The sequence below is a fragment of the Citrus sinensis genome, chromosome 2 (assembly GCF_022201045.2).
Source record: "Citrus sinensis cultivar Valencia sweet orange chromosome 2, DVS_A1.0, whole genome shotgun sequence".
NCBI lineage: Eukaryota > Viridiplantae > Streptophyta > Magnoliopsida > Sapindales > Rutaceae > Citrus > Citrus sinensis.
In genome coordinates, this window is record NC_068557.1 from 16,380,719 (window position 1) to 16,452,807 (window position 72,089).

The following is a 72,089-nucleotide window of genomic DNA, read 5'->3' on the forward strand; positions in this document are numbered from 1 at the left end:
CATTCTAATTTTATATGACCTGCCTTCTTGCATTCAAAGCGAACAATTACCTTTTTCTTCCATTTTTTATTTTGAAGTCCTTAAACTTTCTTTTGCCACTTGGCCTCTTGAAAAATCTTTTAATTTTCTAGTAATCGTTGCAATATCTTTATTTCAAATTCACTTTCTTCATTACTTCCAAGTCTAGAAGCTTTCAATATAACGTTCTTCTTCTTCTTGTCTTTATGTCCTTTTTCAATAGCTAAATTTTCTTTATAGGATATAAGTAAGCCAATTAAATTATCATAAGATAAAGTATTAAGATCTTTAGCTTCTTCTATGGTCGTTCTTTTTGGTCTCCAATCTTTTGGTAATGACCTCAAGATTTCTTCACCTTTTCACTTTTTGAAAAAGTCTTTCTTAGGCCTTCTAGCGTATTTACAATATCTGTGAATTGAGTGCACACGGCATGAACACTTTCATTTTGCTCCATTTGAAATAATTCATATTATCAGGTATATCTACTAATTTTAAACTCTTTAACTTGATTAGTTCCTTTATAGACAACTTCAAGTTTTCTCTAAATTTTATAAACATTAGAGCAACTCAAGACTCTATGAAATTTCTTTTTATCTAAGGTACAAAATAGAGCATTCATGGCTTTGGAAATGACAGAAGCTTTTCTCTTTTCTGGTTGATGCCATTAACGTGAACATTTTGGTATTTCTTATCCTTATTCATTTTTCATCATAGGTATAAATGGATCATCTCAAACAACTTCCCAGATCTCAAAATTTAGTGTTTGTAGATAAATTATCATCCTAGTTTTCTAATATTGGTAATCATTGCCATTAAAATATGGAGGTCTATTGGTAGATTGACCTTCCCTAAAGGTTAAATCATTTTGGATTGTCATAGATATTTTTCTCTAAACATTTAAGTCCTAACAAGAGAACATTGCCTTGACGAAATTCTAGCTAAGCAACCCAAGATGGGATAATTGTGTCACAATCCAATGCCAATAGTTGTTTCAACTAACTAATAACAATAGAAGCAATAATGAGTAAATTTAAAGAGGTAAGAGAAAAAAAAAACAAACATAAGATTTTTACATAGTTTGACAAAACTCACCTATGTCCACTCCGCCAAGCACATTGTGCTTGAGAATTGCACTATCCAAACCTTATAATCTAAGGCTTTAAGATGTTTTATAATTGACTTCTAAGATGTCAAGAGTTTTTAATAAATCTTGACAAATAATAATAATCATACACCTCTTTCTCAAGTATTACCGTACTTACAAGAACTAATTTTTTTTTATGTAGAATTAAAGTTAACAAAGATTAATCACTGCTCAAAGGAGAATAGAAACCCAGAAATCCAACCCCTACTATTCTCAAAAGGGTTGGGAGGGAGGCTAGCTCTCGGTTTACAGAGGAGCAGCAGGCAGTCTTTGCTCATGCTTAACCGTGATAATAGAGTCCTTCCCCCCAAGAAAATGAAACACTTGATGGGCCGCAAGGGGAGCTTTTGGGGGGAGCAATCAAAATGGGTACAGAGTAGGGTCATTGCTGATTGTACCTGTGAATCACACACAAAGCATTCTATTCTAGGTTTGAACTTACATATGCTTCCTTCTTTCCTTGGTTCAGCCTCACTTCCTTCCCCTTCTACTCTTCCATCTGCTAGAACGGGGCTCCTTATTGATGTCTTCACCCTCACAAGAACACAATGTATATGAATAAGCAAGTGAAAGCTCAAAATGATTTGTATGAATAAGATTAGGCTTCACATCGATTGAAGAATAAGTTAAAGAAAAGAATAGAAAAAGAAAGCTTTTAAATGAATTTGATTTGGTTTTTTATAGTTTGAGCAAGAAAAAATAGTTGTTATTTACCTTTTAGGAAATATTGGATTGCCGCTAATATTGAAACGGATAACCATTTGATTATGTGGCAAGTTACTATTATGAAACAGTTTGAAAATTTTGTGTAATCAGATTGTCGCCTAAAAATTATCGGTTAACCATTTCAGTTCAAGAAACTCTCCCAAAAATATCCGTAGGGCACTTGAAATGAATAATTCAATTTTAATATTATGTAGAAAAGTCAATTACTAAATAAAAATAATTGTAGAAAAGGAAATTAAGAAAGAATAGTATAATATTCTCTCATATTTATATTTTTTTATTTTTCATACCAATTTAAATAATTTGTGACTTAATTCTTAACCAACCACTCTATGAATAATTATGGGGATTTTGTACATAATGTACCACGACATATTGAAGTGTTCCTACTACCGTATTGACGCATTGACATTGTGTTTAAACACTAGCATAGATTCAAAGGGGATATAGATCTACAATTAACTATGGAACGAAAATGATTGGTAGAAAATACAAATCATAAACATGTTATTAAAAACAATAAAATTAAAACTCATTTTAGAGAGTAATTAAATTTATGATTTGAATTATTGAGCTTCACCTTTCACCTTAGCTTGGAAAACTAGCCACTTACTTGAATAAGTAAAAGACACATTTTATTTAGCAAATTTATAATATACAACATAAGAAAATTGAAAATAAAGGAGAAGAGAAGAGATTTTTCCCTAAAATTTACTCTAGATTTACGCCTAATTTCATTTTAAAACCCATTTCTCAAATATTTCTAGAAAATTTTTACAAAAATTTGTGAGAGCTTTTGCCTTTATTTGGACAAATTTTGAGTTAATCAGGTATGGGCATTTACATAATATTTTCTGTGAGCTTGCACCCACAACCTTTAAATGAACTTTACTAATACAATCCAAGGCATAAAACTACAACCATTATGGATAGTTGGATTTAACATACATCATTGTTATTTCCCCCAAGTCAAACCCAAAAATTCCACAAAAATGAAGTCGTTTTGTCTTGATCTTTTCCTTTTAATTTCAGTTGCCAGCGCTGTGTTGAGCAATTTGTTTCAATCCAAACGACATCGCTCTTCTTCAATCTGTTTCAAAGCACATGACATCGTTCTCTTTCAATCTGTTTCAAAGCACACGACGTCGTTCACCGTTCTCTTTCAATCCGTTTCAAGCACACGAGTGCGAGCACATGCTTTGTCCTACGATTTTCTTTCAACCACAACACTCTAGTTACAAAACCTTAAGTACATAACTCTTAAATTGCAAAGCCCCCAACTGGTTCCTCAAAGTTGAGTGCAAAACCCCTAAATTGCAAAACTCCAACTGATTCTTCAAAGTAAGCTTCAATTTGTACATGGGTTTTGGCATAAGGTAACGTATTGGTTCCTCAACGTTTGTTTTACTTGAATCTTGAGCTGGTTCATTTTGAATTGAAGATTGACCTATCCCATTTTGAAATGTAAGCATTTGTTTGTATATTATTGTTCCTAAATTTAATGATTGTGAGCTGAATCATGAGCATTTGTATCTATATTAGCATTTGTTTCTATATTATTGTTTATAAATTTAATGAATTTGGGATAACTAGTTAATAACATTCTGAAATTGTTTCTAAATTTAATGAATCTTGAGTTGTTTCATTTTGATTTGTGAGTTGAATTGTGAGCATTTGTATATATATTATTGTTTCTAATTTAACGAATTTGGGATAATTAATTAATAATGTTAAGTTTCTATTTCAATTTGTTTCTAAACTTAATGAATTTGGGATTATTAATTAATAATATTCTGAATTATTATAATTTGCAACAATAATGGCTGAGGTTGATGAAGTGGAGGAATTGCAAGATTTACAGGAGGCTGATTTTAAAGGAAATAATGAAAAATTGGTGGAAAACGTTGTTGAGCCCAAGGTTAGGATGTGTTTCAATAGTCCGGATGAAATGTTTGAATATTACAAAACTTATGGCCAACAAGAGGGGTTTCTAGTTATGCGGAGATCTTGTACAAAGAGGGATGATGGGAATATAAGATATGTGACATTTACGTCTGGGCGAAACGGCAAGTCAAAAAGCAAATCCAAACATGTTTTGCGGCTTTAACCTAATTGGAAAGTTGGATGCAATGCTAAAATTGGAGGACGTGGAATTTGTTACTGGAAAATGGGTAATTGGAAATTTATTCCTTGAACACAACCATGCCGTAAGTCCAAGCAAGAGTAGGTATTATCGATGCGACTGTACCATTAGTCCTTATGTGAAAAAACATCTTGAAATAAATGAAGAAGTAGGAATTAAAATGACTCAAAGTTTCAAGTCTATTGTTGTTGAGGCTGGTGGCTTTGAAAATGTCTCATTCTTAGAAAAAGATGCTAGAAATCATATTGATAAAGTGAGGTGATTAAGGCTTGGAGAAGGGGATGCTACTGCAATTCAGAAATATTTTAAGAAAATACAAGCAAAAAATGATGGATTTTTCTTCAGTCTTGACTTGGATGAGGAGAGTCGGTTAAAAAATGTATTTTGGGCAGATCCAAGAAGCAGAGCAACCTACAAAGACTTTAGAGATATTGTTACATTTGACACCACATACCTTATAAATAAATATGACATGTCATTTGCTTCTTTTGTTGGAGTTAATCATCACGGTCATTCTATTTTATTAGGATGTGGGTTGATTTCGCATGAGGACACAAAGACATTTATATGGTTATTTGACACATGACTATCATGTATGTCCAGCTCTCCTCCTCTTGGAATCATCACAGACCAAAACAAAGCTATGAAAAATGTAATTAAGATTATTTTTTCAAATATTAGGTATTGATGGTGTTTGTGGCATATTCTGAAGAAGGTGCCTGAGAAGTTGGGAAGGTATGCAAAATATCATACCATTAGAGTTTCATTGGATGTTGTTGTTTATGATTCACAGACTCCTATTAAATTTGAGGAAGCTTGGCATGACATGTTAGATAAATATGATCTTGGTGATAATCAGTGGTTAAATGGTTTATATGAGAAAGATATCGTTGGGTTCCATGTTTTGTTAAAACTACTTTTTGGGTTGGCATATCAACTTCCCAATGTAATGAGAGTATAAATGTTTTCTTTGATAGGTATGTTAACTCAAAAACAACTTTGAAGCAGTTTGTGGAGAAATATGAGAAAGCAATGAAAGTAAAATTGAAAAAGAATGGCAAGTAGATGTTGGGTGCTTCAGCCAACGGATGCCATGTCGTATCAGTTTCGCAATGGAAAAATAAGTTGAGGAAGTATACATTATTTTCAAGTTTCAAGAATTTCAATAGGAGCTCATGGATAAGATGTATTATGAGGTTTTCAGTTGTGGGGGATCAGAATATGAAGTTATCAAAAATTATAGAAAGAGTAAAGAGAAGACTTTTAAAATTATTTTTAAAAAAGATAAAGGTGAAATTCCTTGTGCATGTTCAGTGTTTGAATGTAAAGGGATTGTTCGCAGACATGCCATTGTAGTGTTGATACGTAACCGTATAAAATTACTTCCTAAGAAGTATATCATACGGAGATGGAGGAAAGATATGCAGAGATGCTATAGTTGAGTGAAAGTCAGTTATGATGTGAGGAGTTTGAGTATTGAACATTAGCGATATAAAGACAAGTGTGCTGCTTTTTATGATGTTGTTGATGTAGCTTCAAAAAATGAAGAAAGTCATAAAAATGTTTTGACTTGGATCGAAAAAATAATAAAGGATGTATCTCTGAATGTTCGTTGTGAAAGCGAAGATACAACTACTGTTGGTGGGGCAGGAAGTTGTACAGAAATCATACAGGATCCAATAGTATCTCATCGTAAAGGTCATCCACTTTCTCAAAGAAAGGAAAAGCAATTTAAAAAGCTAAAACATAAGTCGAATAATACTTCATTGAGTACAATTGCAGAGGTAATTATATTACATTCATTTTTAATTAATTTAATACAAATTATTTTAATATAAATTTATTTTTAATTAATTTAATACAAACTTTAAATGTGGCTTGCTTACTTTCGTAGGACTTAAAAGCACACGATTTATCTTTTGAGACAACTATTATAATCCCAACACAAGAGAGCAATATGGCTATGGTAATTTTTTTTTATCTACCTGTTGTTAGTGTTGTTTCATTGTTAGTTGTTTATTAATTTGTGTTTTTTTTTATTTTTTGTACAACAACTACCCCAACAGACACTCCCACAACATGCATTTCCCCCCCTTACTATTAGCCTTTGATAAATTATGGAGGAGTTCATCATGTAAACTTCCAACAATTACTACAATAAGATTTTGAGGATTTTAATTGGACGGAGTTTTCGACTAATGATCCAAGCACATCATCAAAGCTAGCTTGCATTTTAATGTATTGTTTTGTTTTTGTCATTGTTTGAATCCAAACAGGATATTCAGTTGTTGAATTTAGTTATTGAGTTAATTAACATCTATAAATTCAGTTTATATTTATGTTGTTGCAGCAACAATTTAAATAAATAGAATTTCTAACATAATAAAGTGAAATAAATCATAAACTTATATTTCGAAAGAAAACATTATTACATGTCTACGAGTATTTTCTTGTTACATAGTACAAATTAAAACAACTTAAAAATAACACTTGAATATATAACATATCACAACAATCACAAGTATTTTAATATAATTATATCTTGGTGTCTGTCTCCTTCGAAGTTCGTCGTCATACAATTGTCTTTGCATTTCACATTCTTGTATATGCTCGATTTGTTTATGAAATAATTGAAATTTAACGGATAAACACTCAATCTCCAATGCAACTTCCAAACATCCTCCACTAACAAGTCAATTTTCTTTTCACTTGGTTTACGATCTTCTGCCCATTGAAAATTCTTACATCCTTTAGAAAGCCAAGATTTGCGATTTGGATTCTTTGTTGTACGTGATGTTAATAACTCCATCTGATTACCACATATGCTATACAATTACAGTGAGTTTCGAATTTCACTTGTGCTAGATGACATTGTGATTAATTGAATGATGAAACTACGAAACAAAAAAACAAGAGAAGAAAATGAAAGGAAAAAAGAGCATTAAAACAAAAGCACTCTGCAACAATTTGAAAATAAATCATAACAAAAATAATTTTTGTGCCCAGGCCAAACAGTAACTTATGAGAATAAAATTCAGTGCAGTGATTAATTCCAAACAGTGCGTTTTCATTTTAATTAAAACGGTGAGTTTCAATTTGCAGCTTGAGTCGGGGCACAAGTCGGGAGAAGTAGCCCTTTCCTTTAACATAATCTATGGCTACAAAAGAAATCAAAGTTGGACCTTCCATTTGGCTCATTTGTCAAGTGATTGATCTACCAAATTGATGAGTGTTAAATCTAGTTTAACAAGGTGCATGTGAGTTCAGACATATGGCATGACCTCAGTTGTTCACGTTCATTTTCCCAATCCAAGCATCATAAATCTAAGAATTTACCAACAAAATACAAAAATCATGTTTAAAAACAAATAAAAGTAGGCACTTCATAAAATGGGGTTAAAGATTAGATCTGTAAATGTATGAAATTGTTAGTATTTTCAAAACTATAAGTGAAAAATGATAATTTTAACTTTTACTAAATATAAATTATCTAGTGTTATCTTTAACCCTCTAATCCAATATTAATTCTGAATAGCTGAGATTATGCCACGTGTCTGAACTCATGTGCACCTTGTTGCACTAGATTTAACACTCATTAATTTGGTAGATTAATCACCTTGAAAAATGGGCATTGGCTATTGATTATATTGAATCCAATTATCCATAATGGTTGTAGTTTTAGACCCTTGGATTGTATTAGTAAATTTCATGTAGAGGTTGTGGTTGCAAGCTCACAAAAAAATGTTTTGTAAATGCTCACACTTGATCAACTCAAAATAGGCAAGAGCTCTCAAAAATTTATCTTGAGAAATCTGTACAAAATTGGTGGTGGATTTTTTAGGTGGGAGTTTTGTAGAGAAATTTAGTGTAAATCTAGAGTGAATTTTAGGGGAAAGTGCAGTTAATAAGCAGAGATTTTTCTTTTGTCTTCTCTTGTGTTTTCAATTTCCTTATATTATATTTTACTAGTTTATTAAATAAAATGAGTGTTTTGCTTGCCAACACAAGTAATTAATTTTCTAAGCCAAGTTAAAGGGTGAAACTCAAGGATTCATATTGTATAATTAATTACTCTCTCAAGTAAGTTTTAAGTTTAGTTTTTTTAGTTTCATGTTTATAAGTTGTAATCTCTACAAGTTATTCTCATTTCTTGTTAATTAGTAGATCTAGATCTCCTTGGATCTATGTGAGAATTTAAATATAATGTCGACACACCAATATGGTGGTGATAGCTCTCCAAAATAGGTATGGTATATGATGTACTTAATCCTTATATTAATTCATAGAGTGATTAATTGAGAACTAAGTCACATAATTTTCAAACTGGTAAAGCAAATGCAAAATATAAATATGAAAAGAGTATTATAACCATCATTTGAGTACCAAGAGTGGGTCCTGTAACCTTAGGACTTGTTTAATTTAGATTATTCCTTGTTAACTTCTTTTTTTGCAATTACTTTTATTTAGTAATTAATAGCCAGATTTTGAAATTCCATGTGATTTAACCAGAACTCATTAGGTTATATTATAAATAGGCACCCTTACACTTAGGAGAATCAACCACTTTTAAGTTGTTGACTCGTGTCAATCAGCCTCATCAACCATAATACCACACATCATAGTAACTGGTATACTTAAATGTCTCGTCCAAATATCACCCAATATCCCCAGTGTATTAAAAGAATATATTGTAGCTAATGCAACTTAAACATCCATAATCATTATTTCATAATATCATCATGCAATGTAAAATAAATGATCAAAATATCTTAATAATATCATCTATGTCTCCTAACACAATCACATGGCCAAAACTTAAAATAACTATAATGTCAGGGTCAACTGGTACTATAATCTTATGTTGGGGGAAAGTATAGTAAAATGAGATGAGCGAGTAGATAATAGGTTTTGAAAGTATACTTCAAATTAAGTATGCTATTGTAATATACAATTTTAATCATAATATGTATAAAAATATGACCGCGTATAGTAAAAATATTTAAACTTTAAATCAAATAACTATCATTAAAAAGGAATACATAATCATGTGCATAATAATCCTGAAATTCATATCAAGAGAACATATATGCATAATTAAATAAGTACCCAACGAAATAATCTTGTCATACCTGAAACTCATAGAGGCAGTGCAATAACATATTGAAAGTATACTATCATGCCCGAAACTATAACGGATAGACTGTTGATTTGCTATCTCATCATACTACATACATAAAAGAAACCACAAAGGGCGAAACCACCCAAGAACTTGGCCCAAAGCCCTGTGAATATCTATAATTGTATCTAAGTGTAACTGTATCTTTATACTTATCCCTGTTTGTTGGGAAGAAGGGTATTGTCTAATAATTTTGAAAACAAACTTTTATTCGCATATACATAAGCATTTTAAATATACTTTAAAAATATATTCCTTTTCATAAAATATTCTTATACATTTATAATCAAAACTATTAAAGAAAATAATTTATCATATCCTATAAGAAACACATCAACATGCAAATAAATATATTTCTAGAAAACTCAGTCTAAGCATTAAACATTCTTTGTAAACATGATTTACTTTTCTAAAATTATATTCATAAGAAAATATAAAATATAAATTTAGTATATTCCACTTAGTACGACAACGCTCAAGCTTGGCTTTCGTCGACATCTGCAGATTGACTCATGTTCGTGGCTCCTCCTAAATCAATGAAACATCATAGTTACTTTACAACTATGAGAAAACTCAAGACTAGCATTATATGGCGTAATTTCACTAGTGATATTTATCACGAAATCTACAACTCTTAAATCCATATTTGCAACCCAAAATTAATAGAATACCCTCCATCCTTAAATCTCTCTTTACGCTTAAACTTCCATACTCCACCTCAATAATTAAATTTTCATATCTTATAATGCTAATAAATCATCCACATTATCAATAATCTAATTAATAACCATAAATTACCTAAACATAATACATAATTATAAATTATATACATACTAAATCAGGAAAACAATGAGGGCTATGAGTTTTTGGCTCTACAATGTCTTGTTGGTATGCTTGTGTTCCTAAAACAATCCAACAATTACAGTATTACACAAATTCGCTTGGGACCAACTTTACCTCGTTTTTGGAATCCATAGCTTTGAATAAAGTATACAAATCTTGAAATTAACTTCATTCCCATGAAATTTAACATAAATAAAGATAGAGTGATAGAAATCTTACTCCCTTTAGTGACATCTTATTTACTTGAATTACACCTTTCTCACTCCAAACACATTCTCCCTCTCTCTCTCTCTCTGTAGTTTCCACTTTCAAATTCTCCTTCAATGGATCTTCCCAAACGAATTTAGGGTTAAAAACAACTCCAATAAAAGTTCCTTAAATCAAGATTTACAAGGCCCAAGCCTTAATTTTTGCCAAAATCCTAAAACTTAAAAATTCCCCATTTTTGGTTCTCTTGGCCATGAGCTTTTCTTTGAAAAAATGGTAATTTATTTATTTATTTATCTTTTGCTTTATGTTTATATAAATTTAATGGTGGGCTTGGTTTTTTTTAGTAAATTAAGGATAATGGGCTTTAAATAATGGGCTTCTAAAGCCTTATGCCCAAGGGAATAAATGATGTTTAAAAAATTCATTTGTTACAGTCTCAAATGAAGAGTGGACAGCACACACAACATGAATAAGCCTTTGTCATTTATTATATTCATTTCAATTACTTAAGCGCCAAACTTAAGAGGCATAACTAAACTAATCGTACATTTATGCTCCTTGAATGTGACGGGAGCTGTTAAGGCAGCTCACTATCTTAAAAAGAAGAAAAGTTAAAGCCACATCAGTAGATCCAGTGTTGCAACTTGACAACTCAGCATAAATTTGTTAGACATGTTCCATATCTAATTAATTATATCAGTTTAATTTAATTGATTAGTTTACTGTTACAATTTATAATGTTTAGAAAAGCCTATAAACATTTGGAAAGCTGTACTCTCATTAGCAAAAATAAGATTTGAAACAAAGAAAAGTTTTCTTTCATTTTCTCTGCTTCCAAACAGCATTCTTCATCATTTCTATAAAGTTTCAACTTATAGTCCTCACTGGACTCAATATAAGCTCAAGCGATCTCTTATCCTGTAGCTATTTTCTTAAAATAATGTTCAGAAAGATTCATGATCAACGCTTGTGCACAAATTGTTTGTTCTGATATGCATAAAGTAGTCAATCAAGTAAATTGATTATCGATTCTCGGAATGAGAAGTCCCACAATCTTTAAAATACTAGAAATTATGGCATGCTTTGATAAGGCCTAGAGTTAAGGGCAAATGAGCGGACCAACTAAAGTCAATGAGGGTTTCAACCCCTTCTAGGCCATAATTTTTTTCTTTTAAATGTGTCTCAAACCCTTTATAAAAGAATTAAATAAAAATAATTTAAGCATATTTTTTTATATAACAACATACTCATAGTTTAATAGTAAGAATATATACTATTTAGTAGTTTTAGGGATAGCCATATAATTTTTAGACTATGTTATATATAATATAACATATAGTAAATTTATGAGTTGTCACCCATGACAACTCAATTGTACACGTGGCTACGATGAGGTCTATCATTTAAAATAAATAATTTATTATGACTATTTTTTTAATATTTAAAAAATAATAGAATTTGAATTTTTGATACTTTAGGCATATTTAAGTGAACGGCAAAAAATTAAATACCTCAAATTAAATTAAAATTTTGAACTAAACCCCTTAATTTGAGTATTTGGATCCCATACAGATTGATAAATTGGAAGCTGGTCCAGTTCCTTGCCTTGAAACAAACACCCCATTTATAATCAGTGAACTAAATGCGATTAATAAGAGCAAGCCATTAACAAATGAAAAAATGTATGTGAATTAACACACAAAGAAAGGAAAACAATCCCATCACCCGATCAAATACGTATTTCCAAATTAGGAAACTTTCTAGGTCAGAATAATATTTACAATTTTCAGATTCTATTGAGGACAAATTTCTCATCATGTTCTAAAGCTTCGTCACAGAAAATTACAATCTCGAACCCTAGGATTTTATACTGGTATATCAATACATAGTAGATAAAATCATGTTGATGCCTATAAGCTTTAAGAAGAATCCAATTTAACTCTAGCTTCAACTTGTGTCAACTAGCACCCTAGCAGCTCGAGTACATGACTTTTCTAAGGGACTCTACAGATTCGTTCATTTTATCATCTCTTACTTTACTCAAAGCCATAGCGGAGGATAAAGAAAGTTTATTGGCTTGAACCATCGATCTGAGATTGGTCTCAGCACGTTGCTTAAGAAATCTCAGAGAGTAATTCCTTCTAACGAAGCCTTGGTCTTTCAAAGCCTCAACAGCTCCAACACTTGCTGCCACCATCCAAGCTTTGCCTTTTGCACTCATTTTGAACAAATATAATTGCCTTCAAATTTTTCTCTTCTCTTCTCTTCTTTTGCTTCATGATTCTTGATAAGATAATACATCACTTGTACAATGGAGTTGCAAGTTTCGAGGTATATATAGGGAAGATCAGTGCTCGTGTTCCTGCAGTGATTGCCTGATTGGCTTAGGCAAAAGCTTTGTCCTTTTGTCTTGTGGATTTTAAACACACGTAAGCTAAAAGTGTGTTGCTACTTCTGTCTCAAAGACAATGAAGAAATATAGTCATGTAGTAGAATTTAACTTAGCTGCTCGATGCTTTCTAACTGCAGCGAATTATGTGGGACGAATGAAATTTTAAACTAGTCAATACTTGGCAATATCACTTGTATTAATGAGCAATGTTGGGCTTCCTATGATTCATGATATGGCCTCAAACCGAACAAACTCCAGGTATTATGGTATGTTTGGTAATTTTAACCAAGGGAATGTGCTTTGCTGGAAAGGACTTGAGCATTAGGTACTTATTGACTCGTTCTGTTTAAGTTCTCACATTAATGCAGATGGAGTACATCACAAGGTAACTAAAATCTCAAGATCATATACATTATTAATCGCATATTTATGTACAATAAGCTGCGTCCCCTTATGAAAATGAAGCTTTAGTCTAATGGCACTAAAACTTTTCAAAGGAAACTGAGATTAGACATCAGTTAGGACCCCAGCAACTAAGATACATCACAGTCCTGAATGACTCCTCAGCTTGTTTAAGCTTGTTTTCCTCACTGCCTTTAGCAACTCGGCTATAATTTCTGGGATTAGAAGTACCTGAAAATATCTTCATTTGCTTAGAAGAACAAGCTGAGTCATTGGCGGATTTGATTGCTGAATCACTTTTAGGAGCTTGGTCCCTGATGCCCTGGAAGAGTTCCCTGCTTATGTTCCTTATCATTTCCAGTTTCAGAAACCAATTTAGGTGCTTTTCTTCAGATTTTATGCGTGTTTAATTGGCTACGTTTGAGTGAAGAAATGAGAAAGAAGATACTAGTAAAGAGTCTGAAGCTCTGTAATAACTTGAAAAAATAGTACTTCTATATATAGTGAATGAACAACTCGGAAAAAGATGGTGGTTTTGTCAAGTTGATTCCTGGTTTCAGAAAACATCTCCCGAAAGCAGCATCTCCTAGACATGAATTTATCAATCAAAAGAGCTTATTTATCCACTTGGCAAAATCCATTCCACAGAAATTTATTAAATTCTGCTACCTTTTAACCCGGTTCGATTACTCCGGAGTTGTACAAGGACAATGAAATTAAATAAACTTGGTCACATTGCTCTAATTGGAGACTTGAATATAAAATTTTGAACAATGAACACGTATTACAATCTAGCTATCCTATTTATAGTCAATCAAGGCTTTAATTAATTCAAGTGGGTTCACCAGTAACATGCAATTTCACAGGAATGTCTACTCTAGTACATGTTAGTGGCCAGATTCGGTCAAACAAATGCATTTTAATTCAATAGTGTAAGACAGAGAAAACCAAGCTTTAATCAGAGAAAACCAAGCTTTAATTATCTTTCTCAATATTTTTTTCTGGAGACTTTACAAGACAGCCCCGACTTTCTTTACCAAAAAATATTCATCTGCCCGTTCCTTGCCATTATGGCTTACTCTTACTTTGTAGTCAAGAAATAATACTAGTAATAAGTTAAAGAGCATACTGAAGATATTTGAAAGATACTAGCACATTCCTTCCATAAACATTGGACAAGAAAGGCACAACCCATGTGAATAGATGGATAACATGGGACACGTTTGAGTCAATCAGATAAGATTGACACATAACAATGCTTGCAAGTTGCTTTTTTTCTTCTCTTTTTTTTTTTTTTACCCTTTATTCTCTTTCTGCAGGCGATTGCTGTCAGCTTTTTCAATTGCTGCTACGTACATAAACTTTGTTACGCCCAAACTACTAAATCTACTAATGAGTTACGAAATAAGTACATTCCAGCCTGATGTTGAGGTGAACAAGCCTTACAGTTTTTGGTATGGCAATCAAAACATAGACAGTGAGATAAGCATTTCTTGAACCAATGAATATTTTATGACATGCTGATTCATCCGGCCTTGATCACCATATTTGTGGGGCAAGGCTGAGATGATTATGAAACGAGTGAGAATTGCGGTGGCCAGATCGTTTCGAAACTTTAACTTCAGGAATTTTGGAAAGTCGAGTTATAAAGATCTTCCCAAGCACGTTAGCACGCACTCATTTTGAAAAGTCGACACATATTAATTGCATGCAAGTTGAGAGTCAAAATTGATTGTCAGTAACACATAATTCAATAATTCAATAACTTTTGAGTTGCACTCATTCTGATGTACAATTAACTCCTTTGGAATCATAATGTTGGGACCAACCTAATTTAATTGTTCAGAAAACTTATAACTTAGTAGAGTTTTAATTATAAAAATTTTATTTTAACTTAATTATTCGGTGCAAGTAATAGAAAAGTGAATATATTAATATTTAAGTAATGGAGCCTATCTATTTTAATTTCTAAGCGTTGATGAAAGAGATTGATATAGTTTTAAAATACTAATATATATAATAATAGAGTATGAAAACATGCAAAATTGAGACCCCTGATGATATAGGAAGCATATAGGATAGAATATATTAAAAATTACAATATTGAGTCAACTCATGATTCAATATTTCATCCCGATTTATCTTGATTTATTTAGCTCATTTGAGTCATATTTGTAATTCAAATCTAATGAAGATTTTAGATTATTTTTCTTAGTTGAGAAGAATTAAGATTAAGTTGGTTACTAATATATGTAAGCTTATTATTCATAATTTATTATAACATATTTAAGCTTTTCATTAATAATATTTTAAATTAATCTCTTTGGGTTTATCTTTGTCATTAATTTGATGTTTCCTCTCTTTGAGAGTTATTCTTTCTTGAGTTCCAAGAACGTACATTAGAACGACATATAGCATTGCTTCCACACTGCATCAAGTGGTATTAGAGCTTGTCTCTATACCAAACAGAGCTTTCCCGACCGCCAACCACCCTCCATACACAAATTTTTCCTCCATCATCCATTAATTCCATCAATTTTAAAAAAAATAGAAATCAACAAAACCCTAACTGCCAATAGCCACCTTCACTGCCACCACAAGCAACTACGACTTCTGCTGTTCTTCTTATTTTCTATCAATCCTCTCTAACATATGAACACCCACATGTTGTGACCATAAGCCAGCCATCAACATCCATCCCCTACCGTAGCCACTAAAACACATGTAAATAGCTACTAAACTATCGCCAATGCTGCCACTCAATTCATTCCACTCCACCGCAATTTGCTAGCTACCATCACTACAAATCTGTTCAATATTATCAACACTTTCTTTCTAACCAATTCTCACGTAGCCATTGCCTCATTCTCTCCAATCGAAACAAACCTCTAGCCGCCATTTTACTTTAATTTTTTGATCAATTTATAACAATTTGAGTCACAACAGCACTTTCATCACTCTTAACACCAACAAATCTTCCAAATCTACCCTTCTTCTCTCATTTTCCCGATTATCGTCACGAGTAAACCCATATTTTGCTTATTTACATGTTTTGGCCAATATTTTCTTTTAATTACAATGTTTTCTTATAATTTTCTATTGATTTAAAAAACCCAAAAAACTAAAAAAAATTAAAAAGAACCAGCAACAATGGGTTTTGGAGAAAGCAATACTCAATTACAAAGGGATAGAGCAACTCGAGAATCATCGAAATAAGCAAGAATACTATTTTTATGAAAAATGCCCCTTATGGGTATTTCAATTGAGATACCTGAACATGACTACATTTGGAGGCCAATTTGCCCAACCAGAACACTAACCCCCGCTCCAAAACTATCCCTCACTGGTTAAAAAAAAAAAAAAGTATCTCTTGAACACCAACTCAATCTTGATGAGAGACCTAATCTTAAACAACTCATCTTTACTAAATAAAGGAAAGAAGTGGGCACCTACGTTACCGTTGTCTCGGTTAAATCAATCCTTCTAATTGAATGAGTTAAATCTTGATAGAATTCGAAAAAGCCAGAAACACAGATATAATATTCAGCAAAAGCATTACGTGAAACAATGAAAGTCTTACAGTCACTGCAAACCCATTTACGATAATGGAAGAAACATTACTTGGCATGAAACAATATTTAAAAGAGATTAGACTTGCCTAAAGAAGTAGTTAGGAAGCTAAGGGTACTGATAATATTAATCCAAGCAATAACTTTAACAACCAAAGGAAAACCAACAGAAATAAGGAAATAGTTAGCTCTAACAAAAATACAAAAGCTACTCCACCCCTTCTAAGTTTAGACAATTCTAATGAAAAGAAAATAGAAAATGAAAGACGTGAAAGCATCTTGAAGGATCATCAAAGGCATTACAAGATTCAACAAAGGTATTGCAATTAATGCCACATTTAATTGAGGTAATGGAGAATTCAATAGGAGAATTTCAAGATTCATTATTAGAACTTCAACTTAGTAAAAGACACACTTATGAGAATTATAAAATAATTGAAGTCATGCCCAAAATTACACAAGATGAGGTAACTTCTAATTTTAATTTCAGCACTAATTTGAATGGTATAATTGAAGTTCAAGAAACTCAAGTTGAAGAGGCATTAATAATTATCAAGGATAATGAGATTGATTTGACTTCATGAAATCAAATTGATGACAAGAGCAATATGCTTTAAAAAGATCAAATATATATATAAAGAAGCTAAAAACAAAATAATTATCCAAGAAGACCTAAAGATAATTGATATAGTTTTGCCTATTCATAATGGAGACAAAAGATATGGCCATCAAGATAAAGTTAATTTAGCAAGAACATTTAGCGAGGTTTGGCAAAAGACTTGAATGGCTTAGTATTTAGCATTTTAGTAGGATTTATCTTGTTTTATTAAGTTTATTTGAGACGTATTTGTAATGCTAGTCTAAATAGGATTTTAGATTATTTTTCTTATTTGAAAAAGATTATGACTAAGTTAGCTATTAGTATATATAAGCTTGTTATTCATAGTTTATTGTAACATTTTTAAGTTTTTCATCAAAAACATTTCAGATTATTACCTTTGGGTTCATCTTTATCGTAATTTCATGCTTTCTCTCTTTCAGTGTTATTTTTTCTTAAGTTTCAAGAACTTATGCTAGAATGATATTTAGTATCACTTCACACTGCGTCACCTGATGTCATGAAATGAAAGTTAAAAAGAAGTCGATAAGGAGAATCAAAGAGAGTCATTGTAGAATTAAGTGATCGGATTTTGTTATCTTCACTATACTAATCGTTTTGATATTAATATCTTCCTTGATCATCCAAATGAGCAATAAGGCATGTTTGCTTTAACTGAAGCAGAAATCATTCTTTTAATTAGACAAGAACATAAAGGAGATAGTCTTAACGATGATAGCATAGAAGTACAAAAAGTTTCATAACCTGAAGCTAAAGATGCTTGAGAAGATAGAAATATTTTGACTTCAACAAGAAATTATTCGTATTAGCTATTGACTAAATCTCTAAAGGGTGGATATTGACTAAAACACATAAGGATGATTGTTTAAAGCTTTGGTTGATCTCAACCAAAATGCCTAAGGGCAACTATCTATGAGAATTGACTAGTGACATATCTATAAAATTGTTTACCATTAAAGCAATTCAGATTTAAAGGATGACCTTTCGGGAAAAGATTTGACATTACTTCTCAGATCGATGAGCACTCAAAGAGCTTCAACAGTAGCTTGCTAAAGAACTGTCAGTAAATTCTCACATGCCATTTAGAAAGTCAAGTATCTCTTTTTAAAAGGTACTTTTACTAACTCTCTATTTTTATGGTTTTCAATAGTTGTTAAATTTTTTATGATTTTCAATAATTGTTAAATTAAGATAGATTGTAGAAAGCTACAAAGCATTGAATAAAGTATATGAGATTGGTTATAGACTAATTTTAATGGGATAGGTGCTTTAGAGAAATTTCAAGCCTTGCAATAAAAAAGCCTAATAAAAAGTACAAAGAAAAAATCTCACTTCTCAAAATTGAAAAGTAAGACTTGGGGGCCTCTGTTAAACTAAATTATAAAAGGCCCAAAACCCACGAAAAATATAGGCCCAATAAAATTATTTTACATAAAATAATTAAGTCTATTCTCTATAAGAACGACCAAGGTACTTACAATTTGAACTAAAGTGTCTAAATGTAAGATACGACAAAAAGCCAAAAACGTGATTTATCAAAGAAAGACCTAAGTCTTAACCTAGGCCCATTCCTTATAAAAAATGTCTTGGATCAATTTCTTACAAAGAATGACATGTGTCAATTCCTTACAAAGAATAACCTGGGTCCATTCCTTACAAAGAATACAAAGAATGATTTAGGAACTTAAAAAATATTTCTAAGTAAAACACCCAAAAAGGCGGGTTTTTGACAAAGTGCCAAAGACATGATTCAATAAAGAACGACATAGGTTAATTCTTTACAAAGAACGACTTAGGTATGTTCCTCACAAAGAACGATCTATGTCCATTCCTCATAAAGAATGACCTAGGCACTTAGACAATATTTCTTAATAATACGCCTAAAGGGCAAGTTTTTGACGAAGTGCCAATATATATTATACGAAATGGGCCTACAGGCAAATACACATTTTATGGAATTGGCCTACGGGCAAATATACATTCTATGGAATGGGCTTCCAAACAAATACACATTTTACAGAATGCACCTACGAACAAATATATAGAGGCTACATAACCTCTCCAATTGACTCTAAGTTACCTATATAAAGGCCAAGACCCTCCATTTGAAGGTAAGAGAAAAAAAGACATAAAATGAATACAAAACTCTGTCCATCTCACTCTAGATTTTGTCTCTCTAAAAGTTGAGTAAAAAGAACTGATTTGAGCATCGGAGGGTTATCGCTAGTACGTCGGCCCCCTTTTGAAAAATGTTTCTTTTGTGAAAAATAATTAACCACAAGGAGACACGTAATTTGAGACTCTCGCATCAAGGAGAAAATAAGCTACAAAATTTAATTTAGAAAAAAAGTCTGAAACACAAATCAATCATTGTATATTAAGCAAAAATTTGCATCAACATTACCGAATTATTATCTATTTGCATGTTCAAAGATTTGGTAACAACTTTAAAAAGTAAATCATTTTCACAAACAGCTTTAGAAATATATTTTATTCCATGTTAATCCTTTAATATAACATCGCATACAGTTATTGCAATATCCAAATGATTATTACTATGTGGAGGTAAGTTATATAAGAATGGATCTAAAAAACCTACAACTTGTTATAATGTGAATCTTATCTTTATTTATAATTGGCTCAAATTGACACCGAAATTTTTGATGACTACGTAAAAATTATTAAAATAAAGAGTAACAGTATAAAGAGATTTTACTATATAATTGTTAAAGCTTATGACGTCTCGAGAAGGTCTCATGTTTGCAATTCTCACTCGCTTTGTATATAGATGTGGTGATCAAAACTGGATGATTATGTTAACATCTTCATGGGTTAGAACAACAACAACATTCTTCAGACAATACCCAAAAAGGAAAAAGAATAACTAAAAGTAATAGGATGTGAAAAGTATTTGGAATAAAAAGGCAAAATACATTGGAAAAATAGCTCCGTCAGTGGCTATTTTGTGCAGTAATTTTGAGTAAGACCAATTTTTGCATAAGTAAAAGGCTATGAGTTCTTTGGATATTGCATCATGAGTATTTTGAAATTATATATCTTTATATGCTCAAAATGTTACTCAAGTGAATGACAAAATTTTACTCACAATACACCCATGGAGTTAAAAAATTAAAGAAAGTTGCACTTATCCCACATGGGAAAAGAAGCTAAAGTATGGGTTATCTATTTATAAATACTCAAGTACAACCTAAAAAGAATACAAGCATAGGTTGTCTCTTGTGAACACCCGTTTAAGGAATGTAATTTGATTCATGTTGCCTACAACTTGCATATACGAATGTCGACCCAAATTGTGCCAAACCCACTTTTGTCATAGGAGATGTAGTTTAACTCATGTGGAGCCCAAATCATTCCAGCTCCACTTTCACCACGAGTGACGTTGTTTAACTCATTTATGAGCACAACCTATATAAATGAATATATGCCCAAATAGTATCATGCCGCTTTAGCCACATTTTACAATTTTTTTGTTAATTTGCGATTAAAGGCAAAAGGTGTTACAAGTTTTTGTAACAACCTAATCAATTTTAATTTTTTGAAATTAATCCATCAGATACATTAGCCTTTAATAAAAAAATTGAAGGTAGCTCCTTAATGGAGTTTATTGGACCGTAATGCCCCTCTCTGATTGCCCTGAGTTCGGCTTACTCATGTGTGCCTGCATCCAATACACACAAATCTTGACCCAAATATAGCCATGCCGCTTTAGCTACATTTTTATAATTTTTTGTTAATTTACAATTAAAAGAAAAAAGTGGTACAAGTTTTTGTAACAACCAAATCAATTTTTATATTTTGAAATTAATTTGAGAATTAATCACATCGGTAAATTTTGCTTTTAATAAAAAATTGAAGGTAGCTCCTTATTGCAGATTATTGGATCGTAATGCCCCTCTTTAATTGCAGTAAATTTAGCTTGTTCTATTTCATTTCAATACGCAACACACAAGAACAAAATTCAAATGCATCAAAATCCATCTGAAATAATTTGGTGGTGCGCCAAAATTGTTTGCACTTATTTTTTTGTTAATTTGCGATTAAAAGCAGAAGGTTTTACAAGTTTTTGTAACAAACCAAACCAATTTTTATCTTTTTGAAATTAATCTAAAAATTAATCACATCATTTACATTAGCTTTTAATAAAAAAAAATGCAGTTTATTAAATCGTAATGCCCCTCTCTGATGCACTAAATTTCGTTTACTCTATTTCATTTCAGTTTGCAGAGCACACAAGAGCAAAATTTTTCCTCCTTCAATGTTTTTTAAGTGTCACAAAGTTCAAAAGCATCAAAGTATATCAGAAATAATTTCGTGATGAGCCAAAATTGTTTGTACTTAAAAGTATCTAGGGAAGTAGTCGCTGATTGAATCTTGCATCACCCTAATGATAGAAGGCGAATTTATCTTAAGGAAACTGTGCAACACAAGCCTCGAGATTTTCAACTTCTGTTTAGTTGTTGTTTGTATTATAATCTTGTTTCTTTGTTTTAGTTGTATTTCAATTAAGGGTCCGGTTATATTGGAAATGCTCCACGAAATGCTGATGATAATCATATAACTATAGAGATAAATATTAAATCTACACTTACTGCTATGATATGATAATCATCATAAGCACTCTACAGTAAAATAAATCTACCGTAACCATTGCCTTCAATAATATACAACTTATAGAGTACTTTATTTTGCAACAAAGTAATCATCTGTCGTGAGGTGCTAATCCGCCGAAAGAGATGCCCGTAACCAAAAGCCATCCCAATACTTTTGCTAAATTGCAGCAAAATATACATCACAATTCACAAATGAACTTCCTTAAAAAGTTTCTCCTTCGGTACTAACTTCTGATTTGGTTTTCCAAGAAAATGGGGCTTTGAGTTTATGTTATAAGTAACAACAAGCATTAAATTACACATTCTTGGTAGTAGGTTTAAGTTTTGATTTAATCACTTTTCCTTGAAAAATAAAAGAAGTCTTGATTTGATCATATAAATATCAAATATCATTCTTTTTTTTTTAATTACATGAGACTATTGATCAAACTACAACTTATATTACATGAGATTATAACTGATATTTATAAATCACATTATTATTGAGACTAACTTACATCAATGCTTATGGAGTTCTGCCTAAATTTTTTATCCTCACTGATATTCGAGGATGTCTACTTCACTCACACTTGATAAGAGGAAAAACTATATTCATATCCCCACTGATATTCGAAGGATGTTTACTTCACTTACATTTAGTAAGGGAAAAAATTACATTTACTCAATTATATATTATAATTAAGGAATGAATTATTCCCACATTGCGTTTGTGGGGGTTCGAATTGCTGCCCTTCAATTTGGAGGGCAACAACCCTAATCACTCGACCTACTACATCCATTTTTATTTTAGGATGTGGCTATTTAAACACAAAAAATTCATTTTGACACCCATTTTCTTAAACACGCACTCTACTATGATTCAAAATTTGTTCTATAAACCACACAATATCCCAAGATTAACCTTAAATTACAACTTCATATTCCATCTTGTTTTATCTTTAAAACCACAAAAATTAAACTCATTTTTTTTATTTAATTCCCTGTTTGATAGTAAACAAATTAAAAAATATTTTTTTTCTAAAGAAGCACTGATCCAATCATCCAATATGAATTAAAAAGTTTAAATTTCCAAAAGTGGTCAGAAAGTGACAGTATTAAATTAAGATATGATTCATGTAGTAAGATTAATTCAACTGAAAATCCTCTACTAGCGCTTTGTTTATTAATCTTCCATAATCCATTGAAACTCTACAAAATAATTCAATCGGTATACAAATTTAACGACCCATTGGACTTACGAAAAAATCGCTTCTCTTTCACTGCAAATAGAACAAAGAAAGTTATATATCGATTCGAATATCCAATAATTCAAAGATAAAAGCATCAGAAAATAAATAAATGTGGACATGAGAGTCAAGTTTAAAATTGAGGATAGTACTAGGGTTTACGGTGAGCATAAAATAGGGTTTAATTCATTCAATTAAAGTATTAGTCTTTTTTAGTGATTTTGTATATGGACATTTGGATAATAAAATATTTTCTTAAGTTATGGGTGTAGAAATATTTTCGTCATATCAAATAGCCCCACCCTTTATTTTATTCCAAATGAGAAGTGTTGGTATGCAATTACCAATTAATACATATTTATTTTTTTATTAATAAATTAAATGAAATGACAGTCTAGAACACAAACTAAATTAGAGTTGGACTTTTGACACCTCTTACATTTAAGGACAAATATTTTATTATATCTCTCTCTATACTCTTTTATTTTCTCTCTCATCAAGGTAACATTTTCCTCAACTTCTTTGTATTTCTTTTTTCTTTCAATAACTAGGAAAATCTATTGATTATGAACAAAGGTCACTCTGACAAACTATATGATTTTTGTTTTATACTCATATTAAAAAAAAATTTACCATAAATTTTGAAAAAGGTGACCAAGCTCGCGCACATACAAGACACTGGCACCCAATTAATAGATTCTCAGAACGGGCTCATCTCTTGGTTTTGGTTTCGTACGTGTGGGTGTCCTCTTTATGAGCTTGTTACTATACTATATTTAGTTTCTATATATAAACCAACTTATACTCTCTTATTTAGGTAATGTGGGATATTGATATTTTGAAATATCAATTCAATCTCTGACGTATCACCCATAAAAATTGTTTTTATGGAGGCCGAGGTAATAAGATTGTAAAATAATTTTGGGAATAAGAAAATAATAAAAAATTAAAAGATTCGTAAATTAATTGTGTTTATTTTAGAAAGAAGGATAATTTTAGGCATTAAATTTAGTACAACTGAAAGGGGGGTTTTAACAGGATGGGGGTGCCAAAAGTCCAACTCACTAAATTATTCAGCCAATGACACAGTTCTGTTAGAAGTACCCCACCAATACTTTCACTGCACCCGCATTTTAAAGTTATGAGAAAAAACGAAGGAGCCTTTATTTTGTTTAACCGGGTGCCCTGAGTAGTAAAGCGGGTATAGTTATGGTTACAACGACGCCGTTTGCAAAACAGAAGGCCCACTAGTGGGAGTTGCTTTCGCGTTCAAGTAACCTTTACCACACAAAACCGGCAAGACCTACTGACCTAAGTCCAACAAATCAGAAATCAAAATCACCAAAGAGGCCACGTGTCAAAGACTTAGCCTCTTCTCATGAAAATCACAAAAATCCACATTTCGTATTACACTTGGATAAGCCTAAGGCTACTTTCTTGGCCTTACTTTCTCTCGCTTTCCCGAGTGAAGGGGCAAAAAAAAAACCCAAAAAAAAAAAAAAAAATTTCAGAGGAAGAAAACCAAATGCAAACCTATCCGATTCCTGTTCTGCACTAACTAATACATTCACAAATTTAAATTTAATAATATAAATTACGATGGCGTCTCTTACTTCAGTGGCGTTTACATCAATCGGTCAAACTTCTTGTCAGAGGAAAGTCAACGTCTCGTCAACTCGTTCCTTAGTTTCTAATTTTGAAGGCTTTCGATTCCGTACGAGTTTGTTCTGCCATTGTGTCCGTTTTAGAGCTTCAAGTTCAAGTTCTCGTATGATTATTCAATGCATGTCCACAGCTACTGGTGAGCTTTTTCTTTCTCTCTTTCTTTCTTTCTTTCTTTATTTTTTTAAACTTTGAATTCGATTTACGTACTAAGATTTTATGCATTACACACACGCACACTAGCTTGAAAGAATCTGTGTTGCTTATCTCTCAAATGGAAAAGGGCGGATTTTAATTTAATTTTACTAGTCTATGCAATGCTGGACTGGAGAATATTGCTGCATTAATTTTACTTTTAAACGTGTTGCTGTGACCTGTTTGTTCCTGTTTTAGTTAATTAATGAAAATAGAAAGTAAATTGACTGTTGTAATCGATTATTTCTGGTGGCTTGTGTAATTTAAATTTAGCAAGGCAAATAATCCGAGCTTCTTTCAAGCTGAATGAGCTTTGCTTGGCTTGATGAATCAAATGTTTGGCTTAACTTAGCTCATATGGATAACGGAATGAAATTTAACTGTTGATTGAATCAATATATCGCACGATTCAAATCATTCTACCTTTAATCCTGTCATTTTTGTTAACCATTTGTCAGTCTTAATTTATATATTTACATGATCTCAGATGTGCCTCCTACTGTGGCCGAGACAAAGATGAATTTTCTGAAGTTATATAAGAGACCAATCCCCAGTATTTACAACACCGTTCTACAGGAATTGATTGTCCAACAACATTTGATGAGGTACAAAAGAACATACCAATATGACCCTGTGTTTGCCCTTGGATTTGTCACTGTATATGATCGACTCATGGAAGGCTATCCAAGTGATGAGGATCGAGAAGCCATCTTCCAAGCATACATTACGGCACTGAAGGAGGATCCAGAGCAATACAGGTCTCTCTGCTGAGTCTCCTGTCTTTTTTATGGACTCTTTTTTCAATATAATTTGAAAACGTCGTGATCCCTGTTGTCTTTTATTAAAACTTAACCAAATAATAACTAAATTCTTAGTAATATCTGAGTTATATGAAGTGTGTTTCACAATTGAAAGAATTTATGCAGAACAGATAAAGGCTAAGTGAAGAGGGCCGTACTTGAGAGTCTTAGTTAATCCTTCCGAAACTGGAGTGTATGCTAAAAGTTTTAAGATATGCTTAGCTACATTAGAACTGTTTCTTGAACTTTTAAGGACAGGAGCATCACATTGAATTGAATATTTGCAAATAAATAAAACAAAACTTCTCATTTTTTATTGAATAATTTGTAATTTATGCACTGCAGAATTGATGCACAAAAGTTAGAGGAATGGGCTCGGGGTCAGACTGCCAGTTCATTAGTTGAGTTCCCATCTAAAGAAGGAGAAGTTGAGGGGATATTGAACGACATTGCAGAAAGAGCCAGCGGCAAGGGGAATTTCAGCTACAGCCGTTTCTTTGCTGTTGGGCTGTTTCGCCTTCTTGAACTGGCAAATGCAACTGAACCCACAGTGTTAGAAAAGGTTAGATCTACTTTCTTTGATAACATTGGAACATCTATCATACATGGTGAAGATCCGTTTAGGTCCTAAATGTTCAGTTAATAATTGCAATTATTAACAGGTTATATCAATTCGCTCGCTGAATTGGATGACAAGAACCTCTATCTGATTCTTCTTTTTCTTTCCCTCTTCTAAAAATCAGTTATTGATCTCTATTTTCAGTGCCTAATTAAAGATCTTAAACCAACTTTTTTAGCCCTTTGAATTTAGATAGAGTATTAGAGCATTAGGTTTTTGGTGCATCTAATAGTAGTGGTATAGACCCACTGATCTTGCTCTAGATTATTGAAGAATTAGATTTCCAAGAGAGATTCTGTGTAGAGATTTTCAACTTTCCAAGTACTGTAAACCTGGCAACTGATAATTGAAAAAACGTGAAGAGGCATGAATGTTGTTGGAGAAGTACTTGATGATTGCTGAAACCAAGATCTTTGAATGATGCTGGAAAAGTCTCTTGATGATTGCTGAAAGTAAGGACCACATCTTCGATCATCCTTGGGCTGATTCTTTGCTTCCATGCAAGTTCATAGGCAGCTTGGCATGCCATGATAGGTTCAGAAAGATATAAGCACTGTGATAATTTACTAAAAAGTGCTAATGGAACACTTTGGTAAGCTGGGATGATTGAACTTCATGTCCATCCTGATTTGGCAGTTATTTTTAAGATTTTGCTCTCTATTTTCACGTACAATTCGAGCCTTGTTTTTGCTTATTAGAAATCATTGTATTTAGCAGGATATGGAACCCATTACCTGCCTGAATGAGCATGGATTATGTAGGTTTTCTTTATCTTTTCCTCGGATGATCTGGAGGGACATAGGCTTCTGTGAGGCAACTAGCATTTATGATTTCATAGCCCCAAGATGACAGTTAACATTTTTGACATGATATGATGCTCAAGTTACAATTAATTTCTTATGCCCATCATAGCGTCACTAATGAAAGATATCTTGTAAAACACATGTTCAGTTAAATTTTTATCAACTTGATAACTTATGAATATGGAAATGCATTTCTGCACATGAATATTTCCTTTTAGAATCAAAACATTTTGGCTGATGATTTGAGCCTATCTTATTGTCTCTACATGACAGCTTTGTGCAGTCTTAAATGTTAACAAAAGAAGTGTGGATCGTGACCTTGATGTATATCGCAATTTATTATCCAAGCTGCTTCAAGCTAAAGAGTTGCTGAAGGAGTATGTGGATAGGTAAAAAGACAATCTTTTGCTCCTAGTTCTGTTTTTATTTAAATAGTGTTCCGACATACTACATATTGATTTGGAAATTGTACATCAGTTTAGGTTGGAGCTATCATACTGTCAACACATACCATAATTGAAAAAGACTATTCAAACCATAACCCATAATGGAAGATTCAAGAAAATTAGAATAATTGATTAGAGGTTTAATCCTGGAATTTTATGTACTTTGTCTTCCTGTGTGCTGCACTTGCTATGAATTAATTTTGTATCAGGACCATGTGGTTGAAAATGCTGACATCCAAAAGTGTTTCCTTAAATGTTATATGAGTTTATCACACTGGACTTTAAGCTGAATCCCTAATATAATTAAAAACTTTCTGTCTCCATGCAATTCATTAATTTATGTGAGCGTTTGGGGCAGCTGCGCTGCCACAGCGCAGCTGCTCCCCATGTTTTATTCTAGGGGAATATTCCCTAGAATATAGGGTGGAGAGCAGCTGCCCCAAACGGACCCTATATATCATGAACTTATTGGAATTCATCTTCTTTCTATGGGCTCCACCATTCATTCATGCTGAACTGTTTCGTAATATGTTTTGGCCTTTCAGGGAAAAGAAGAAGAGAGAAGAAAGGACAGAACCGCAAAAGGCTAATGAAGCCATTAAAAAATGTCTGGGAGAATACCTATATTCCCATCAGTAATTCAACCTGTGAAGGAAGCCGGCAATGCTAATCATCTCTTGTGAAGTTTCCATCCCGTTTTTGTCTGCTTTGCGGTAGAGTTGGAGCCTCAATGCTCCATGTACCATGTTTTAAGCTTACAGGCTTGCATGTTTCAGTGTACTGTTTTTAATACGGTGATTTGCATACATCCAGTCTTCACCATGCTAATACACAAATTTCTTCTGTTTTTGCCAAATGTATTTTTCTATTCATAATTCTACCGCAACATTCATACAAATCAGGATTGCAGTTTTCTTTTTTTTTTTTGTTTTGTTTTGTTTGTAGGTGTATTAAACTATCTGGTATCCGAAAACTACATTGGACTTCAACTAATTCAGATTCAAGTCGGATAAGACCAGTAGGGAATTATAGTTTTCTTACATTGGAGATTGCAGACTGTAATTTAGTGTTATTTATATGTCGATTCTGATGCCTCCTCCAGTCTCCCCGTGCTTATTTAAAAATTTTGTTTGCTTTTGCCAATTATCTCTCTCAGTTACCTGTTACAACCTCACCCACATTATTGTTTGTCCAATAGAACAGGCAACTTGAAAATCCGATTTCCTGTTTATCTTACAAGGAGAATTTCATGAACGGAATTAACAGGAAAACCTAGAAAGTATGTTCAGAACCTTATAATTATACGCTTTCTCAGTAATTTTAAGATGAGATAATGGTGAACAGTAATCTGTATTCAACAGTTATTTCAATCAATTATATGACAGAAAATAATAAGAGGTAACTATACCTAACCCTTAGGTTATTTCCACCTCCTCTTTATGGCCCCTATCAAGTAGCCACATCATGCTTCCACGCCGAGCACCAATGAGAAATGGGGTAGCATCTAAACTGGTGTTCAGAATCATCTAGAAGAGGTAAACTGTTGCCAAGTTAAAATTGCGAGCTTGAGACATGTCAATGCTCAACTAATATGAGAAATATCGATGTCCTCTGGGATCTTGAATGTTTCAGCTGCACCAAATTTCCTATGCTCTTCTCCCCCATGTGAAGAGTCATCATCACTCTGACAATCCTCACTTCCATGTTGGCTAGGTGATGATGACGGATCGCGCACACTTTTAGACTGACAGTCACGGGTGGCTAGTATGTTCACTTGGCCATGGTGAGAGATCTCAACCACAACAGTATCATCATCCACTGGCAGTGGTTGCTTCCATGGTTCTCCATCAATTCTCATGAATGTATGATCAGCACCTCCTTTGTGAAACTCAAAGCAAATTCGATGTGCCTAATGCCAAAAAAATCAGAAAAACATTTATAATGACTTATTAATCAACTAGATCAGCCTACCAAATTGATGCATTCTAAAAGAATGACATGTAGTTATCAGTACTTAATCTCTGAAACTATGATAAATTGTATCTTTTTAATAACGATTTTTCACCTGTGCAAGACGAGTCCCATGTCCACTTGGAGCATATAGAACAAGACCATGCCAAGCATCTCTAAATCCAACCACTTCTAGGAGACCATCGTCAACATATGGGGGAGTGAAGTCTTTCTGCAATGTCATGTAGGAAAGATATTTCATCATGTTTGAATGAATGAAAATTTAAATACATAATGTCAAGAAGCATTTTCTCATAAACAGACAAACTAGTGGCACATATGGAACCTACATATTGGGATTTCTTGGTGTTTGGTGTTCCCCACGGATTTAGTCCACCAGAAAAGCTGGGCAAGTTAAGACATACAATTGACCTGATGCTGTTACAGAAGAAAGAGAAGTCAGTTAAATGTAACTGAACATTTTTACCTTATAATCTTGGAGACATATTATAGAAACATGGATTAGCAGATCTAAACAAAAATGATGGACAGGAGTAAATAGTCAAAACAAGTAAAATCTACAGAAACAGTAGAAATAGAATGTGCAGTTGCCGTCTTGCTGAAATCTCAACCGCATAACAGTAACAGCACAACTTAATTTGAATATAGGGGGATTCCATAACCAACTATAGATTGGAGAGATTGTCACCTAAAAGCAAATTGTTAACATTCATATATCAAGTTATCAACTACACTATGCTAAAAACAAAAAATTAATTTCTTTTTGGGAAAGTAAAAAGGTAATTCAACAAGGAGAAATGTACACAAATTACAATTTTCATTTTTAAATTTCACATAAAATAATCATTTTGAGAATATGCTTATTCTGCAATATTAGCTAAACATTTGAATCAGCCAAGAATAAAAATTACTCCTTTAAGACGCAAGATAATTTTAAGGCAAACTGGATTACCTGGAAGGTATTTCAAGATCTCGCCATTCACCACATTTTTTCATGACCTTCACCTTTGCGAGCTGTGCTATGTTACTGTAACAAAGATCATTCATGATTCAATTTAATCAGGAAATAGACACCAATTTCATAAGATCCAGCAAAATTTATGCACTGCAGCTGCAGGGAGTTGCAATGTTAAGTTGAAGTGAATAGCTACTTGTAATAGATATATAACCAACTCATATTGCACTGTCCAGCAAGTTCTGTTAAAAAGGAAAATGTTAAACCAGCATGTTTTGTTAACAGTCAGGTGCACTCACTGAGAAGAAGGATGGACAAGAGAAGCAAAAAACCATCCTTGAGTACAACCAAGCTTCGCGTAAGTACTCTGAATACAAAAGATATAGAAAATCATAATAAAAAACAATAAGTACAATTTCTTTTAGAGATTCCAGGGAAAAAAAGAGCAAGAACCTAGTAAACAAAATAAAAAATATTACATGCTGTAGACAAATCTAAGCAAATGAACATTTCCAAATTTTAGGTCAAGAAAAGTTACTGCATGCTAAATAAGACATTCAAGCTACTTCATATCAAGCACAGAAGTGTTATATATCCATTTTCTGAAGAACTTTCAGATCTTTTCTTCAACGATCAAATAAGAACAAGCTAAAATGAGAACAGCAACAACTGGAATAACCCAAAGCCAATTTCGTTGTTTCAGAGTAATACTTAATTATATGTGACAACGAACAAAATATCAAACATGAACATAAATATTCAAGCATTAATGGTTTACTCTGGATAAAATCCTCTTAACTGTCACTCCATACATTTAGCCATATCTTCAAAATATATCACATCTCCAAGTTTGCTTCCATGTATAGCACCCATCATTAATGTTGTCAAATCTATTTGGACAATTGTAGATAGCTTATCTAACATCCATTTTACTTTCATTAGTAGCCTCTGCTGATCTACTTATGGTTGCATCCATTTAAGAAAGGGTGGATTTAGTCTAGGTGTAACATCTTCAAAAATACCAGTAAGCCAGTAGAAGAGACCAATGCTTGACATTTTACTAAGAGCAACTCTATCGTGAAAACTTCACCAAATACTCCAGGTAGGAGCAAATAATGAAAAAGATGGTGGTCATTCCATTAATGTCTGTGATTCACTATAACAATAACAGAAAGTGTAACAGTACCTGATTAACTAACTGATTTTTAAATTTTTCAGGATGCAACTTTCGTTCAGAATGAAACGCATATGATACTTGAGCATCCATTCCTACAGAAAACAGAAAGCATACAAGAGGTCCCCATCTCAGAATCATTGATGATCATTAATGGAGAAGGCTTAATCTAAATGGAAAGTGCATATAAGTGTAAGAGACAAAATGTTATCTTATGATTTAGAAAGTATTAGCAAATGCCATGTTTTTCAAAGGTACTCATAACTAGAACTAAAAAGTATCAAAAGTTAAACATCATAAGTCAGCAATTTAGTAGTTCACTTTGTTTTAGAGGTACTTACCCATGCTGAAGTAATTCCAGAAACCCCCACGAAATGTATGGTAACCTTCCTGAGGAAAGTCAAACATTTGTGTGTAAAAATGAAAAGAAGCATAGGCTTAAAAGAGAACGGTTTTCTTGCACGATATATTACAACACAATATATGAAATTGGTCTAATAAGCCTGAGTTCCGTATGAAAATACAGATTTCGTTTAAAAAGAATTGAAACATGATTTGAACTAACAACAGCTTGATCTGTTTTTGTAAACCCCATAAAAGAATACAGATTCTCATCCTCTTCATTCTTTCCACCTAAAAGGTCAGGCCATCAAGAGGGAGAGGCAATTGAATAATATCAAACAAGCTTCATTTGAGTGATTGCCTTTGTTTTGTTTCCTCTGTGACAAAGAATTACAAAAGCTAAATAGGGAAGGCTTTTCTTTTGCAGAAGAGTTATAATGCATATTCATGAAGATAACCAGACGTGGTCACAACAAAATGATTGAGACTTTTGATGGAGATGATCTTGGAATCTAAATGGGAACAAACTAAAGATTCTTGAGCTACTGGTACAGCCATATTGGAAAATCATAATATAATTTAGAGTGCACAGAACAGGCAGCAACTGCTTGTTCTTACCTTGTTCAACTCGTCTGTTGCAGAGACACGACCAAATGCATGTAAAGAATGTGGTAGCTCAAGAGGTGCAATAGGATCACAAGAACCTTCCTTTGGAGCCCTCAATCTCATGAGAATATGCCAGCTTGGGAAAAAAAAAATCAACTAAATAAATTGAATGAAAAAGAAAAAGAAGAAAACAAAATCTACTGATAAAAAAATTTGTATATTAGCACTGTATTATCATTTATATTGCGAGATATTACCACATAAGTTAAATTATCATGAAAATTTGTATACAAGAATTAAGCAATATTTATGGGCAGTGACACTATCATGTCAGAAAACAGGAAAATGGTAGAGAAGACCAAACGAATCACATAAAAGAACTGGAAAACTATATAATAAATCCAGGGAAGGGAAACAGAGATTCATATTACACTCAGTAGCTTGCCGAGATTTCTATGCCAATTATAGTTATTTTGTCAAAAGTAAATTGAATGCCCATACTCTAAGATGTATATCAGTTGATATCCATACGCACCAGCGTAATTAATTTTATTACCTTGGAAGGAACCTTGCATTTATGTCAATTTCTTTAAAAAGACACATGGAGGTCATGTCAACATCCTTACTTGTCTATTTTCATTTCCTTTGCATTCATTACATGACGCAGGAATTGCTCCACAGCATGACGATCAGTCCCAGGATTCTTCTTTCCCTATAAATTAGCAAATTTCAAGTTGATAACAACCTCTTCAAATAGTTAAGACACCTCGGTATTCATAAATCAGACTGCTAGCAGATGCTCAATGCATCCTGAAATAAAGAAAAATCTAAAACACATGCATTCAAACACGTAGAGACACGCATGCATGAAAAATACAAGGTTTTAGTGATTGCAATGAATCAACAACTTGAAGATATGCTCCCAATATCTACTGAATTCATCATCTGTACCATATGGAATGTGATTAATTAATAAATGCACTGATCTGACAAACAAAATTGCCAAAAGATACAAAGCTCTCACCCAACCAAAAGCAAAAGGTAGATTGTTTCCGGTTCCCAAAGGTACTGTAGCAATCGGCGGCGGATGAGATAATTTGAGATCACAAACAACTCCAAGGAGCCAGCCAGCTGTCCCATCGCCACCTGCAACCTAAATCGCAGGTACTTTATAGAAGATACTTTATAGAATTATTTTTTGCAATTAGTGAGGATTTGATTAAAAAGGAAAAGAGGTAAAAGATACTTTATAAAAGGAACAACTATTTACAATTATTTACTTTATCCACTCACAATTATTCTTAATCTCTCCTGAATCTGTGTAGCATATGCATCTCCATTAGCTTTGAGCGTCTCTAAATTAAGATAAATTCTTCGCAGCGCCTTGTCAGGAGCCTCTTCCCCTACATCAAACACCTAAAAATAACGGAAACAGAAAACTTAATTGACCACAGCTTCAGAGCTTCAAAATCCGGTGCAATTACATCATCATATATCAAATTCAAAGAAACGAGAGGTACCTGATTCTTATTGAGAAGCGATCGATACGTAACGAGAAGATCGCCGCCGAGCTGACCGCCGCTTTTGGAGTTGATAAACACGAGAACGGGACACCGAGGCACATCAGGAACTGTTTCAGACTCTGAATCAGGTAATAAAACATAACTAGGAATGTAAAATTCCTTCAGTGAAGCTGATTGTGAATGAGAGTCCTCTTCCATGCTTGCGCTGAACTGCATTACACGCACAGCCGCATTTAATATCATGTTATTTGCATTTAGATGATTATAAATCTTAAGTGAAAGGTAAAGGATTACCGGGAAATTTTGAAATTTCTCGGGAAAGTGAAAAGTTTAAGAGATCTAAAAGGTTTTTGTTATACTTACCCCTCCCGCCGTTATTTTGGATCTAACAAAAAATCGTTCTTAATTTGTTTACCGTTTGTGGAGGAGATATAAAAGGGCGGGGCCGGTGGGTATGAATTGACCAACTAGTTCCTTAATTTTTATTATTTAGGGTGTTTTTGGGATTTGAGGTATGGTAACTTTTAAATTATAATTGTTGTGAAAAAAATTATGATTATAAAATAAAAATTAATAATATATATTAAATATAAATTTTAAATAATAATTTTGATAAAATTATTAAAAATATAATATTTTTTTATTATATAAATAAAAAAATTATAGTAATATAATTTTTAAGATATTGTAATTAATATTTATTAAATATTTTATTATTGTAATTTAAAAATTATAATTGTGCAACTTTAATCCCAATCTCACCATTAATAAGAATAAGGGATTAAAATTATAAGGTATCTTCATCTTCATCCCGAATTTATTACGATTTCTAAGTGGAATTTGGGCCTGTGGGGACGGGTGATATTTTTATTTCTAATTTTCTACGATTGTGTGCGCTAATAATCATGGGTCATGTGACTCACATGACTCACGAGGCTGCACTGCGGTCCATCTCTACGGGCATAATCATGGTCTGTAATCGTATGTATTAGCTGACGTCGGACTCCACTTGGCAGATAATGGAGGGTCCATTTGTTATAGAGACATTGGATAACGATGACTCAACAAAAATGACTTATGTCTTTATCAAAGTCTAAATATCTAATATCACTTAAACTGCCGCTCCACAAATTCCTAATCCCAAATTATTATGGATCTCAAAATATTGAATCTCATCCTCACCAATAAAATATAAAAGTAGACGTTATTAATGAATTTGATTTTAGATTAATTGCCCAACCCATAAGATAAATACACTGCAAAAATCTAATTACACAATTATAATTCCTAAGCTGTCCTCCATGTATATTCCTCCACTTTTCTTTTATCGAACTCTCAAAACCCTCAACACTATCAAGGATTAGGATTCTCTCCTGATCTTATCATGTCTTGAACAAATAACTCAATCACTAATTGGTTGTTAATAAATAAAAAAATAAAAGAAGTTAAATCTTACCTATACACTATCACTAAAAAATACGTGATAAAAGATCATTAAAAATTCAGTAATACTCAGATCATGAGATGATCATATTCTCACTATCAAATCTCTCAACACTCAAACTTACCAACCTTTCAAATTCCAAAACTTAAATGCCAAAACCAAACCAGCTGCCCAACAGTCAATGCTCAAATGGCCAAATCCAACCAGCTAGCCGTTGAACTACACCCCCAATCCCAGCCAACAGCCTCTCATCATCAATTAAGACCGTGTTAAATCAGTTTCTAATTTTAATATTTTATTTGGATGAAAAAAAGTTGAGAATTAAAAAAAAAGGGGAAAAAAAAGGAATTCAGTGTCTAGCTCATTGCTTCCTTTGAAGATTGAGGTCACTTTTGACTTCTCTTCAATTTTTTGCACAATGGATCGATATCATCGCATATGCCTTTGTCTTTTATTGTAAATTTCATTCAGGTTAAAATTGTAAATTTCGTAGAGGGTATTCTCAAGAATTTTTGTGGGGGTGTGATAAGCTCCACTCGACTATCTAAGTATCATAATTGTATATCTGGTAAGACTTATTTAATAATCATAAATATTTATTTAATTTCATAAATTTTTTTTAAAAAAATTTACCAGCATTTGAATAGAGCTTTTGAGAATTAAATAAATTATTACTAGTAAAATATTAAATTTTGAGTATTTAAGAATAGAGATTGTGACTTTTCAAAGGGTTAAATTGTCAAAGATCTTTTAATTTGTTTCACACTATAATTTTAATTTATTTCACAATCTTATTTCATTCTTTCTATAACATAACTTTAAAAGAATTTTCTATTAAAATAATTTTAAAATATTTAATAAAAATACTTTTTAAATAAAGTTGTACTTAAAAAATTTTACCAAACATCTAAACGGAGGGCAAGTACATTCGCGTGACAAAGTTCGGAATGCATTAAAAAGCTTTCAAACCATATTCTATACTTGTCCCCAAAGAAGTCCAATAATGACTAAAGCAAATGGCCTCGTAACCAAGATGGAATTTAGCTGCTGATTCCTTGATTGAACTAGTGGACTTAGAAAAGTTGTAAAGAATTTAAACAGTTCGTTGAAATTACGCCCTAAAACTAGACGCCTGGATCAAGGAGAAGGAAAAAAGAGAAAAACCAACTAAACCCAGAAGATAAATTCAATTTAAAACTTGTTAATAATACAAAGCAAGCATGTAACTGCTAAAGGATTTGGATAAGTAACCCCTAATAATTCTACGAGGGCTTGTCATCAAACAGTAGCATAGAGAAATAAACGGAAGCATAGATAGAATCTGTTTCCGAATTTCAAACGTTACCTGGTTCGAGAGAAAGCACCAGAATCTTAATCTTCCAGCAGGTTTCCGCGGATGTTTCTTCTGCGAATTATTGGCCTTCGATGGAGTATTTCCCATCTCTACTCTCTAGTGATTTTGGCGAAGTTGTCTGCTTGAGCCCTCGGTACTAACTACTAACCTCACTCTCTTTATATAAGTTCACGAATATACAAAGGATTCCATAAGTGACAATGCAACATCTGAAGCACGTAGCCGATTCATGATATCATAAAATTGCCTAAGATATGCTTCTAATTTAAATAACGCTACCTAAAGCCTCTCTACCATCGACTTTCTCTTAAGACCACGTTTCTTAAAAGAACCCCCATCTTGACTCTCTTCTTGCTTTGGAAATTCCACAAAAACATGCTATGACTGGTCTTGATAGAGAACCAAGGAGGTCAGCAAGGGTCCACAAGCCTAACTCCAGATATGAGGGGTTTGTTTGAACATTCGTAAGAGTCTCATGCAGCCATGCATGTGGTCATGCATGTTGCATGCAATACCATGCTAGACTTATTTACGTATGGAATAAAGAGTAGTTGTTTGTTGGAGCAAGCCAAGGAAATTACCACGTCAAAGCCACGTTGCGGATCATGGGGAGAATCAAATCAAGTGGGATTCTATTTATGTTTCTAGTTTGTTATTTAAGATTGTTTAAATTGATTTTAGCCGTGAGTTGTGGCTACAAATCATTAGTAGTGTTTGTATTAACTACTATAAATAAGCTCCAGCAATTAATAAAAGGTTTATCCAGAAAATTATCTCAACTTACTATTCGTGGTCGTTCTCACCATAAGAAGAGCAAGGTATACTTAGCCATTGTTGAACGTTTCTGATTGGGACCTATCAGGTCTTTTTCCATGCTGGCGCATATATTTATTTATGTTTCAGAGAAAGCAACGATAGTCAAAATTTGTTTCATTCCAATATTCGCCTTGGCCACGGGGAAAACTGACAACAGAAAAGAAGAGCAAGAATTCACCAAAAACTTTTGCAAGGCTCATCTAATAACTTCACTCACATATGACATAGCTGATTCTTTTTTTCTAGTGCAGACGTCTACATGAATTTTTGTGTGAATTTAAGACTTTACATCGGTATCAAATACTTTTGCAATAGCGTGAAATGATTTTTCAACTCTTTACAGTAGTGTAAAGACAATTGACAATGGTAAGAAACATTGAATTACCATTTTAGAAAATATTGGGGCCCGCACTTGAGAATGGTCACGATATACTATCCATCAAATCCTCATACTGTATATTTCTTTTAGCCGCCTGACATATACACACACTTGTTAAAACAATGAATCCTGTAGTAAAAACTATCAACCAAAATTAGGAACATTCATATTGTATTACCAAAAATCAATTATTGAATATGGGGAAGCATACCTGAATTCATAATAATTAATTACTCTCTAGAGTCGTGTAATTAGTCTTCTAGATTAGGACATTATCCTAGAGAATCCTTGACTTTCCACTGCACTCTCTCTGATGATGGAATGTTAGAAAAGAATAGAATGTTATGTGCAACCTAAGGACCATAACCACTCATATACATAACTTTTTTTGTTATTATTAAGTATTCGTATTTCAACATGTTATAGAAATGAAATTACCCTTAAAGATCACACATTAAAGGTCTACACCTTATTAGATACATTAAAACTCAAATTACTGAAAACCTTAATAGATCACTTTTAATTGGGGTTAACATTATATGACAGTTCGCAACACATAATCATTCACATATAAGGCTAATGTTGGATTAAGAATCAAACAATCTCCCACTTTGGCTATAGGTGTAACCTCATAATCATGCTTTGTAAAAATAGCCTTATGAACTCAACCTTATTGTCATTATCAAAATCCATCTTTAACCAGTCTGGTCCATCAATCATATCAGCATAAGATTAAAGCAGTCTTTAGTACAATTGTCCTAATTCCACCCATCAATGATCATTGTGCCAATATATACAACTTAATGACATGGATCATGGTGTGGATGTGTATCATGAAAATTTCATGCAATGTGATCTTAACATGTCTATTTCCAATTGGTCCACCTTAAACTTAGCGAAATCAAATCGTACCAAAACCAGAGTATGAATAAGCGAAAACTTTATTTCTGCAGAAAATAACCTCAAATATCCATAACTAAAATAATTAAACAATGTCTATTTCGTAAGAGCATTTAAAATCATAAATTCCTAATAAAACTGAATTACCTTTGATGACACAACACCCATACGAGCAGTATGCTCATGAAACAATTTGGGTAGTAATCCATTAGTAAGCAAATCTGCAATCATAGAGTTTATGCAGATTTGCTCAATATACAATTGTCCACTCTAAACTCTTTCTTTAATAACTAGGAACTTGAAATTTTTATATTTTGACTTCATCAAGCTCTTATTGTTAATGGAATACAACATTGTTGACTTATTGTCACAAAATAAGTTGAGTGATCTATCAATACTATCTACTATACACAGCCTCTTGACAAAGTTTTGCAGCCACATTCCATGATTGGATATCTCATAACATGTTATTAACTATGCTGCCATTGCATAAGAGACTATAAGAAACTATTTAGCCCTTTTCCACCAGAAAGAACTCTTAACTAGTAGATAGATATGATCCAACATGGATTTTATACTATTTTGGCATCCAATAAAATCAGAGTCAATAGACCCAATGATCTCTATTAACTCTTTTGTTTTTATAATAATGATTTTGATGATAACAAACATGATTTTCAATTGTTAAGTTTTAATATTTGTTGTAAATTTTAAGTCGTATAATATTCAAAGCAAAAGAAAAATCTTCTAGAAATAAACAACAAACCGTTTATAGAAAACGACAAACCGATTACATTCTAGAGAGTGAATTTTCAAAAAAAGTAAACTATTTATAGAAAACGGTAAACTGATTGCATTAACCATTTATTGCTAGCGGTACACCGAAAGCATTCCAGAGAGCAACATTCAGATATCGGCAAACTGTTAACGAATAACGGTAAATCGATTTCACTCTAAAGAGCAAATCTTAGCTAACGGTAAATTGTTAATGATTAACGGTAAACCGTTAATGGTTAACGATAAACCGTTAATGGTTAACGGTAAACCGAATGCATTCTAGAGAGTAAAACTTAGATAACGGCACACCGTTTATTAATAACGATAAATCGATAACATTCCAGAAAGCAATATCTTGCAAACGGTAAATCGTTTATGTCAAACGAATAACCGACATCTCTACGCAAGTTTCTGGAACGATAACAGTAATCTGACTTCCTACAAACGATGATCTGACAATTTGAATTTTGGTGCAACGGTAACTTATCAAAGTCAAAACGGCGATCAGACAGTGTACAGAAAGTCAATAACAGCTAGATTTTAACTCCAACTATAAATAAACTCAATCAAATTCAAACAAAGGTTGATCATAATGTTATCATTGAGCTTGTAATCGAGGATCCAAAATTCATTGAGCTTCAAATTCGTTCTTGTTTCATTTTATTCACACATTGAGCATAGACTTGTAATCATATATTTTGTGTGAGAGAAAAACACTTTTGTAATCTTTATCCTTGAGAGTTTGTAAGAGTTGGGATATATTTGGGTTAAGAGATTGGGGATAATCTTTTATTGTAAAGGCCCATTGACACCTTAGAAGTCAATTATAAGCATTTGAAGCCTTGAGAGGCTTGGATAATAAAATCTTCAAGCTTACTTTGGTTGGAGGCGTGGACGTAGGCGGCGATTGCCGAACCGCGTAAAAATCATTGTGTTTGCTCTCTCTTCCCTTACTATTTTATTATTGTGCTTTATTAAATTTATTATTTTTTATTCTATTAAAGTAATAGATTGAATTGTTATGTGGTTTGTTTAGCTTAATTTTAAAAACTCAATTCACCCCCTTCTAGGGTTGTATAACTAGTATTTCAATCTCAAGTTGATACGACCTCCAATATGTGAACATAGTCTTTTGTTTTCTTTAAGTACCGTAAGGCCCATTTGGCTGCTTTGTAATAGTCTATTCTTTGATTGCTTAAATATCTACCCAATATCCCAATAACATATGTAATATCTAGTCACATATAAACTTAAGCATACATCAGACTTCCTACTATTGATGCATAAGGAATCTTCTACATTTTCTATTTTCAAAATCATTCTTAAGGTACTGATTGAGACTAAACTTGTCTCTCTTAGCCACATGAGTATCACTTGGTTTGTAATCTTATATGTCATATCTCTTGAGAACTTTTTAATATAGGTCCTTTGTGATAGTCCTAGAATACTTTTTAATAAGTCTATATTGTTGCTAGCAAGTAAAATGTCATTAATATATAAAATTAAAAGAATATGCTTACTGCTATAGAACTTATGATATATGTAATTACTGACCAAATTTATCTTAAAATCGAATGAGATGATTACTTAATGAAACTTGAAATACCATTGTCGAGATGCTCGCTTGAGCCCATAGATGGATTTTTCAAGTTTGCAAACGATATTCTTTAGTCTCCTAACATAAAGTTCTCTGGTTGCATGTATAAATTGTCCCATCAATATTACCATTAAGAAATGTTGTCTTCACATCCATTAGATGTAACTTAAGATTGAAATATGCCACCAATGCCATTATGATCTTGATCATTTTTCGAAGAAGTTAAAGAGAAAGTCTCTTATAGTCAATACTTTTTTTTCTGTTAAAGTCTTTTGTGACAAGATGCGCTATGTACCTCTCCACATCGCCTTTCAAATCTTTCTTAATCTTAAATATTAATTTGCAATCAATAGATCTCAAACTTTATAGCAATGAGACAAGATCCAATACGTCATTGTCCTTCATGGACTTCATCTCTTCATTCATGGCATCAATCCACTTCCAAAGCTAAAACTTTGCATGTTTTAACAAAAATTGATTGAATCATCTTCTATCACTTCAATGTCCACTCACGTTCTTGGAGAAATACAACATAATCATTTGGAACTGCATTTCTCCTTTCTCTAGTAGATCTCTATAATGGTATTGGTTTTTGAGGTGGCAGAGTTTGCTCCTTTGGAGTAATTTATTATATGGGAGATTCTCCAATATTGTTTTAATCTGTTGTGTCTTAAACAGAGTTAGAAATGAGACCCTGATCAATGTTAATGACATATGTTCTTACTTTGATAAAAGGTAGAAACTACTCACCTAACATTGACCTCTAAAGGCAAGGATAATGAAATAAAAAGAAAGAAGGATAAGGTGTCTATAGATATAACACCTCAAAAGAAACAATAAAAGAATCAAGTGAAGAAGCATTGCATCAATTATCACGCATGGTGTACTAAAAGATGTATACTTCTTAAATTAGTTTGTTTTTATGTTAATTTAACTTTGGTACCTGAATAGATGTGATGGATAGAATATAGTGTAATAACTCACATAAGTATATCTATGAAGGGTTGCCTGATTTGCCAAAGGCCTAGTGATAGTGAAAGATACATATATGTAAGTGATTGCAAGACAGTTAAAGTTGAAGTAAAGACTATTATTAAAGACTAGATTTTATTTGGATATTGATAAAACATTTATTGTTTCGTCTTTTTAGATAGAATTTGATTTCTACTTCTACTTTATAAAATTTTGGTTTTTCTTGTTCATTTGGGAATGAAAATTTTAGTTTGTTTCATGATTCAAAACTGGTTAGTTCTTGCTCTTTATGAAGCTATGATAATATTTATTTGCTTGATAAAATAGCTTCATTTAATGAATCTTTGTAATTAAGTACACAAGGTATAAAGAAAAAATTAACTAATGAAAATTTGGCTACGTTATAACTTAAGAGATTACGTCATATCTACAAACAGAGAATAAAGATTCTTGTGACAGATGAAATTCTCAACCTTTATATTACAAGTTTTTGTTTGTGCTAACTGTATAAAGGAGAAACAAACCAATAAAAGGAGATTTGAAGTCAACAACACTTTAAATGTCTTAAAATTCGTACATATGGATATTTTTGTGCCATTCCATATGGTTGCTTGGAATCATCAACTATATTTTCTGATATTCATTGACGATTTTTCTAGATATGGCTGCATATTTCTCCTCCATAAAAATTCATAATACTTGGATATGTTCAAAAATTTTAAGGCTGAAGTTGAGAACTAACTCAGCAAAAGCATTAAAAGCGTTAAATCTAACTGTGCTGATTAATAATACAAATATGATGGGTTCAGTGAACAACGTCTTATGCTATTTGCTAAATGCCAAGAGGAATGTAGTATTGTCTTACAGTATACTATGCCAGGTTTGTCCATTGTAAATTGTGTAGCTGAAAGACGAAATAGGATGTTTGAGGACATGGTAAGAAGTATGATTTATCATTCTACTTTACCAAAATCACTCTGAGGAGAAACACTTAAGTCTATAACATATATCCTTATTAGGGTTCCAACTAAAATGACTATCAAAACTATTTTACAAACTTTAGATGGGTAAGAAGCCTAGTCTAAAGTACATGCATGTCTAGGGAATGACCAATTTGTTAGCTTATATAGCCATAGATATTGATTTTGATGATAACAAACCACATGTATTGATTAAATAATGATTTATGAATTGTTTTTATAATAAGAAAATGATGTTATAGAATTAAAGTGTTTTTGACTAAAATGAATGTATTTTAGAACCTTTGATATTGTTTTAAATTTCAGGTTTGGACATATTTGAAACTATTTAAATATTTTTGGTCATTTTATAATTTCACCTAGTTTGGGTGAAATCATAATTTTAAAAAGTTTTGGGATTGACAAAGTAATATTTAGAAATTCTGAAATTGGACCTATTTGTAAAGTTTCATAACGTTTTGGGCCATAATATAGTTTTATAAAGTTTTAGGATCAAACTGTAAAATTAAAAAAATATTTCACTGTAGCAAGCGGCTAACCGGATCCTGACAAACAAAAATTCGGTTGTTGGGTAGTAAGCTTCTGAGCATAAGCGGCAATCCGGATTTGACAAAGCGGCATACCGGATGTTCAGAAATTCAAAATTGTGGTTGTAACGGTAACATTAAACGGCTAACCGGATGACCATAACCGGCAATTCAGTTACGACCAAAATGTGCATAACGGCTAGTTTTTGAGCTCAAACTATAAGAACTCAAATCCAACTCATTTTTAATCTCTCTAATAAGCAAAAACAAAAAGCACACGAGATATCTTGAGCCTTCAAACTTGCAAAATACAAACATTGAATCATTTCTTATTCTTCATTTTTGAATATCTACTCATTGAGTGAGTTTCATTGTAACTTTCATTTCTTCATTTCAATTATAAGAGTTTGAGTGTGTGAGACACTTGAGTGAAGAGATTGGGAGATAATCTCTTTGTTGTAAAGGTTCATTGACACCTTGAAGTCAATTGTAATCGGTTGAAACCTTGGAAAGGCTTGGATAGTGAAATCCTCAAGCTTGGATCGCTTGGAGGTGTGGACGTAGGCGGGGATTGCCGAACCACGTAAAAATTCGTGTGTTTGTTTCTCTTCTCCCTTACTCTTTAATTATTGTGCTTTTATTGAACTTATTGCTTTCAATTTTTATTGAGACATTAGATTGCTTGTTGTGTGGATTTGTTAGGATAATTTTCAAAATTCCAATTCACCCCCCTCTTGGGTTGCACACTTATATTTCATTTGGTATCAGAGCAAGGTACTCTTATTTAGACTTAACCGTCTAGAGCTAAAGATCAATGGCAACTCAAAATAATTCCACATTTAGGGAAGGACGGTCCTCCACTAGACCACCTTACTTTGATGGAAATGATTACCCATATTGGAAAACTAGGATGAGAATTTACTTGCAAGCCTTAGATTATGAAATTTGGAAAATCGTTAATGATGGTCATTTCATGCCTTTGACTAAAAATGAAGTCGGAGAAGATATTTCAAAACCTTCACGGGATTGGAATGAATTCGAAAAGAGAAAAGCTTCTCTAAATTCTAAGGCCATGAATGCCTTGTTTTGTGCACTAGATAAGAAAGAGTTTCATAGTGTCTAGTTGCGAAAGTGCTAATGAGATTTGGCACAAACTTGAAGTTGTCTATGAAGGCATAAACCAAGTGAAAGAATCTAAAATAAGTAGGTACACTCGACAATATGAATTGTTCCAAATGGAACAAAATAAAAATGTGTACTCTATGTATACTAGATTTACGGACATAGTGAACACTCTAGGAGCCCTAGGGAAGACCTTTTCAAATAGCGAGAAAGTCAAGAAAATCATTAGGTCACTACCTAAGGAATGGAGACCAAAAAGGACTGTCATTGAGGAAGCCAAAGATTTAAATGTATTACCTATTGATGATTTAATTGGTTCTCTCATTTCATATGAAGAAGATTTGGCAGTTGAAAAAGGGCATGAGGAAAAGAAGAAGAACATTGCTCTCAAGGCTTCAAAATGTGAGAGTGATGAGGAAAGCGAAATGGATGATGAAGAGTTGGCTATGTTGGCTAGAAGATTCAGAAAATTTTACAAAAAGAATAATGAGCAGAGAAAGTTCAGAGGCTACAAGAATAAGAAGGAGAAGAATGAGTCAATCACTTGTTATGAATGCAAGAAGCTTGGACACATACGACCGGAATGTCCTCTTCTCAACAAACTTAAGAAGAAAGCTATAGTGGCCACATGGGATGATAGCGATGAGGAAACAAGTGATGATGATGAGCAACAAGAAATGACAAATTTAGCTCTCATGGCCGTTGGGGAAGAATCATGTAATGAACTCGATGAGGTAAATGTTCTTCCTACATATGATGAATTACATAATGCCTTTAAGGATTTGCATGATGAGTTGATGAAGGTTGGTAAAAAGAATATATGTCTTAAAAAGAAGATGATATAGCTTAAAAATGAAAATGAATCATTTAATGCAAAGATTACATGCCTAGAATTAGAAAATAAAACATTGCATGATAGTATTGCATTATTTGAGAATTCTAGCACTTCATATGAGCACTTAGAGTCACACATGAATGACTTGAAAAATGAAAATGAAAATTAAATGCTTAGAAAGAAGAGCAATGAACTAAATGAAATTGTGCTAAAATTCACAAATGGGCAAAAGATGTTAGAAAATTTCCTAAACTCACAAAAATGTGTATTTGACAAAAGTGGCATTGGTTATAAACCAAATTTGAAACAAAAATTTTACAAGAGTTATTTTGTGAAGAATACATCTATCAACAATCAAATTGTATGTCATTATTGTAATCAAGATGGTCATATGAAAAATAAATGTGCAGTAAAGAGAAATGCATATTATGGTGTGAAATGTGTTTGGGTTCCGAAAGGAATCATTGCTAACTCTCAAGGACCCAAAAAAGTTTAAGTACCTAAAACTTGAGATTTTCTCTTCAAGACTTGAAGAAGAAGAATAGTAAGTGGTACTTGGACAGCGGTTGTTCAAGACACATGACAGGGAATTATTCTTGGTTTTCAAGCTTTACTAAGATCGAAAATGGTGGAGATGTATCATTTGGAGATAATTCAAAAGGAAAAATCATTGGAATTGGAAATGTCGGTAATGTATCCTCTACTCTCATTGAAAATGTGTGTTAGTTGAAAACTTGAAACACAATTTGTTTAGTATTAGTCAATTATGTGATAAAGGATATAGAGTTATTTTTTATGAATTAAAATGTGTTATTGAAAATGCATGTGATGAGAAAGTCTTGTTTGTAGGAAATAGATGTGTTAATGTCCATACCATTAATATAGATTGTGCATTAATACATGAAAAATGTCTCTCCGCATTGCATGATGATGGTTGGTTATGGCATAGAAGATTAGGTCATGCAAGCATGGATTTGATTTCAAAAATCGTGAAAAATGATTTAGTTAAAGGTCTTCCAAAAATCAGTTTTCAAAAAGATAGAATTTGTGAAGCATGCTAATTTGGAAAACAAATCAAAACTTCTTTCAAAAGCAAGAATCATATCTCTACTTCAAAACCACTTCAATTACTTCACATAGATTTGTTTGGTCCTTCTAGATATGCTAGCTTAAGTGGCAAATTTTATGCATTTGTAATTGTGGATGATTATTCTAGGTATACATGGGTATTGTTCTTAGCTAATAAGGATGATGCCATTGATGCATTTCGAATTTTCTATAAAAAGGATCAAAATGAAAAATGTTATTCTATTTCTTGTATTAGAAGTGATCATGGTGGAGAATTTGAAAATCATGCATTTGAAAATTTTTGTAATGACTTTGGCATTGAACATCAATTTTCATCACCTAGGACTCTACAATAAAATGGAGTAGTAGAGAGAAAGAATAGGCCTATTCAAGAAATTGCTAGGACCATGTTAAATGAAAACTCTTTGCCTAAGTACTTTTGGGCCGAAGCCGTCAACACTGCTTATTATGTTTTAAATCGTGTGTTGATTAGACCTAATCTTAATAAAACTCCATATGAGCTTTGGAAAGATAGAAAACCTAACATTGGCTATTTTAAAGTTTTTGGATGCAAATGTTTTGTTTTGAACACAAAAGATAATCTTGGTAAATTTGATCTAAAATCTGATATTGGTATCTTTCTTGGTTATTCAAATTCAAGCAAAACTTATAGAGTTTATAACAAAAGAACTTTAGTTGTGGAAGAATCTATGCATGTTACGTTTGATGAGTCTAACCCCTCCTCTACGGAGAATGTTGTTGTTGATGATAATGCAGAAGAAGAACAACAAGAAAAAGCATTGAATGACAACCAAGAAGACTCACCACATGGAATTCAAGAGCAACATCACGAAGAAACAAATGTAGAGCAAAATGAAGGTACTTATCAAACACGCCCCAAGGAGTGGAGGTATGTATCCTCTCACCCTAAGGATGTAATTTTAGGAGATCCTTCACGAGGTGTTACCATTAGATCATCTCTTAGGAACACATGTGAGCATGCTGCATTTATTTATCAAATTGAATCAAAATCCTTTGCGGATGCGGAAAATGATGAATCTTGGATTATGGCAATGCAAGAGGAGTTGAATCAATTTGAGAGAAACAATGTGTGGGAGTTAGTTCATAATCCGGAACATCAATCCATTATAGGTACTAAATGGGTATTTAGAAACAAAATGGATGAATCCGGTGTGGTTGTAAGAAATAAACTCAAGGTTACAACTAAAAAGAAGGAATTGATTTTGATGAAACTTTTGCACCTGTAGCAAGGTTAGAATCCATTAGGATGTTGTTAGCATATGCATGTCATAAGAATTTTATTTTATATCAAATGGATGTCAAGAGTGCTTTCTTAAATGGATATATCATGGAGGAAGTTTATGTGAAACAACCTCCTGGTTTTGAAAATGAAAAATTTTCAGATCATGTGTATAAGTTATCCAAGGCTTTGTATGGTTTAAAACAAGCACCTAGAGCTTAGTATGATAGGCTTAAAAATTTCTTGTTGGATAATGATTTTTCAATGGGAAAAGCGGACACAACTCTTTTTGTTAAGCATAAGAACCAAGACATACTTATTGTTCAAATTTATGTTGATGATATTATTTTTGGTTCTACTAATGAGTTATTGTGTAAAGATTTTTCATCATATATGAGCCAAGAGTTTGAGATGAGTATGATGAGAGAGTTGAAGTACTTCCTTGGACTTCAAATCAAACAAAACGAGGAAGAAATTTTCATAAACCAAGCCAAGTACGTGAAAGATCTACTCAAAAGATTTGGCTATGATAATGGAACGGCAAAAAGCACTCCTATGAGTACTACCATCAAGCTGGAAAAGATGAGAAAGGTAAGGAAGTTGATATCAAGACATATCGAGGTATGATCGGATCCTTACTCTACTTAACTGCTAGTAGGCCTGATATTATGTTTAGTGTATGCTTGTGTGCTAGATTTCAATCTTGTCTTAAAGAGTCTCACATGCTTGCTGTCAAACGCATTTTTTTATATTTAATTGGCACCATTAATCTTGGCCTTTGGTATCCTAAAGGAACTCATATTGATTTAACTTGTTATTCGGATGCCGATTTTACTGGGTATAAGGTTGATAGAAAAAGTACTAGTGGAACATGTCACTTCCTAGGTCATTCTCTTGTCTCTTAGTTTAGTAAGAAACAAAACTCGGTTGCACTTTCAACCACCGAGGCAGAATATATTGCCGCAGGTAGTTGTTGTGCATAAATTCTTTGGATGAAACAAACCCTTAGAGACTATGGCATTAAACTTGATCAAATACCTATCTTGTGTGACAATACTAGTGCTATAAATCTTTCCAAGAATCCCATTCAACATTCTAGGACTAAGCATATAGAAATTAGACATCATTTCCTTAAAGATCATGTTCAAAAAGGAGATGTTGTAATCAAATTTGTTTCTACTGAAAATCAGCTTGCAAATATCTTTACAAAATCTCTTAGCGAAGAGCATTTTATAAAGATAAGACATGAGCTTGGAATGATGAATGTTGCATCTTGATTTATGTTTTACTACATGGCTTGATATGTCTGTTATTATATAGATTTATGCTTCATGATTTAGATAGCTTGATATGCTTGTAATTTTATGATTTTATGATTTTATGTTTCATGCATTAAATGGCTTATTGAAAAGTTTTAAATCTCAAAATGATTTAAAATTAATCAATTTTTAAAGCCAAAAATAAAATGGTGTGTGTAATACAAGAGCTTGCCAAAAATCAATTAGAGCCAAATAGGTTTCCATGACTAAACCGGTTTATCACTTTCTTTAATCCAGAAAACCGATCTCTTATTGATTACTCTCGGGTCATCATTTGGATAACCAGATTTATCAATCCGGAAAATCGGATTTGCTAAGCCTTCTCTCTGCTTAAAAATCGGATAACCGATTCTAAAAATCCGGAAAACCGAATTCAAGAGGTAACTTTCTGCCTCAAACCGGACTACCGGTTAGCAAAACCGGAAAGCCGAATTCGCAAGGAAAGATTGCTGGAACAAAACCGAATTTCTGGTTCTATCAATCCGGAAATCTGAATTCGAGCTACACTTTGGCAAACCGGCAAGCAGATTCTCACTTGTTGTCTTCTGGATCCAACCGGCAAGCCGGTTCGTGTTATCTGGAAAACCAGATTTGCGTGAAACCTTTGCTGGAACCAACCGGATTTCCAGTTAAGCTCATCCAGCAAACCGATTTCGATTTTTCCAGCTTCTGGATACTAACCGGACAGCCGGTTAGTGACTTCCGGAAAATCGCTTTCGTAGTTAAATGGGCATCGTTCTTCTTCCTTCTTCATTTGGCATTCTGGTTCTCTCACTCTCTCTAAAAACTGTTTGCTTCTCTCTCTTTCTCACTCCACAATCCTTCATTTTCTATCTTTTTCACATCAAATTGAGTCTTAAAAATCATTTCCCATCTCATTAAGAACTCAAAACCATCCTTGAAATCCATTTTCAACATCCAAATCTCTAAATCCGAATTTCAACCTAGGTTTTGGGCTGATTTTCCTCTCTCTAGATTTCTCCCTCCTTAGCCGTTTTTTATCCAATTTGTTTCTCAAACTATCTTTCAATCTTCATCATCTACATTCTTTTTGCTCTCTTTAACTTCAAATCCATCAAAATCACTATGTCAAGCTCTCGGCCGGTTCAAAGAAAAGGCAAAGAACCGGTTCAACCAACCAACCGGTCACGGCAAGCAGGGGGCACCTCCGATCAATCCAATTTCGAGTCCACACACTTTCAGAACAAGAAACATCTAGCCAAACGTTTTCACCAACAGTTCATGACTCGTGAGGTATTCCAAACCTTTTTTGTTTTACCGGATTGGTTGAATCATCTTAGTATTAGCAATAGAACTTTATTGCAATTGCTGGAAGATGTTGGTTGGCTTAATGCACTTGTTGTTGAGGAAAATGTATATGCTGACTTGGTGAAAGTGTTTTACTCGAATATGGATTGTTCCGCGGAGAAAGAGAATCGAGTAATCACCACAGTTAGAGGATTTTTGATTGAGTTTGATGATTCGGAGTTGAACTTCATCCTAGGATCTTCCGATGATGGCCTAGAAATTTTTTCACCTAGGAAACCTCCTGACATTGATGACTATGTTTATATTGATGCTGTTAAGAATATATGTCGTTGTGTCGACCTTTCCGATGAAGATTGTACTATCCATTTTCGGAACCAATGTCTTTGTCTTCAATCTCGGATATTACTTCGTTTTATTCAGAGTATTGTCCTTCCTAGATCAGGCCATTTGGATGAGGTCTCTCATATGGATGTCGCCTTGATTGATTGTATTCTTAGACATTGTCTAGTCGACTTAGGATATACCATTGTCCGAAACATGCTCAGTATACCCAAGTTGATTACCCGCTCCCTTCCATATGTTCATTTCATTACCCGAATCCTGAAATTTTTTGATGTACCAATTAAAGAACCATCGTGTAGGCCGTCTAAGGGTATCGGAGACGATGCTATTCTCGGATTAGGCTTTGAGTGGAAAAATGGCACTTGGGTCAAATATACTGAGAACAAGTTTACCTTTCTTGCTCCAAGTGATGATCGACCACTTAATGTTGTGGTTCCAGCTGATTAGCTACCCATTTTCTCTCTCTCATTTCGGGGGCAGCGTAGACGCTGAGATCCTCCCGTGATTGCTTCAGCTCCTGATGTCTCTGCATCCGTTTCATCACCTCCACGGCCTCCTACCTCTGGAGATGTTACTCTTCAGCAGCTTATGGATGAGGTGCAGACACTTTCGGTGCGGCAGACTGAGTTTCAGCAGGAGCAGCAGCAGCAACTGATTCATGGACAACGCCTTCTCTTTGAGCACTTCAGCATTCCATATCCGTTTCCACCTCCATCCTCACCACCTGAGTAGTTTCTTATGCTTGTATTTGGACACACCTACATTTCATTTACTGCATTGTGTTCTTTTATTCTTTACTCTATGGATGGTTATTATGCTTTTCGGTCTATGTATTTGTTTTGGATTATATGGATTTCCTTATGCTTATGAGTAATTTTTTTTACTAATGTGCTTGTGTTGCGACTTTGATGATTAATATGGGGAGCTTTTATTCTTTTTTATGATGAAAGGGGAGAATAATTTAATATGTGTTATGTATCCAGGGGAAGTATGCATGTATGCAGGGGGAGTCTGTTTTAAATCAATTTTCTTTTTAATCTTGCATTGATTAAGGGGGAGCTTTTCCTAACTGGATTAAATTTTTGTAATGTGTTATGTCATCATCAAAAAGGGGGAGATTGTTAGCTTATATAGCTATAGATATTGATTTTGATGATAACAAACCACATATATTGATTAAACAATGATTTATGAATTGTGTTTTTATAATAAGAAAATGATGTTATAGAATCAAAGTGTTTTTTACTAAAATGAATGTATTTTAGAACTTTTGATATTGTTTTAAATTTCTGATTTGGACCTATTTGAAACTATTTAAATATTTTGGGTCATTCTATAATTTCACATAGTTTGGGTGAAATCATAATTTCAAAAAGTTTTGGGATTGACAAAGTAATATTTAGAAATTCTGAAATTGGACCTATTTGTAAAGTTTCATAACGTTTTGGGCCATAATATAGTTTTATAAAGTTTTAGGGTCAAACTGTAAAATTAGAAAATATTTCATTGTAGCAAGCGACTAACCGGATCCTGACAAACGGAAATCTGGTTGTTGGGTAGTAAGCTTCTGAGCATAAGCGGCAATCCGGATTTGACAAAGCGGCATACCGAATGTTCAGAAATTCAAAATTGTGGCTATAACGGTAACATTAAGCGGCTAACCGGATGACCATAACCGGCAATCCGGTTACGACCAAAATGTGCATAACGGCTAGTTTTTGAGCTCAAACTATAAGAACTCAAATCCAACTCATTTTCAATCTCTCCAACAAGCAAAAACAAAAAGCACACGAGATATCTTGAGCCTTCAAACTTGCAAGATACAAATATTGAATCATTTCTTGTTCTTCATTTTTGAATATCTACTCATTGAGTGAGTTTCATTGTAACTTTCATTTCTTCATTTCAATTGTAAGAGTTTGAGTGTGTGAGACACTTGAGTGAAGAGATTGGGAGATAATCTCTTTGTTGTAAAGATTCATTGACACCTTAAAGTCAATTGTAATCGGTTGAAGCCTTAGAAAGGCTTGGATAGTAAAATTCTCAAGCTTGGATTGCTTGGAGGCGTGGACGTAGGCGGGGATTGCCGAACCACGTAAAAATTCGTGTGTTTGTTTCTCTTCTCCCTTACTCTTTAATTATTGTGCTTTTATTGAACTTATTGCTTTCAATTTTTATTAAGACATTAGATTGCTTGTTGTGTGGATTTGCTAGGATAATTTTTAAAATTCTAATTCACCCCCCCTCTTGGGTTGCACACTTATATTTCACAATTAAGGTAACGCCTTATGGGTCTAATGAGAAGAAATTGGATTTGAGGGTGATGAGTTGTTATTTTATTAGAAACTCTAAAAGATTGAGGGGGTACAAGTTTTATGATCCCACTTCTAAGCCGAATTTCAAGTTAAGAAATGCCCATTTCTTTGAGGATATCGAGTTTGCAAGGGAAGATATAGCTAGGAACTTTGTCATTGAAGAAGAATATGTTAATATTCCTATAGGTGCTATTGGCATTGATCAATGTCTTATTTCTAACTTTATTTAAGACACAACAAACCTACCACCTCAAGAACTTATGCTATTAAGGAGATCCACTAAAGAAATGAGAAGTGCACTGCCACATGACCACATTGTATTTCTTTAAGAACATGACGTGGACATTTAAGTGATGGAAAATGATTCAATCAATTTTCATCAAGCCATAGAAAGTTTTAACTCTAAGAAGTGGATTAACGCTATGAACTAAAAGATGAAATCCATGAAGGATAATAATGCATGAGACCTTATCCCATTGCCAAAAAGTGCAAAACCTATTGGTTGCAAATAGATATTTAAAAACAAGAGGGATTTGAAAGGTAATGTAGAGAGATACAAGGCATGTTTTATCGTAAAGAGCTTTACAAAGAAAGAATGAATTTACTATAAAGAGACTTTCTCTCCGATTATTAGTATATGCATGTCTATCTTTAAATCATTTTGAGTGCATGTGAGGACACAACACCTCTCAATTTTGAGGGGGTTATAAATATGGAGTAATATGTTTATGAATGCATGTGTTTCTGTTATGTGTGTAGCTCTTTTTATCCAGCATTTGTATGTGGATTAGAAAACCCAATGAGGATGAATTGAGTGTTGAAATATGGAATGAATGACTACCAAGTAGAGAAAGTTTACAGATGAAGATTGAAACTCTATCTTAACACTTAGGCTTTGGTTGAGTTTTGTGAGTATACTGTAACAAAACTAGGTAGAGCAATAAGGTTAAGAATATCTCAAGTTTGGGGGGGGGGGGGGAAACCTGAAAAGTTTTTCGCAATTATCACAAATTGTACTAGATATGAAATAAATTATGCTCCAATGACTTAGTTGCTAAGTAACCAGGGCTGAGTATGTACCACATATACAGACTTGCGTAAAAGGCAGCAAGAGTTATGAGCACTATTGTAGCAACTTATACATGAAAAAAAAAAAGCAAAATAGGTCTTCTGTCTAGGATATTGAATAGTCAAGTTTGTTCATGAGCTCTATGTTCAACTTTGAGTCAAATGTGTCCAAAGATAATACTATGTTATAGCATCTGAGATACTTTTGCTGCGGTAACTATGATCTGTACATTGGTCAAGTAATTGGGTGTCATCATTATAAGTGATAGACATTCACACGAAAAATCAATGATACATTGAAGAGTATAAAAATAAATAAATAAATTTGTTATAACACAGTTTGAAGTCATTTCCTGACTCTTGTTCCCCCAAAAGAGGAAATATCTGTTTTTTTATCTTTAAGTTATATTTGATGCTTGTATGATGTTGCAACAACTCTAGAACTTGATCAAAGTGCCACACATACACTTTGGACAGAATAAGACCTAAGTTTAGAATTGGAACTATTTATGGCAGTTTTGTATGTTTAAGAATGTGATTAGAGGGTTAATAAATCTGAGCAAGCTAAATGATAGAGTTAAGTTGTTTGCTGCATGATTGTGTGAAAGAAGTGTTAGTATTATTGTGTGATAACTCTATGAAATGAGAGTTGTCATGACATTTTTAGACTCAAACCAATATTACTTAGAGAGTAAATGATGTGTTTAAAATGCACTTTTAGTTATATTTTGCATGAACAGTTGTTTAAGTTTAATTTTAATAAATTGGTTGTGTTTTAGAATAATTTGTGCTTTGATTATGTGCATGATTATAGGGGACCAAAAAGCTCAAGCTTTATGGATGGAAAGCTGCCGCAATAGACTTACAGAGATGACAAAAGAATTTGGCTACAGGGTAAATAAAGCAAGTCTTGAACAGAAAAGATGTTGTAGCCATTGCTGTAGCAATCCTGTAGCATCTGTATACGAGATCTCGCGCGTGTTAATTGAAAGATTGCGATCCAAGGTTTCCAAAAATGGAAGACACGCGGCCAACACGCTTTTGGTTGCCTTAATTTAAAGATATAAAATGAGTATGCACGAAAGGAAAAGAGGAGAGTTGTCACTCAAGTAAAATAACAGAGAAACAAAAAAAAGACAATAAAAGGGATTTGAGGGCTACAACAGAAGATTCAAGGAAAAAAAGAAGAAAAGATTACAAAGACTAAGCAAAACTCAATTCTTTATCTTATTTTCTCATTTGATTTCTCTATGGGCATGTATTTGATGGCTAAAGCGATGCTTGTTGCTGTTTTATTTCAAATCATGAACTAAACTTTGTTGTAGTTGAGTGATAAACAAACTTAATGGATATTTGACTTATATATGTGTGTGTTGCTCTGAATTTACTGCAGCATTTTTTCTTGATTTTGCTTATTGTAATTCCTTATTTCGAGTGACCACTCATTTAGTGGATACTAGATAAGAAGGAGCCTAAAAAAGTTTGGCTTAGTGGAACAAATCAAGACAATACATGGTTTTAAATTGTGTTTCCCAAGTTGAGTTAATCTCGATTTGAATAGGGTCATACTTGCTCTAAAATTAATGAACTAGACATAAGAATTCACCTTATAGGACAATTGGAACCTAGAACGCATAATGTTATATTTAATGTTAGCGTAACAATTAGTCACTGTTAGGTTGCATTTAGATATAAGATATCCAACATGCAACAACTGACGATGCAATATGGATTCTACCCAATGTTGTAGTAGATGTTGTAGCAACAGAATCTTAATTGGAAAAATAGTTAAAATTATTAAGTGAATTTAATCACTTAACTATTCTTTTCCCACTGAGTTTGTTCTTGTGTTTGGCTTAAGATTTTTCTTATTGCATTTTGTTTATTGCATTCTTAATTTACTTAGTTCATTAGTCTCATTGATTATTTTATTTTAATTTAAATTGAAATTGCACTGTTAAGGTTGCTATAGCAAATCCAATAATATTAATCCATATGGAGATGATCTGAATATTCATCAATATATTACTTATTGTGAACACTTGCACATTGACACCTATAGCAATAAGAATCACCCAACAGTACGCTTCAGCATGTTTGATTATTGATATTTAGTGATAGAACATGAATGTTCCTAGAATCTAGATGATGGTTTTCATCAAAGGGTATATGTGTGTTTGTTTGCACGTGTGTGTATGTAAATATATAAACTTCAATATATTACAAGATAAAATATAGTCTATTTGATTCTGTCAATGATCCCTAATCGAGAAATTATATATATATATATATAATCGACAGAAGTTAAAAACTTTTATTCATTATATATACATGCATAGGGTTAAAGAAATACTATGATTCTTAATGAAGATTTGGAAAAGACAACTGCAATCTTTTCTACCACCATTATTAAGATTTTCAAAATATGGTTGCAGCCTTCTCTTTTATCTTCAATAATCTCCCTTACATGTGTGGCTGTATAAAGAACCCTAATTATCATGAGACGATGGAAACCCTAGAATTGTATTTTTCTTTTCAAAAAAAAAAACTATACTTAAGAGTTATTATTTGTATTCTAATTTCCTCTCCTTTATATAAGTAGTTATTAGAGTCAAAATTTGACTATAAATTGAGCTAGCAGAGGACCTGCAGGTCATGGGCTTTCTACCTCCAACTTAATATTCAAGACCCAGTTATCTTATGACACACTAAAATTACTAACTTAATCCCAAGTTATTCCACTAAAAGCCCGAAGTTGCACTCTAGTAACCCATATGTTTAAATAAAAGTCCAATTAATTAAAATTCCTTTTAATTATTTTGAGCATTAGTTTTTTACCAATAATAGCCCCTTAATTGATCGTCTATTTGATGCTCATAATTAATACTAGACCAATGATAAATGTCGTGCCTTTAAAATTACATATTTATCCCAAGTCATTATTTGTTCTAATAATCACTTTTAATATATATATATATATATATATATATATATTTGTAAATAAATTTACAAATAAATATTATTATTCAATAAACAATTATTGAATAATTTATGTCTATAGATTTAAATGATCAAGTACCACAAATAACTTAAGTAATCATTATTAGTATAGATTCCATCTAGTAAATATATATTCCCATGATCCGTGAAATTACATTCCCAAACTATCGAGGTTTTGACTACTTATATGGATCTCACTCCACGATAACTCACCAAACATAACACATGAATGCAAGTTCATTGTCCACTCAGAATTAAAGTTGATTAGACTTATTAAAGGTTATGCAAATTATGATCAATGACATTTATTAAACTAGATCATAAATCACTATAATCTAGTACAATAAGCATATCACATATATATATATATATTATTCAATATAAAATCACTCACAATAGATGTAGGAAACTTATAGTCTTATATAACGAAATGCCCATTTCATTATAAAGAACTTGTGAATTAGATCTTCTAGTATTAACATCATATGCCCTATATATAAATCACAAACTTTATAAATAAGGGCTAGTAATGTATGTTCATATAAAATAATGAATAAATAAATTTTATGAAATTCAGAGATTGTTATTTTATTGCATGCTTTTAGGGCTCAAAATAACAATAAGTCTAGCAATCTCCCACTTGTCCTCAAAGGACATCGTACATCTAATATATCTTGATGTCATTGGGATGACTACCAAAACTCTTAACTATCAAGGCTAATGGAAGGAACTATTCGATTATCTATCAATAGTTCTATGGACATTATGAGTTCACTAATCTATAAAATTCTTTATACTAGGTGATGTTTTCAATTTATGTGTTTCTCTCCATTAAGTACTTGGTTCCCACTACTATGTTATTGCCTTATTACTAACACAATAAAGGACAACAAGCATCTAAGCACTTGGAACTACCTCAAGTTTCATGAGAAATTTATGAACCCAAATAAATTTTTTTATAGTCACCAAAGTAATTATATATTAGGTTTCTATGATGGAACTATGACACAAGACTGTTTTACGCTCCTTCAATTTATAGCTCTATGACACGACTCAAAAGCGTTGATTACTCTTAATTATAAGAATGTCTAGTAATAATATAGTCCAATGAGTCTGGGGTTGAATTATAGGGAATTTATAAATCTAATTGTTAGCCATTAAAATAAAATGAATTGAAAAAAAAATTAATACAAAGCAATCTAGAAAAAATGCTAAGGTTACAGGATCCACTTTTGGTTTTTAAATTATATATGATCATAATACTCTCTCATATTTATGTTTTGCCAGTTAAATATTGTCTCATTTGATTCTTAATTATCCATTTGCATGGATAAATATGAGATCAAGTACTTAATGTGCCACAACTATATTATAGTGTTAACATTATGTCAAGGTTCTATATAGATCCCAGGAAATCTAGGTCTACAAATTAATATGACAAAAAAGTAACCGACAAAGAAAAAAAATACAAATTATATGCATATAACAAATAAAATAAACTTAAAACTCACTTGAGAGAGTAATTAATTCCATGATTTCATTCCTTGAGCTTTGCCTTTCATCTTAACTTAGAAAATTTAGCTATTCATATTTAAAAGGAAAATACTCAGTTTATCTAATAAACTTTGCGAAGTACAATATAAGAAGATATAAGTTAACCCCTTATTTACTCATGTTTCAGATTTAGCAAAATCGAACACATTTGAATTTTTTGTTTTTTATTTTTTTACATAAATTTAACGTTTTATGCAAGAATTCACTGCTGATTAGACAAGATGGCCTAGTTACTAAGTAAAAGTTTGAGTTTTTTTTAAAATATTTTTCAAGCACCATACCTTTTTCACTTTCTTGGAGATCACTTGCAAAAAATAAAAAAATAACAGAACTAAATATTAGAGATTTCAACTTTTTAACATAAATAACATTGATTTTGATGATAACAAACCATATGTGTCATAAGTTAAGAATGTTAGAGTCTTTAAATTTGTATAATTTCTTAGGTCGTACAATTTTTCCAGACGAGTTTAAGTTTCTGGAAACAAACGGATAACCATTATTCTTGAAATGGCAAACCGATATTGTATGGTTGAGTTATGATAGGTTCTGGAAAATAACAGTTAACCATTTATAAGAAAATGGCTCACTGATAACTTCTAAAAAGAATTTATGTGCAAACGGTAAATTTTTAATTAGAAATAGCTAGCTGATAATTCCTTTTAGGGTCTTTGTACGAAAACAACAACCAACATCCTCTAATGGTGATCCTACAATTTAAAATTTCTATATAATGGTAACTTGTATACAGCTAAAACAACAATCCAAATTTATTAATGGCAATCTGATTATGCTAGAAAGTCAATAACGACTAGTTTTCCTCTCTAACTATAAAAGGTCTTATCATATTCAAATTATAGAGAATTTAATGATTATTATCAAGCTTATCATTGCGTATTAAATCTATTTTGAGCTAAAATTTGTTTATTCCTTTATAAAATCACACTTTGGGCTTTCATTTGTAAACACATAGATTGTGTGAATGAGAAATCAGTGATATCTTTCATCTCAATATTAAAATTGAGTGGCTGAGAGTGTGGGAAACACTTGAGATAAAAGGGTTGCAATTACCTCAAGTTGTAAAGGTTCATTGACACTTTTGAAGTCAAGTGCAATGTTGTTGAAATCTTACGGTTGTAAGGCTTGTTTAGTAGAATTCTCAAGCATGGTGAGCTTGACGGTGTGGAAATAGGCAAGTTTTGCCAAACCACATAAAAATATTGTGTTTGATTCTTTTCCCTTCTCTCTTTACATTTTGATTACTGTTATTTATTTGCTATTTGTTTGATTTTATTAGAAATTTATCATTATTTAATTGTTATTGATTTGCTTGTATTAGAAATTGATATTAACTTTTGATTTTAGTGCTGTATAATTTTTAAAAACCCAATTTACCCACATTTTAGGTTGTCTAGCCATTGTTTCATTTGGTATCAAAGTGAGGTTTCCTTGTTAGGACTTAACTGTATAAAGTAAAAGATCCATGGAATCTCAAAACGATTCCACCTTTAAAGAAAGTCAGTCCACTACTAGAGCACCATTTTTTTATGGAAATGATTACTCATACTGGAAAATTAAGATGAAAATTTACTTGCAGGCACTAGATTATAAGATATGGGAAATTATTAGTGATGATTCGTTCATGTCTACTATTAAAAATGAAGAAGGGGAAGAAATCACAAAGCCTTCACGTGAATGGAATGAATGGGAAAAGAAAAAAGCTTCTATAAATTCCAAAGCCTTCACGTGAATGGGATGAATCGGAAAAGAAAAAACCTTCTATAAATTCCAAAAACATGAATGCTCTGTTTTTTGTCCTAAATAAGAAAGAGTTTCATAAAGTCTCAAGTTTTTCTAATGCAAATGAAATATGGAGAAAAGTAAACGTTGTTTATGAAGGAACAAATCATGTTAAAGAGTATAAAATTAGTAAATACACTAGGCAATATGAATTTTTTCAAATGGAACAAAATGAGAGTGTGCAATTCATGTGTACTAGATTTACGGATATTATAAAGATTCTAGAAGCTCTAGAAAAGATTTTTTCAAATAGCAAGAAGGTAAAGAAAGCCATTATGTCTTTACCAAAAGAATGGAGACCTAGGAGAACTGCCATTAAGGAAGCTAAAGATCTAAATACTTTATCTATTGATGATTTAATTAGCTCACTTATTTCTTATGAAGAAGATTTAGTTTTAGAAAGAGTGACGAAGACAAAAGGAAAATGTGTATTGCCCTGAAAGCATCAAAACTTAAAAGTGATGAGGACAATGAGTTTGAAGATAAAGAGATTGCAATTGATTGCCAAAAAGTTTAGAAATTTCTTCAAGAAATCCAATGAGTGAGGAAAGTTCAGGAATTTCAAAAACCAAGTGGAAAAGAAGGAGGCGATTATTTTCTTTGAATGCAAAAATCCTGGACACATTAAATCATAATGTCCTCTTCTCAACAAGGCGAAAAAGAAAGCTATGGTAGCAACATAAGATGACAATAAAGGGGAGACTACAGATAAGCAGGAATCTCATGAAATGTCAAATTTGGCACTTATGGCAATAGGAGATGAATTTGATGGGGGATCAAAGAAGAAAAAGAATAAATGGTACTTAGGTAGCAGATGTTTGAGGCATATGACTGGCGACTACTTTGGGCTATCAATTTTTATTGAAGTAAAAAATGATAGGGAATTATCTTTTGGAGATAATTCAAAAGGAAAAATTATTGGAATTGGCAATGTCGGTAAAACCTCTTTGCCTTTATTGAAAATGTATGTTTAGTAGAAAAAATAAAGTATAATCTACTTAGTATTAGTTAATTAAGTGATAAAAGTTATAGAGTTAATTTTTTATAAAGCAGGATGTGTTATTGAGAATGCATTGATGGTAAAATTCTATTTGTTAGAAAAAGATATGTTAATATATGCACCATTAATATAGATTCTACATCATTTCATGATAAATGTCTTTTTGCATTACATGATGACAATTGGTTATAGTATAAAAGATTAGGTCATGCAAGCACTTGTTTGATTTCAAAATTTTCCAAAAACTATTTAGTTAAAGGTCTTCCAAAGATTGGTTTTCAAAAGGATATAATTTATTAAGCTTGTCAATTTGGAAAGTAAATAAAAACATCTTTTAAAAATAAAAATCATGTTTCTACTATAAGGCCTCTTCATCTTCTTAACATAAATTTATTTGGTCTTTCTAGATATGCAAGTCTAAGTGGTAAGTGTCATGTATTCGTTATTGCTGATGATTTCTATAGATACACTTGGGTATTGTTCATCGCAAATAGGACGATGCCTTTGATGCATTTAACATCTTTTATAAAAGGTTCCAAAATGAAAAGGGTATACTATCTCTTGCATAAGAAGTGATCATAATAGGGAATTTGAAAATCATGATTTTAAAAAAATTTACAATAACTTTGGCATATGTCATCAATTTTCATCACCAAGGACACTACAACATTATATGGTTATTGAGAGAAATAATAGGTTCATTTAAGAAATGGCTAGCACCATGTTAAATTAAAACGCTTTACCAAAATATTTTTAGGCCGAAGTCATGAACGCTGCTTGTTATGTTTTAAATCGTGTATTGATTAGATCTTAACCCAATAAAACTTCCTATAAGCTTTGGAAAGATAAAAAACTCAACATTGGTTATCTTAAGATATTTTATGCAAATATTTTATATTAAATACAAAAGACAATCTTGGAAAGTTTAATCCAAAATCCGATATTGGTATCTTTCTTGGGTATTCAAATATGAGCAAAGTTTATAGAGTATACAATAAAAGAACCTTGGTTGGTGAAGAGCCTATGTATGTTGCATTTGATGAATTTAATCCTTTCCTCTATGCAGAAAGTTATTGTTAATGATTATGTAGACGAATAATGGGAAATTATCCACCGTCTACTCGTTTTTTCCAACTTTTTCAAAAATATACAAATCTTTTTTTTTTTGTTGGAATCCACATGAAGTTACATTTCTTTTCACTTTTCCACTTACATTTAGAGACTATTAAGAAAACTAACGGAATATTATTTAAATGACATTTTTACCCTTCACCGACCACCTGTTTTTTCGCATTTTTTTAAAAATACACAATTCTTAATTTTTTTTTGGCTAAACTCCACTTAAAGTTATATTGTTTTGTACCTTTCCACCACTGTATCGTTGTGAAATGACAATTTTACCCTTATGACGTGAGCAAAGTTCTAACAGTGTTATAACGAGAGTGGACTAATGAAAAATATATTAACTTCAGGTGGAGTGCTGCAAAAAAAAAATATTTGTGTATTTTTGAAAAATGGTGGAAAAACTGATGGATGATGGATAATTTCCCTTTATTCAAAAAAATGATTCCTCAAAAGACAAACAAAATGATCCACCACACAAAAATTAAGAAAAGTGACAAAAAGAACAAGCTAAGTAGAATCAAAATGAAGGTAATTCTTAAAGACTCCCCAAGGAGTATAGGTACGTTTCTTCTCACCCCAAAGACTTAATCTTAGGTGATCCTTCATAAGATGTAGCTGCTACATTATCACTTAGAAGTACTTGTGAGCATACTGCATTCATACCTCAAATCAAACCAAAATTGTTTTCCGATGCTGAAAATGATTAATCTTGGATTATGACTACACATGAAAAGTTAAATCAATTTGAGAGAAATAATATGTGGAAACTTGTTCCTAAACTAGAACTTTAATAAGTAACAAGCACTAAATGGGTATTTAGAAATAAAATTGATGAATCTGGTATGGTTGTAAGGAATAAAACTAGATTGGCAGCTTAAAAATACATCCGGGAATATGGAAAAGCTAAAAGCACTCTAATGAGCTCAACAATCAAGCTTGAAAAAGATGAAAAAGGTAAAGAAATTGATATAAAAACATATCGAAGTATGATTGGATCCCTACTTTACTTAACCATGAGTATACCTGATATCATGTTTAGTGTATTTTTATGTGCAAAATTTCAATCATATCCCAAGGAGTCTCATTTACTAGCTGTCATTTTTTAGTTGAATAATTGATCTTGGCCTTTGGTATCCAAGAGGATCTCATATAGATTTAACATGTTATTCAAATGCCACTTTGCCGGATACAAATTCGATAGAAAGAGTATTAGTGGAATTTATCATTTTCTAAGTCACTCATTTGTTTCTTGGTTTAGTAAAAAGCAAAATTAAGTTGCACTTTCAACCACCAAGGCTAAATCTATTGCTACAGTAGTTGTTGTGCACAAGCCATTTGGATGAAACAAACCCTTAGAAACTCTAGGATTAAGCTTGATCATTTACCTATTATGTGTGACAATAATAATGCTATAAATTTGTCAAAAAATCCTATTCAACATTCTAGGACCAAACATATAGAGATTAGACACCTTTTCAAGAGAGATCATGTTAAAAATGGGGATATTGTGTTAGAATTTATTTCAACCGAAAAATAACTTGCCGACATCTTTACAAACCCCTTAGTCATAATCAATTTGTCAAAATTCGACATGAACTTGGGATGATGAAATTTTTACATTAACATATTCTTGAATGATATAATGACTATTAGACTATCTATTATATGGTTATTGATGTGTATTTGTGTTATTACTGATTAATTTGTATGATTTTGAATGTTGTATAATGTAATATGCACTCATCTTTCATGCATTAATAATGGCCTTTGAGACGTTTCAGGTTCATTAAATGACCTTAGAATTAAATAATTATTAGCCAAATATTAAAATAGATATGCAAAATTATAGTTAAAATAAATGGATAGTAGTTTGTAAATAAACAAATAGCCGTTTAAAAACAGAAACTTAATAAATGAAATCTACTGATAAATGGTGAACCAATTGAGGATAGCGGATTGCCATTTAAAAATAGAAAGGTTATAAATGCTATCGAATAATTGATTTGCCTAAATAGATAATTGTTTTCGTTGTGAAAACTTTTTATTTGATAACGGTTAACCGAAACACATAAACAGAGAACCGATTATGTTAAGAGATCTCTAACTTCTAACGATTAGCCAATTATAGAAAATCATCCACCGACTTCATACGATGAGATGTTGTCCCTAGGTTTTCTTCTTCATTTCAATTAACCTTTAACCATTTCTCTCTCTAAACGACAGCAACCTTCAACTTCTCTCTAAAAATCCATCATTTTCTTGTGATTTCTTGCAAAGTTGAAGTTCCAAAATCATTCTAAATAATTCTAGCAATGGTTTTTCATAATCCAAACACATTTCACCCCAAAATCAAAAGTTCCCAATTTCAAACCTAGGTTTTCAGCCGAAACTCTTTATCTAAAATTGACCTATCTTTCATCAGCTTTTGATCAAATTGCAACTCACATTGCTTCATACAGGCTTTCTCTTTATTCTAATCGGTTCAAATCTTCCAAATGCATCAATTTTACAAAATCATTATGATTAACACTAAAAAGTATACGTGTAATAAGGATAAAATTATTAGTTTTTCACTTAAAGTGTTGATTAATGCACTCATAACTTATAAATTATATGAATGCCCCCTAATAAATTTTTATGTTAAATTAATTCGCAATATGTTATTTTTTATCTTGTAAATATTTTTCAGGAATAAAGATAGAATTTGAATTGAAATTGGGAACAAAGAAGAACTACTGAAGCAATTTGGAATGGATCATTGAAGAAAGATAATTAATAAATATTTAAAATTTAAAAAATTTAAAAAATAAAAAATAAAAATAAAAGGTGAGCAACCATTCTTTGGTTGCTCATGATGGTCAAGTGGCCATTTTACCACCTGACCATCACACCTCTCAATGAATATATATATTTAACATAAAATAAAATAATAAAAAAAAGATATGATGCATCCCTTACCCATAAAAGGCAAGGAGATGCAAGCGAGCTAAAGCTGAGAGGAGCTTAAGGAGAGATGAGGGAGTGAAGTGGAGGAATTTCTTTCTTTCTTTCTTTTCTTGTTTTCTAGTGTAATCAATTTCCTTATAATATATTTCAAAAGTTTGTCAAATAAAAAAAGTGTTTTGTTTTCTTTCAATATGAGTGGTTAATTTTACTAAGTTGAGGTGAAGGGTGAAGTTCAAGATTTCCAATTATTAAATTTATTACCTTCTCAAGTGAGTTTCAAGTTTATTTTATTCTTTTCTAATTATTTTTATGTCATGTTAATTTATAGATTTTCTTGAATCTGTAAGGTATTGTGACATAATGTCCACACATTAAAACAGTTGCGGTACATTAGGTACTTTTTTCATATTTATCCACACACATAGTTAGTCAAGAATTAAATGGTATAATAATTAATTGGTAAAAGTTAGGCAAAATATAAAAAATGAGAGAATATTAAAATTATAGTTTGAATACTGAGAGTGGATCCTGTAACCTAAGCATAATTTTAAATTGATTCTTAGTAATTTCTTTTCTCGTAATTAATTTTCTTTATTTAAAAAATTGACTACTAGATTTTAAATTCTCTATGGTTCAACCTCGGACTCACTGGGTTATATTATAACTAAACACTTTTATACTTGCAAGTAATAACACTTTTGAGTCATGTCAAGTTTTTGGCACCGTTGCCAAGAAGTTTTCTAAATTTAGTGTCAGTTTGTCTTTATTTATTTATTTTTTGTCGTTACTTTCTTTCTTCGTCATTCTATTTTATTCTCTTTTTACAAATCTTCAGTTAGCACCCCTCTTCTCTTGATATTTTAACATTATCCAATAGAGGGTGTTCAAGCCTTTATTGGACGTAAAATCAGAGGAATATGTAAGCTACAATCACAATTACCCGTAAATATGCTTTTACTTTACTATTCTTTTATCTTTTGCATTATTATTTTTTTATGTGATTTTATATCGAATCACTGTTTGCTTTTTTTTCACTATTTGCCTTCGAATTATTGAGCCAAAAGCTTTACGCGTTATTTGGCACACGTACCACCCCATTTATAGATGTGTATCATTGTGTATGTCACCAAGATCCTTAAATAGGAGCTCATTTTCAAGCACTCACAAATTGTTTCTTTTCAGAATTGTTCTAATGGCAGCAACTTCAAGCAGACAACTTAAGAACATTTGTGTGCTTTCTAGATTTCACTATGGAAAGTATAAGGAGTTCGTTCAGGCAGCCATAGATCTTGGTCGTGCTATAGCAAAGAGAAAACTACACTTTGTATATGGAAGAGGTGACCGATGGTTATCAAAGCTTGTCTCAGAAGTTGTTTTCGTTCGAGTAAGCCAAGTGCTAAGCATTTTTCCAAAAGCCTTAAAACTTTTAGGATGTCTGCCTAACCCACAAAATGGAAAAGAGTTAGTTGTCTCAAATATGCAAGAAATAATATCCAAAATGTTAAATCATACTGATGCTTTCATTTTCTTGCCAAGAGATCTTGCAACTTTAGAGGTGGTAATCACATTTTCTTCTTGGGCCTATTTGAATATCCATAAAAAAACTCATCAGTTTGTTAAATGTTAATAACTTTTATACTAGCTTAATAACATTTCTTAATCATGAAATTAAAAATTATTTCATTCCACCCTCAGCAAAAAAACTCTTTATTTGTGCTCTTTACTGCTAACGAGTTACTTGATTTTTTGCAAGTTTACAAACCAGAGCCAAATCCCATGACTTTGGTGTTGGATTGGGCAACTGATGATGATGGCAGTAACTCTCGAAAAAGTGTAAATTAGATTTAACTCTCTTTTTGTAAATATTTTCTAACAGTGGCCAAGTGATGTCTTCTAAACTCTACTCCCTTCTTCTAAGATATTGAGGACAATGTCTCCTTCAGGTTGGGGGGAGGAAATAGTTGACAATTGTGAAATGTCTCAGTCCCAGTGATATTTTTACAAATTTTTATTGTAAAGACTAACTTTGAATAAATATTTGAGTCAAAGATGGCAGAATATAGAAGTTAGTGTCTCTAGAAACACATCTTCTTAATTTTAAAATTTTGTTTCTCCAAAAAAAAAAATTATTTTCTAGCTTTTTTTCTTTATCTTTTTTTTCTCTTAATCATCTCCTTTAAGTTTCTGTAATCAGTCCTGATTTTTTTAGTGTTTTCTTTAACTTCAAAAAAAAGATTTTTTTTTGTGTGATCTTTTAACATTGGATAACATGATGATTTCCAAATTTTGGTATTTATATTATCTTTGGCCTTGAGTTATGTTACACCATGTTTTTTTTTCACTTTGCATGTTAAAATGTAAATTGATAAATTTGATGAGTGAAACTGATTAAGCCATTTGAAGGAATGCACATGTCATAGTAAGTCCAAGTAAGCTTGTGAGCCTATTATCCTTGGAGAGTAACCTTGTTTACCTATACAAATTCTCAATTTATTATACAAGATCTCTATATTTTTCCTCAAAGTAAAAAAGTAAAAAAAAAAAAAGATTTGCAGCCGCATCTGAAAGTTTATTGAACGAGTGGATATGAAAGATTATTTAGAGCCCTAAAAGATGACATAAGCCCATCTTTGATCCGTTTTAGCCTTTCCAGCCAACCCTATTATAAAGTATCAATAGTTAACCCCTTTGAGCCTATATATATAAAAAACAAACTTTTTATTTGGTAACCTATCATCTTGTCCCACTCCAATTTGGAGTATCACCTTATATTTTATGTTTTCCACCACCCAATTATGTTTGAAAATAGGGCTGATTATGTATTCCTAATAATGGTGCTATGAAAAAAAAAAAGATATGTATACATAAATAAATAAATAAATAAAATAAAATAACGAAAAAAGGAAAGAAAAGAAAAAAATTCCAAGCGAAAAAACACATTGTAATCTCCAAAAAGTCCCTTATTTTTTAAACATATATTTTTTGTTTTTTCCTATTACCCTTTTCTGTTAGCCATAACCCTAACCTATGTTATGTCCTAATGAAAGTTCTTCTTGATTTCAGAGAACTATAATCTGAAGTAAAAGCTAGTCATATGGAGTAAAAGATGTGGCGATGCATAAAAATAGAAATAAATTAGTTTGGCTAATAATTCCCTTGAGTTGAGATCATTTTATTTCTAACATGTGGGCATTATTCTTTCATTTTGCGAGAGCTTGTGATATTATTTTACCATTCTCTCAATCTATCACTTCTTAGAGTGACAGCTTTTCTGGGGTTTTTTTCTTTTGAGAGACTCACTCTTAACCGTGAGATTTTGGGGTTTAACATATCACTCTTAAAAGTGGCTTGATTAATATAACTCTGATAATTGATCATTTTACATGATTTTACTTAACTGATTTGTGTGGGTGTGATATTTTTTAGGCTGAAGATAATGTTTATACATTTATTTGATTGTTATCATTAATCTGATGAAAGAAGTAAACACAATTTTCAAAACAAAAAAAAAAGATTTCAATTTGGGTTTAAAATATCGCTAAATTTTTTTCGCTTAAATTGCTAGGGCCTAACAATAAGCTTGTTGTGGGGTGTGATTAACACTAAAAAGTGTATGTGTAATAACGATAAAATTATTAGTTTATCACTTAAAAGTGTTGAATGCTCCCCTAATAAATTTTTATGTTAAATTAATTCGCAATATGTTAATTTTTATCTTGTAAATATTTTTCAAGAATAAAGATGGAATTAGAATTGAAAGCGAGAATCCAAAAAACTGCTAGAGCAATTTGGAATACATCATTGAGGAGATGTAATTAATAAATAATTAAAAAATAAAAAATAAAAAAGATGAGCAACCATTCTTTGGTTGCTCGTGATGGTCAAGTGGCCATGTGGCCATCACACCTCTCAATGAATATATATATTTAATACAAAATAAAATAATAAAAGAGACGATACATCCCTTGCCTATAAAAGCCAAGGGGATGCAAGCGAGCTGAAGCTAAGAGGAGCTTAAAAAAAGACGAGAGAGTGAAGTTCATGAATTTTTTTTCTTTCTTTCTTTTCTTGTTTTCTAGTGTAATCAATTTCCTTATAATATATTTCAAAATTTTGTCAAACCAAAAGAGTGTTTTGTTTTCTTTCAATATGAGTGGCTAATTTTACTAAGTTAAAGTAAAGGGTGAAGCTCAAGGTTTCAAATTATTAAATTTATTACTTTCTCAAGTGAGTTTTAAGTTTATTTTACTCTTTTCTAGTTATTTTTATATCATGTTAATTTATAAATTTTCTTGGATTTTTATGATATTTTGACATAATATCGACACATTAATACAGTTGTGACACATTGGTACTTTATTCCATATTTATCCACACACATAATTAGTCAAGAATTAAATGATATAATAATTAACTAGTAAAAGTTAGGCAAAATATAAAAAATGAGAGAGTATTAAAATTATAGTTTGAATACTAAGAGTGGATCCCATAACCTTAGCATAATTTTAAATTGATTCTTAGTAATTTCTTTTCTCGCAATTAATTTTCTTTATTTAAGAAATTTGCTACTAGATTTTAAATTTCCTATGGTTCGACACCAGACTTGTTGGGTTATATTATAACTAGACACTCTTATACTTGGGAGTAATAACACTTTTGAGTCGTGTCACCTTATTATAATATTCACAAACAAAACTAAGACATCAAGAGCGAGAAAAGGCAAAAACAAATGGCAAGAAGGAAACCAATACCTCTTAAAACTATCTATGAGTTTAATAGAACTCATTTTCCATCTCTTCCCATGGCCAGACCGTTTCATTCTTGGATCATGTTGCATAAGGTAATCTCTTCCTACTTTGTTGATTTGGATGATTTGAATCAACTCCTGGTATGTAGTAGTAGTGTTAAGAAGTTGTTGGAACAAGTAGGATTGGACAATGTTTTGGAGTATCCTAATCTTGTCAAAGTGTTTTATTCGAACACGAAGATATCTGCTAGTAGACAAAATAGGATTGTTACACATGTAGGAGGTGTTTCTATAGAATTTGATGTGGGGGATCTAAACTCAATTTTAGGAACTGAGGATTAGGGTTTAGAGCTTTATACTTTTAGTAAAGAACTCAAGTTCAACCATTTTCTTCATGTTAATACAGTTAAGAACATTTGTAGGCATAGCAACCTTTCGGATGATGTGTGCTCTATTCCCTTTCATAAGCAACTTTTACTTGTATAAGTTGGAGTACGTTACAACATACTTCAGCATGCAGTTACTCCTAAAAAAGGACATGCTAATGAAATGGCTTGATTAGATGTTAGGTTGTTGGAATGCAATCTCTATCGAAGGCCAATTAATATTGGGTACACGATCTTAAGGCACATGCTTAGTGCACTTGGATTTGATAATTGTTTACTTTAGTACGGTAGTATAATCACTCGAATTTTACTGCACTTCTGGGTTCCTACTAGTGAGTCAATCTGTGAGGAGACTAGAAGATTAGGCAGTGAGACTATTACTGGTTTAGGTATTCATAAGAGGAATAAAAAATGAGTTAAAACCACATCAATCAAGAATCGAGACACTCTAATTGCTCCTGAGGATGATTGGATGCTCAACAATGTTGTCCCTACTGATCAGTTATTGGACTTTCGTTTAAGAGCGAGGATTCAAATACTTGATCCAACTACTAGGGCAGAAACATCATCAGCTCATTCTTCAGAGGGTCATGAAGTGGACACAGACGAGCCTCCAATTCTTAAGGAGCCTCTGGTTTCTTAGGACTTTATGCAACAGCTGTTGGTGAGGTTCGATCTATTTTCGAGCAGCAGAGTCAGCTCTGGTATCAGTTTGCTGCATTCCAGCTGAGCGTACTAGACTGGTAGTAGAGAATTCTTGATCAACAGCAGTAGATTCTGGATGGCCAGTAGTGTCTCTTCACTACTGTTGGTGTTCCTCATTCACACTCTCCATCACATCCACCCTAGTAGATTAATAATTTCTTTATTTATGAATTTTGCACAGACATCATTTTTTTTTATATTTTAGTTATCTTTGATATGAATTATATGATTGGTTTATGTGAATTGCCCTTTGGTTTCTGTAATTTTGATGATTTGCTGATTACTA

The 72,089-nt window shown here is 32.2% G+C and overlaps 2 protein-coding genes across 4 annotated transcripts; one reads left to right on the forward strand and one right to left on the reverse strand.

Moving 5' to 3' along the window:
• The first annotated feature begins 24,511 nt into the window (after positions 1 to 24,511).
• LOC102609819 (protein THYLAKOID FORMATION1, chloroplastic) lies at positions 24,512 to 28,522 on the forward strand. Its single transcript, XM_006469763.4, has 5 exons — positions 24,512 to 24,900; positions 25,444 to 25,714; positions 26,102 to 26,318; positions 27,452 to 27,567; positions 28,170 to 28,522. The coding sequence occupies exons 1-5, from the start codon at positions 24,699 to 24,701 to the stop codon at positions 28,261 to 28,263; spliced, it is 900 nt and encodes a 299-aa protein (XP_006469826.1). The 5' UTR covers positions 24,512 to 24,698; the 3' UTR covers positions 28,264 to 28,522.
• Positions 28,523 to 28,904: 382 nt separating this feature from the next.
• LOC102609156 (diacylglycerol kinase 5) lies at positions 28,905 to 37,111 on the reverse strand. Of its 3 annotated transcripts, none has more exons than XM_006469760.4 (13): positions 36,985 to 37,111; positions 34,193 to 34,405; positions 33,966 to 34,088; positions 33,697 to 33,825; positions 33,299 to 33,384; positions 32,685 to 32,808; positions 32,066 to 32,114; positions 31,737 to 31,819; positions 30,850 to 30,917; positions 30,548 to 30,622; positions 29,925 to 30,012; positions 29,690 to 29,806; positions 28,905 to 29,533 (listed from the first exon to the last, which is right to left on the reverse strand). In XM_006469760.4, the coding sequence occupies exons 1-13, from the start codon at positions 37,078 to 37,080 to the stop codon at positions 29,207 to 29,209; spliced, it is 1,578 nt and encodes a 525-aa protein (XP_006469823.1). In that variant the 5' UTR covers positions 37,081 to 37,111; the 3' UTR covers positions 28,905 to 29,206. The 3 variants fall into 3 exon arrangements, with proteins under 3 accessions (XP_006469823.1, XP_006469825.1, XP_006469824.1); XM_006469762.4 differs by lacking the exon at positions 36,985 to 37,111 and adding an exon at positions 34,559 to 34,721; XM_006469761.4 differs by lacking the exon at positions 36,985 to 37,111 and adding an exon at positions 34,490 to 34,651.
• Between the last annotated feature and the right edge of the window lie 34,978 nt (positions 37,112 to 72,089).

Excerpts from the sequence above, each read along its gene's own strand:
- LOC102609156 (XM_006469760.4), bottom strand. The coding sequence starts at position 37,080 with ATGGGAAATACTCCATCGAAGGCCAATAATTCGCAGAAGAAACATCCG. Across the intron at positions 30,918-31,736 it reads AAAATCAGTTAGTTAATCAG|AGTACTTACGCGAAGCTTGG; the intron begins GTACTGTTACAC and ends TTTTGTATTCAG. Across the intron at positions 30,013-30,547 it reads GATCTTGAAATACCTTCCAG|CATCAGGTCAATTGTATGTC; the intron begins GTAATCCAGTTT and ends CTTCTGTAACAG.
- LOC102609819 (XM_006469763.4), top strand. The coding sequence starts at position 24,699 with ATGGCGTCTCTTACTTCAGTGGCGTTTACATCAATCGGTCAAACTTCT. Across the intron at positions 25,715-26,101 it reads GAGGATCCAGAGCAATACAG|AATTGATGCACAAAAGTTAG; the intron begins GTCTCTCTGCTG and ends TATGCACTGCAG. Across the intron at positions 27,568-28,169 it reads CTGAAGGAGTATGTGGATAG|GGAAAAGAAGAAGAGAGAAG; the intron begins GTAAAAAGACAA and ends TTGGCCTTTCAG.